The sequence below is a fragment of the Anabas testudineus genome, chromosome 13, assembly GCF_900324465.2.
Source record: "Anabas testudineus chromosome 13, fAnaTes1.2, whole genome shotgun sequence".
In the NCBI taxonomy this organism is placed as follows: Eukaryota; Metazoa; Chordata; class Actinopteri; order Anabantiformes; family Anabantidae; genus Anabas; species Anabas testudineus.
Window position 1 is genome coordinate 4,009,434 of NC_046622.1, and position 52,951 is coordinate 4,062,384.

At 44.4% G+C, this 52,951-nt stretch overlaps 1 protein-coding gene across 1 annotated transcript; it reads left to right on the top strand.

Annotated features, from left to right (window-relative positions):
- The first annotated feature begins 21,111 nt into the window (after positions 1-21,111).
- Positions 21,112-45,596, top strand: cdon (cell adhesion associated, oncogene regulated). Its single transcript, XM_026369734.1, is given in 20 exon segments — positions 21,112-26,153; positions 32,080-32,218; positions 32,509-32,787; positions 33,274-33,401; positions 33,403-33,421; positions 33,509-33,652; positions 33,748-34,038; positions 34,130-34,399; positions 36,523-36,797; positions 37,294-37,468; positions 38,790-38,906; positions 39,505-39,708; positions 39,876-40,057; positions 40,640-40,745; positions 42,000-42,122; positions 42,380-42,571; positions 42,855-43,120; positions 43,259-43,338; positions 44,146-44,408; positions 44,903-45,596. Coding segments are annotated over 19 exon segments (3,342 nt in total). The 5' UTR covers positions 21,112-26,153; positions 32,080-32,145; the 3' UTR covers positions 45,058-45,596.
- The last annotated feature ends 7,355 nt before the right edge of the window (positions 45,597-52,951 follow it).

The following is a 52,951-nucleotide window of genomic DNA, read 5'->3' on the forward strand; positions in this document are numbered from 1 at the left end:
CAGGAGCGCTTCGCTTCACAAGCTCTTTCCCCTCTGGAACAACTGGTCAGTCTCGTGGTCTAGATCTAATGAGGCGTACGTTATTGTTGGCCGAGACACTCGTGCATCGGTCTAAGCCTCCGTGCCAAGATGCCAGTCTGAATCTTCTGCTGCTGCTTTCCATCTGACTGCCAGTCTGGCTGCTCCACAGCCGTGTGACGCCCACCTGTCCATCACTGTTTGTTTGTCTGTCTGTTGGGCTGTCTGCTGTTGGGCCAAACCACACAACCACCTGCCCTCTGCCTGGCTCCCGTCCTCTGAGACACGGATCGTCAAAATGTTATTACAGCGTAAACCTCAGCAGGACTACTGGAACCCCGGTGCTCTGGCACACTCCTGTATTGTCTCTGAGATGTGAGTTTGAAGGAAACTCTACTGTAAGAGAGATTTCCTCCCTGGGAGTCCTGAAGGCTTCAGAGAGGACGCCAGGATTCCTCCATTGTAGACACATACTACATATTACTTTAAACTTGTTAACATCTTCTTTGATTTTCTTATTCCTAATCAAAGTTAATATCATTCACTTTGATGCATTTTCAGTTGTTGGAATAACAGTTTTGTCATTATAACTTTTTCAACTTGTTTATTCCCGTACATATTGACATTAGCCTAAAGCCCTTGTGTGCACTTCAATGGAAATCATGTTCAGTTAACTGTAAGGACGAGTGTGCGAAGATTTGGTTTTAAAATATAAGATTTCTTGTGTTAAAGAAGAATTGAAGAATTGATTTCCAGATAAAAGTTTAAACTTCTACTAAAAAGAAAGTTTAAAGGACAGTATTTCAAATTTAAAATGAAATGTCTGCTTCTATTGGATTGTTTTTTTTTAGGCAAGCTGTTGCACTTTTACTTGAGTATTAACTTTTTATATTTTTCTCTACTCTTCACATTCAAATTCACGTCATGTGTGATTTACTCAGCAGGTTCACTTCACATGTTTGCTCACACATGTTGTGATTTAAAAAGGCCATTTACAAAAACTCAGTTTGACCTAATTGTTGTAAATAAAATCCTCAGGATACTTCATTGACCTTAAATGATCACGTGGTTCCAACAAAATTCAACAAATCTGCAAATAAAATAAACAAGAATAAATAAAAGAGCTCCACTGATTTTCCACTTTAGACGTCTCGTCTGTTTACAGGGTGTAATTGAACGGGGGGTTTACCGCTGCAGCTGAACTGTAGGTGCAAGTTTATACTGTACAAAGAAGAAGCGTTAAATATGTAGTGTGATGTTAAGTTAGTGGAGTACTCCTGGTGATGAGGTGATGAGGGAAACATGTCATCGCACATTGTCTGCTCAGTATTGCTCTGTTTAACAAAACGATTCATCACTGTAACTGGAGTGAAGACGGTAAAGATAAATCCCCTTTGCTGAGGATCATCTCTAACGCTCTTTTACCTAAAACCTCTCCATCATCTTCTTTTCATATACTCCTTTTCTTGCAGTGTCTGTGATCTTCTCTCCTCTCTTGTCTTTGTTTAAAAACAGCTTTCAATTTCCTGGGTAGCCGTCTTCAAAGGGAGCGGGAGGGGGGCGAGAGGCCGGGTAGGATGCCAGAGGCACAGTGACAGCTGGGAGGCAGGAGACAAGATCAGAGGGTTCGGGTTTCTGACCGCCACAGACACGCTGTCATTCTCGGAGCTTCTGTCCCTGCTGCTTTCACACAAATACACACACAAATTGAAGTACAAAAGTACATGCACGCAGTACAGTATACAGTATACACACACAGATACTCTGCATAGCTACTGAACACACACAACATATTGAAAAAAATAACACAACCAACAGGAGCACACACACACACACACACACACACACACACTGAGAAAACTACGTACTAACATAAGGTCAAAAGTTCACAGGATGCAAACGTAAAGACAAACTTCACCACAAACTTTCCCAGCAGCACCTGCCCTGATGTTGTGCCCTTCATCCCTGAGCCAGAGGTCTTCTGAGGCTGCAGCGTGGGTTGCAACATTGAGCTTTTATTCCCAGGTGATGATGTAAGTGTTGAGTGAAGAGCGAAAATAATCGTATTCAATTTACATAATGTGTTGACTTTGGAAGTGATACCATTCTGCTGGAAGGAACGCAGAATCTTTTCATTGGCAGCTCTCGGGCTCAACACATTTTAGTGATTAATGCACTCACAACACAGACTTGAAACATCTGTCCTACTTTCTCATCGGACTTTCTTTTGACGCTGCACTTGGCTTAACCACTCAGTATAGGTTTCGGCACGTCTACTGTGCGGCAGCTTGATTAACTTTCAAAGCCAGATCAGCTGATGGTACTTTGGCTTTTGTGCTGCTGCCACAAGCTCAAAACCATACAGAGTTTTTGAAGATTCAGGTGACACATTACAACAGTATCTCTTCAATGCTTAATCACACCTAGAGGCCAGGAGAGCTCACTGTAAAGAGAAACTAATTATATCCTGATAGCAGAGGGTAAAGTGATGCCAGCCTGCTTTGTTGCTGTCTGACGTGTGGCCTGGCAACGCCGTCCAACCCCTGAAGAAAAAGTGACATCAGTGACCACACGAGCAGAGAGCGGGGATAAACAGGGGATCTGTTTGGAACGGCTCAGCGACGCTTTTCTAAGTCTCACCTCAAAAACCGAAGTGTTGACTGCTCTCGTATTCCCAGTGCACATTACACTCTCAAGGAAAAATATGCAGGAGTGTCGGAGGAAAGCCTGAGATTGAGTATGAAAGAGAGAGTGGAAGAAAATGAGACAGTAGGGACTCGAGGAGAGGTGGGAGGGAGAAAAAGGGGAGGGTGAGACGGGGAGAGGCAGAATGAGGGAGAAAGAGAAGGGGGAATGCTCTTTGTTAATCCCTCCACATCTGGCTTCTATTAGGATGTGGGGGCCGCTAAAATAATGTTTTTCACCCTACAAGCCTTTCTGTGCTATAAATTACCCACCAGCCACTGTGCCTTCCTGACTGAAACTCTTTCAGTGAGCCAGTTTTTGTTTCTCAGGCAGTCAGCTCAACTCCTCCCTCCTCCTCCTCCTTCCTCTTGTCCTCTCTGGTTTCTCCATTTTGAAACTCCCTCTCAGCTTTCCACACTTCCTGCCTCCGTTCTGGTCTTTATAGCTTTATCGATCACTAAATTTAGATGTGTCCCTGTCCATCCTCACGTGTCAGCGCGCTGTAGCTGCTGCATACACAAACACAGAAGAATTAATTTGTCTTTAGACCGATACCTATGTAATAATGTATAAAATGCATGAGCACAGGGTTTCATTGCTGCCCCAGAGAGTCCTGGCAATCACAGCAAAAAAAGTGATCCTGGCTTAGCCCCATTGGTGACCTCAGTACTTACAGTATGTACAGTACGTACATATATCTGTCCCAGCCCAAACCTTTGACTCTAGCTTTTCCAGTTACAACTGAAAACACATGTCTTTTCTGGATATATGTTAAATCCACTATCCCACCGCCCAATGTCCAGTTGGAACACTGAATGCAGTGTACAGTGTGTGGAGGCATAATTACAAATCTTGTAACTGACTCAAAAGATCTGTAGTCAATATGAAGTTTGTCTACTAAAACTCATTTGCATCTTTATTCTGAACATACTCCAGTAATTAAATTCAGATTTATTAATTTATGTGGCACGAAATCGAGCAAAATCCATCTCCAGGCAAACTCATTTGTAGCATGGGCTCTGACTGTCTCACACAACTAGGCCTGTACAAACATTAATTAACAGAGTAACAGCCCCTAATTCAAATTAAAAACAAATTCATCACATTATCACACGTCCTGGGGTTTTGCAGACTTTACGTTTTTAATGTGATAGTAATACGTTTACTATGTTCATCATGACTGAGCTGACTTATGCTACAGGTACAATTTCTCCTAAAAATAGTTCATTTATGATTTATGCAAACTACCAAGTCTGGGACCTTTGGGGCTGCAGGCTTTAGCCTGGTCTGATCTGTCACTGATGATGAGCCTCTGCTCGTCACCACCCGAGGTTAACTTGAGTTCAATGTGCAGAGGTGCATTAAAGTAGTAGGTTTGAACGTATGGAGCCGGAGACATGCGGTGTGAGGCCTGGCGAAAGGGCCAAGGCAGGGCCCCATGGAGCAGGAGGGAGGGAGGTTGGTGGAAGGGTGAAGGGCGGTGGGTCAGTGCCTCTTCATCAGTAACACCAATTAGGTAAATAAGAGCTGACAGCTTGAGGATGAAAGGGAGAGGACTGACTAATGTGCAAGTTCAAGTGGTAACGATGAACTGGCCGAACCTGATTTTATAGTCATTAGACACCTGTTCGAAGAGCGCAGTGTTTCCTGCAGGGAGGCTGAGGCTTCCCCAGGTGATCCCTGATACCCACTCACATCTGCTCCGAAACCAGAGCAGATGTGACCGGGTATCTGCTCTGCACCTCATCCTCTGAAGCTGGCACTTCACAAGTAGGCTGCTCTGTGGACACCAATACGAGGAAAGGAATGGAGGCGGCTGAGTGTGTTAGGCGTCTGCTGTGGCAGCGTTTGCCACAGTCAAGTCAACATTTGATTGTTTATAGTGGTTCGGAGAAACAACAGGCTCATGTGAGCCCACAGAGGGGAATGCACAGACATATTTCAGCACAGTGTAATTCTAGCTGGTCACGGCCTGTCATCCGGATGGAGGGGATGTCATCCCTCTGCCACATACTTTGATGTGCCCCCTGTCTCTTCTGTCTGTCTTTACATTACTCCATCCCATAATTACCTTCTGCATTTCATTCAGTGAACCCAATCCTTTCCTTTGGTTTCCTGCCAATTTCTCAGATGTTCAGAGAGAACCATGTCATTAGCCTGCTGTGATGGGCTGGCCAGAGGATTGACTGTCTGGACACTCTGTCTGTCTATTTTCACAAATAAATGTGACACCAGTTTCCAAAACATCTCCGGACCTCAAGCACTCTGATTTATTATTCATGGGTTAGATTTCTGTGGTCTGATTATCTCATATTGGAAAACTGCTGGTGCTCTGTCTATCTGCTTGCATGAAGCCTGTGTATCCTCAGGCTGTCAGAGTTTATCTCATCTCAGAGCGAGAATGTCTAGATAAGAGATGAGCAACCAGACAGAGGGTTTGATTGCTGAGGTTGCTGATGAGAACTGGACCAGGCTGTTGAATTCCAGCATGGGAATATCCCAATTTATCGTGTGAAAGAAAGGATGTAAACAACCTTTCAAGAGCAAAGTAGATGTACGTCAACCATGCCTAGGAGAACAGAACCCTTGTCATTTTTCTGTCATGATCCATGGGATTATTTGTACGGAGGTGGGGTGTGTGTGGGGCTTGAACAGGGGAGGCTATTCCTCCATGCAGGGGTCTAAGATATCAAAGCCAGAAGACTGTGGGGAGGATGGAGAGGGTGGATTCAACAGGAGGGTTCTGGGTTAGTGGGGGCTGGCTTTTGTTCCAACCCCTCCACCAGGATCCCCTGAAAAGATCACCGAGCAGGCTGATTCGTTCCGGTTCCAGACTCTCCCCTCGGATTGGTTATGCAGGACAAGCAGATGTTGGAGCTGCAGCAGGGGGTTCGGATAATTCCAGCTCCTCACTCTCACACTGTGGGACGGTCGCACAGCTCCAGCATCTCTCACACACAACCTGCTGAAGCAGAGGCCCACGGGCGCACAACACACACACCACTTGCTTGGGTGACTTTGAAAGACAGACACACACTTACCACTATTGAGTCCTGCTTACTTATCAAAGATGGACATGGATGCTTCACCCCAAACTATGTTTGCTTGTGAAATGCATTGTGGGTGTTAACTGACCATGAGTGAATCCACTTCAGGATGCTATTGACAAGCTCAGCATCTTTTCATGGGGGCCACAGCTTTACTCCTCCTTCAGAGTAGATTACACACTGGACACATTTAATATAATCCCAGATTATTTGTGTAGAAACTATAAAAGGAAAAGGATGTGAACTAAAAAGGAAAAACTTTCATGTTACTAAAATGTGAAGTAGATTAAGATTAATTAAACTGCCAAAGATAAAAGGAAAATGACTCCTAACTTACCCCAGAACGAACAAATTAGTCTGATTAGTGTGGCGATTATTTGCCTGTGTGTCGTTTCTCGTCCCGGTAGCTCTGTAGCTCTTTATCCCTATCTTCTGCTACAGCAGATAACAGTAGTACATAGTGGTCTTGTGATGTGAAATCCAGCCTTTGTAGAAGCAGTGTGTTCTACTATTTGTGCAGGAACTGTAATTGCTCTGCTTTGCATCAACAGACTGACCCTTGCTGAAGATCTGGGCCCCATACTGCTTGAAGAAGCAGATATGTTATCTGGAAAAATCTGCAGGCTCTGGAGCTGAAAACAGTTCCCATACTGTCCCTTTTCTGCTTGGCTAAAGCTGCAGAGTAAACAACCATTTGGGCCCATCTTCTGTTTTTCCCTTTCTCTTCCTGACATGTGTTTTTGTACACGAACACAAACACAAAGTCAAACACATAGAGAAGGAAAGATTAATAGCGATGCTGGAAAATGAGCAATCAAAGTGGGACCTCTAACACTTCATTTTGTGATATTTTGTATGTATTGAAAGTTAAATTAGGCCACTTAATAAATCTCCAGATACCTTTCATTCCATATTTCTAGTAAACGCATCTACAGATTTAGTTTCTGGTTTCATCTTGCAGGGATTTGCATTTACAGCTAAGTGAAAGTGTGCACATGAATGTGCACCTAATTCATCACACAACACAAATCAGAACATTCGAGAAGCCAACAGGGATTGGTTAAATGAACATCTCAAAAGATTTACGGGTCCATTTACAGCACTGCGTTTTCTGATACAGAAACAAACCAGATGTACGGCTATTGTGGTGGTTTTATTGACAATATGGTTCTTCTGCAAGCTGAAAACCGTTCAGACTGAACTGGGACGACTGCCACCAACAATGAAGAGCAGCAGCGCAATTTGGCAGGACCCCTCTCATGACTACAGTAGGTGTGTTGATCAGAACCATGCAGCAATGACCCGGAGGCCCTTGGAGCTGAGGTCGATATGTTTAAGGTTCATTTAAGAAGATGTTATTTGTTTCCAGTGTTATTCCTCTGCATGGCATATTTACTGCTCCACTTACTTGTGTTTGTGTTTGTCTTTCACATTACACTGTATGTTTTAAATCTAATGCTGTCATGATCCTGCTCTTCACTTCTTGGCCCCATGCTTTTATTTTGACATTCGTTTCCTCTCCCATCCCTGTCCTTACTTCTCCAGCTACACTTCATCATCCCTCGTGGTTTGCACCTGTTCTCTTTCTCTCTCTAATCACCCTGGTCAGCCTCTGCTCACTCACCTTGATCACATCATCTGTTTCACCTGTGTAGCAGCCTCCCTTTTTAAGCTCTCCTCAGTCTACACCACCTTTCCTGCCCCTGTCTCCTCCTAGACCTTTCCTTTGCTATGCCATTTTGGATTTTGCCTGCCCCTTGTGTTGGACCTTTGGCTCACTTCGATAATCTCTCTTGGATCATGAAGACTGTGCCTAAGCTTTGCCTTTGTAAGTTTTTGCAGTGACTTTCTGTTACTTTTCTGGTTTGCTCCGCTCCCCTCTGACTTCCTTTATTCTTGCCTGTGACTTTCATTTTCACCCCAGTTTTCATTGTTATTTTCTCGTCAGCCTCGTCCCTGTTTCTATCCTATACCACACCTTGATGAAAACTACTTTTAATAGTTACTGGTCTCTGGCAATTTAAAACTAGAAACCTGACAAATGCTGAGTGATTTAAAGCAGGAGGCGCACACAGGAAGGAATTTCTGATTGAAATAATGAACAGTCCAGTTTATTGACGTTTAAGCCAAAAGGTCAAGGGTCAATGGTTCCCAAAGAACAGACAGGGGTTTTCTTATCCGCTGAAAATCAGCCTGTTGGGGCTCTGTTCCGTATGTGCCTCTGCTCTCTTTGAAGCGATGAGCTCCCGTAGGTATAGCATGGCGTGACTTGAGCCGAACAGGGTGGAGAGACCCATGAGGGGAGATGTTCTGGTTGTGGTTATCGGTGTGCTATGCTGGCATCCAGGCAGCTCAGCATGTTGGAAAGATAACAGACCTGTAGGAGGGGAGAGCGGGGGGGAGCGAGAGAGTCAGATCGTCCACTTTTTAATACCACATGACGAGGCCTCAACCCAGGTTGTGGACAATTGAAGTCTGAGCCAATAATGCACATCTGTGCCTTATTTGATCCACGGTTCCATTTTACGTAGGCATGTGCAGAGGGCAACAAACAAGTCCACCTTGTTCCCATATACCCGACTGAACCCAACCCATGTGTGGAGACCCATTTGGACACACGCACTACAGAGAATGCAAAGGTACAGATCTTATATTGAAGCAGCATTCCAGTGCAACCCCCTGGGGTAGATGACAGGGTTTTACTTAAAAGAAAAAAGGCATGCAGGGGGAGACTTCAAGTCTGAAGAGGATATTAGAAAAATACATTGGAAAAAACGTTCCCTCCGGCAATTTTTTTTTTTTTCACTTTCAGGAGCAATTTTGTTGCTACCCTTCAGAGAGAAAAGTGTGTTCAGTTGAGAGGGGACAGGAGGAAGGAGGGATGCTGTTTTTTTGTGTAGGTCTGAAGTGCAGAGGACGTAATGAGAACCAACTGGCAGGCCGTCACTATCTATCTATTCTGGTGCAGGAGAGCATTGACATGGAGAGCAAAAACAGGCCCTCTCTAATCCAGTCAGGCCTGCACTTCTCTTTTTCTTCCCTTCGTCCCTTTCCCTCCTACAGTACTGTTTCAACATGAACACATGCTTTCACAATATAAGAGAATGACTTTACAAACAGGATGATGACGTGAGGTGAGTGATGTGTAGCTAAGCTGAGGTTATAAACATTCAGTCTAACTAGAATCACATCCACTAAATTTAATTTGAGTTCTCACAGTATCAGGAGCGAGACTTTCCTTACTGTCGTATTTCTAATTGTTTGTCAGTATGGAAACAAATCTTCTGAGTGTAGAACAGTCAACAAATCAGCCGGGTGGATTTTCCTGAATCTCAGTGTGTGTTGTCATCACAGATTGAGCAGTCTGGCTGTTTCACTGTGTGGTGAATGCGGTCTTTGGATCGACTCATACGTTGCCCTGCAGTGCAAAGTGATAAAGCTCTGAAGGGAGTTCTTTCACACCCACACTGCTTCCTAATCCATATTGCGCCACCCAAACCACCAAGCCCAATATTAGTTTTCCTGCAGCTGGCCACCATAGGTAATGAATATGAGCATGTTTGTTCAATTGCATGTGTAATATTCCTGAGCTCTGAAAGGTTTGAACATTTTCACTCTGATACAGTTTCAATATCACAAGTTCTCAGAGCCTGAGCCTCTTTCCTTGTCTCACCATCTTTGCAAAGTCCAGTTGTGTGTTCTATAGTTTACTTGTTGTATAATAGCCTACCTGTCATCATGCAGTGTCTCTGTTTTAGTTTTTGTATTTTACTGATCTGAACTGTCTGTTGATGTGTTGCTAAATTGCTTTTCTGCAATTTTAGCTGCCCTGCACTGTTTGTCTGCTGCTTAGATGCTATTTGACAGTATGCTACATCTGCCCTGTACTACTAGTTTGTAGCTGTATTATTCCCTGTTTTTATTCTGTTGCAGAGTCACCCCCCCAAAAAAATAATCATAATTTGCCATTTATTTTTCATTGTAGATGAAATTTTCACTCTGTATGATTGACTTTAATTATAATATGTGGTTTCATGCAATAATCTCTTAAACTTGAACATAGCTCCTGTATATCTATTTACATTATACTGTATATTTTACAGTAAGTCATATTCTGTATGAATATGAATGAAAGATGTTATTTGCCAAATCAAAGCCAAAATCCTGTTAAAATAACTGGGGTTGCTGCTCACTGTGACATTTAAAAGCATGAACTGAAATGAAAATGAAACTGATTAAACTGCAATTATGAATATAATATAATCAGACAACATATTCGTTCTGCAGTCAGAGGAAGTATTGTAGCCGTGAAACATTTATGACTGCTGCTCTGTAGTTAAACGTTTGTTAACACCCCATCTACTTTTTTCCTAATCGGCAGTCATTAGTGTAGTCCAACAGGCTCCTCTTATTAACCAGTCCAAGCTGACAAGTATAGAGAGCCTTTCATTCTCTGCACATTTATTATTGCCTTCTTTAATGAGCACTTTGGCCCATCACCTCTACTCTGTGATTTATAGCATTTTTAGCAGAGATCAGAGGCCCGGGCCTGTTGCGTGCTTGTGAAGCCGGCAGCCTTTCCTGACACCCTGGGCTGGCCTGGGCACTGGAGGGACACAGCTGGGCTCAACATGGCAAGAGGTGCGAACTCCTTGGGTTTAATGAGCTGATGGAAGAGGCGGATTACAGAGGAGGTCAAAGGTGATGGGACTGGGGCCGCAGAGGCTGGTCTTAATATCCATGAGCCAGATTATAACATATAAGATTAACTCCGTCGATGTGCAGTCAAAGAGAATTCCTCAAAATCAAGATGCTTATGAGATAGATGCTGAGATAAGTTGACAAGCAACCTTTGTGTGTCCACATCTACAGTGTCTGTGAGCATATAAATGGAAATCTAAGAAAAACATGGAGAGCAAAACGATGAAAGTGAAGCATGGAGGATAGGATTCCTGCTGTTTTCAGGCTGATGATGGATTAAATCTCAGACGTCAACTGTGATGAGACGATCAGTTTGAGAAAATCTAACCCTGGAGCTAGAATATGCAGTGTTCACAGGTTCCTCTTCAATTACCATTTAAGAAACAAAACAAAAAGGATCAGAATAGAGATGCAGCTGAGTGGTTTTAACAGATAAAACACTTTACAATTACCGGCCTGCCCACTGGGAGCGACTGGGCATTCAGTGTGTTTCTCAAGGACACTTCCACATTTGAAAAGGAGGAGCCGGGGACTAAACCACCAAGTCTGCAATTAGTGGACAACTTGCTCGACCATCTGAAATTGAATTCTTTGAAATATGTTTAAAGATGTTAAAAATAAAATGATTTGGAAACAAGTTAATGTTTAGTCTTAAATCTCAATCTTAAGTTTTGCATTTATTTCTATTTATGCAGTGATAATTTGTTCCCATGTAGGAGATAAATGGTTTCAGAAGAAATGTAATGACCATTTTAAGAGCTTAGATAAGACATGAAGTCAATTCACGAGCTAGAAATCGATTTGGTGTTAAAACAAGCCTAATCATGTCCAGGATAAACCGTTTCAGCAGTGATAAGCTCTTTCAAACGGTCCTTTTCCTCTGGAATCACAGCAAAATGAAACCTCATTATTCGTTCACCTTCACGTCCAAAAAGCACAAACATTTTCCAAAAAGCAAAATCATTTCTCAAAACAAACATGCACCATGATTATCGTCCTCTGCAGCCAAGTGATTGCACAGTGGCTCCAAAAGACTAGTCTTTATCTCATTATCTCCTAAATTTTCCTCACTTGACAACTCTGGGCCAACGAACCCACCATACAGTAGCAAGCAAGTCTTTCATTAGAGTAAATATATGTGTGTAACCACAGCATAATCAGTAAGGAGAGTGAATGCAATTAGGAGGCTATTAAATGTTTTGCATTAAATGTTTTGTATTATGCAGCACAAACTGTTTTTGTAAAACAGACGATCTGTTAAGACCTCACTACAAATTGTGTTTACGAGTGAGCCCTGCCAAGACAACAGCATCAACAAATGGTTACAAACGGGGAGCAACCTGACAATACTGATTTTCTGAAAAGAAATATCTTTATTTCTGATGGTCCCCAGACTTCAACCATAGGTAATTATCAGAACATTTCAGTTTTTAAATGTGTTTTTTTTTATCTTGGAGTGGAGGAGCAGGAGGCAGGTGTTTTAACCACTGACATATCATGATGTTGGCTGTGACAGTCACGAGGAAAGTGATTCTTTGAATGGTCAGGGTCATGTTTACCACAGCCCCTGCGAGTAGATTTCAGTCACCATCAGACCAATTTAGTATGAAACTGTAGCTGTCGCAGCATCAGATGGTCCTCCGGTGCTCAGAGGTGATCCTGAGCTGTCTGAGTGTTCCCTGTTGTGCCATCAATTCACCCTGAGAGCTGAGTGTCCACCTGCCTGAAACTCAAAATAAAACATTGTCATGTTCTCTGATTCCATTTATTTGAGATTTAATATGCAAATATCTTTTTAATCTTAGGGGAAAACTACTTATGAGTCTACACTCTACACAAATTTAAAGCTTTGTTTATTCTTAATTTGTAACACTCTTTGTAGATATGTTCTCCAAGATAGTTTCAGATGCATCACCTGCAAACCTCAGAACAAGAAATAAACCAGAGAGGCCAAAAAACTTCCAGTGGCAGAATCTAACATAAAAGCAAAACATAAAAAAATGTCTCTCTCATTCTGTGTTCCATTTAGGTTGTAAACCTGCATCGGTTCATGTGCAGACACCTAATTTCATTTCTGCATGTCACTTCATTTCATTCAGAAAACACAACTGCGACGTGACCTTAGTCCATCAAGACTTTAGAGGAAGGGAGGAAGTCCTGTGAACTCATGCTGGGATGGGACATTAACTGTGGGAGCACACAGGCCATGAAATATATGCCTCTTTAGAGAGAGCTTTTTATTCACCTTTAACAGGGCCATAAACTGCCTTTCAGTGCCCTGATCAGGAGACCACAGGCACAGAAGCAGCAGCTTCATCCGTCCAGCTTCATACTGTCTGTTCACAGTACTGGATGAAATGCTTTACAGGAAATAGATATAAATTCAACTCTGGGGTCAAGGGGACTTTTGTCCAGCAAGCCTAATTTGAAAGAGGAGCCCTTTCAGACTGCTCTATCTGGTTCCCACTTGTACTGTCTTTCCAGCTGTCCCCGGGGAGCTGTGATTTATGGAGCAGAATGGGGAGAGAAGCCTGTGGGATGGAGCAGATTGTTCACGGCTCAAGCTTGTCTTTCTGGCATGAGGGGGAGTAAAAGGAGACAGGCAGACCTTGGCGAGATAACACGAGTTAGATGAGCAAAAAAAAAGAGAGATCATTATGAAGACATCAGTGTCTTCACTCACATCTGCCTGATATTTCCCCACTTGCCCATCCTGTTCCGGGGTGGAGTTCACTCCAATGGGGTTTGACAGAACCCAACAAATCTCGTGACTTGTCACTGACCGGATAGCAGTCATCACAGCAATGTAGCTGGAGACACAAAATACACACACACATGTAGCCACATGGCTACATAGAAAAATATACAGTACACACACGGGAAAGTGTGGGTCGGCCCGTACATCATCTGCACACAGGCATAAACAAACAGCCTGCAGCTTCACAGAAATGATCCGGTGATATTCTGCAGTGATTGTGTACCTGGCCCCTGCTGTGGGCTGAGCAGCTCCATGTTTGAAAAAGAGGAAGAGAGATGTAGTAGATAGGATCTTCCTGGACGGTGTGTTGGACCCGAGCGATGCACAAACAAAAGATGTGGGCATCGTCTGTGTCGGGAGCCACAGACAGGAAAAGAAACAAAAAAAAAAACAAAGAAAAAGAATTAAGATGAGGGCAGCGAACTCTCCATCACACCCTGACATCCTGTCCTCTGCCTGGATTCCGTTTATCCAACCCCCATCCCTGCATCTCTGTTCAAATCCCTGAAACGTCCAGATAATATTTTGGACATGAGCTCTGCTTGAAGTTGACAAATGTGCTGTGCAAATGCTGCCTTCAGGAATGCATGCTGACAGCTTCACGGCCTTGTCAAAAATAGATCCAGCATGATGGATGGTGTCCTTCTTGAAAACGCCAGCTGGTAGATGTTTGTAGATTTGAGTATTGACATCTATATGCGTGTGTGTGTGTGTGTGTGTGTGTGTGTGTGTGTGTGTGTGTGTGTGTGTGTGTGTGTGTGCTGGTGAGAAAAATTACCCGAGATTCTTTTTCTTTACCCCTCTGCCCTTGTCTCTGACCTCTACTCAACAGATTTCTGATGCATTCCTTTCTTGTTCTATGTGAGAAGTAGAGACCGACATTTTTGAGAGCACCTGGATTTGCAGAATTTTAAACTGCATGAAGACTCGCTCCTGAATTCTTGTGGTTATTTGTGCACATCGTACCCGTTTTATCTCAGATGACTAATCTTGAGTCGATCTCCAAGTCAGCTCAAAGTCAGCTGCAGTATATTTCTTGCAACTCAATGAATGACCATTCATGTCCGCCTCAGATCATAATACTGCCCTGAATCTTTGTGCTTTGATATGTGCACAGCTCACGTCACCAAACAATGCGGGGAGCTCATTGAGAAGTCCGTTCAGAAGTAGCTTGAAAGAGGAGGAAAAAAAACACACTGATTGTGTGATACAGGCTCAGTTTCTGTGTGTGGCGGTTATATGACCAGACAGGGTGCGAGTGAAAGAGTGTGGTGACCTTTAACAGCGTCATGAAACCAGTCTGGGACTTTAAAATCCACAGGTCAGGGTCCTGGATTGAACCTACAGCAGACCACGCTCTAGTATAGACAAGGCAGCCCCAACGGGAAACTGATTGCTTATTTAACTACTGTTTTATGGAATAACTAGTGACAGGAAGTCCTTAAAACAGCAGCAGTTACTATTTATATAGTCTTCTTTTCGGAGTAAACACACTCTTTGGCCCCTCCTCCCTCTAGTAGACACCCTGCCGTTGAGGAATGCACCCATTCACAAGCTGGTGGCCATCTTGGAAGCTTGCCTCTTACTTCCTGTTTCCATGGCTACACTCCAGTGCTATGGGAGATGATAAGCAGTCTCCGGTCTTAATCCTCTTCATCTAGCTCATTTTCTACATTACTTCATGCCATTCAGAATGAGCTGGAAAAGCCAGTTAGCAGCAACAAGCATCACAATTTAGTGCATTCATGGATTTGAATGCAGATCAAGACTTTCAGTGACTACTTAGCAGTGCAACTCGTGTTGGTATACATGAGGGTGGCATATGCATGTTTGTGTGCAGCTGTATTCTGATCTGCTCCTCTAGCACTGCACCATAAATCACCAGGTCACCATGCCCCTGTGGGACCAGAGGAAACATCAGACTTATAGTGTAAAAATGATATTTCACTTCAGCCTCTTCCTGCTTCACTGCTCCCCAGATCCACACTACAAACCACAGCAAATCCCAAATGCTTTGCCATGACATCTTTGTGTCGGTGCTGATTTGGGATTCGAAGATGTGACATCTGTACAATCTGGGTAACAGATGCAACACTATTCTACTTCCAATAATAGCCCATAAAAAGCACTATGTGTTTACATTGTGTTGGAGAGAAACAGTGGAAGAGTAAAAGTAGTGGAGGTGTAAATAACAACTCACCCCCTCTGCCCCGTCTTCCAGGGGTGAAGGTGTCCTGTTTCCTTTTGGCAGTGAGAGGTAGGGGAAAGTAGTCGAGCTACACAGACCTTCAACCTGAGAGTTTTCAGAAGCAGATTCAAAACTGAGAGACATGAATAATTACCCAGAACACACACAAAAACATAAGCTTAAATACTGTACAGTCTTATTAATACTGTAAAACATGTTTTGTTTTACTGTGCAGTACCCCTTCTCTTGATTCTACTATTATATTCTATTTGACTAAAACCATAATAAAGAAGAAATCACCTTTTCCACTGGATTTAAAGTGTTGTCGGACTTCATAGCTTCATAGGAATGTGTCGGCCCCTTCTGACCCTGTTTTGAAATACTCAAAAATGAGGTTCTACTTTCTACTAAACTTTCTGAACTTTATTATTTTTCTTTCTCATTTTCAACATTTCAAAAGGTGAAAAAACAACCTCCGAGTTCAACTTCACGTTTGACTTTACTCTCTCCTTGTTTTTCTTCTTCTTCTGTTTTTATAATGGTTGATTCTCGTTGGCAAAGCAGTAGCTGTATTTATGTGGATGAATAGATCCTGTTGAGCTGTGGACAGCTTTGGCAAAACAGTGACAAGGTGAAAACAGTGTGAAAAGTCAGACAGTTTTACGCCCTGTACAGTTCTCACAGAGGCACCGTATCAGATGAGAGGAGGCTTTAAAGAAGGTCAGAGGATGTACGGGGTCACTGCAATGTCAGGAGGGACACTCTACGTGGTAAAGCCCAGGGACATGTGTGACTAAGTGAGATGTTACAGACTGATGAAATTCCCAGAGAGCCTGCGATGGATAATGTGATCCCACAACAGTGATGCAAAAAGCAGATGGAGAACCTTCGAATTTCTAATTTTTTCTTTCACACATCTGCACACAACTGTAGTGGCTATTCCAAACCTACAGAAAGACACACACACACACACACACACACACAGGGTCATTGTGCACGCCTGTCTACGGCATGAGATATACAGTCCTCCAAGGAGAAATCCATTGAGTCTATGTTGTAAAATATTGTGATTTTTCTCACTCTCATATATATTTCTTTTCCTGCACAAACATGTCTTATAAAAACTGAATGTCTTTGTCTAAGCTTCTTAGAAAAAACCTCTCTAAGTTCACTATAAAAGTAAGACAAGTGCTTTTTCAGAGTATTTTAATCTGTTTGTGAGTAAATTATGTAAATGTGGGCTTCACATTAAAAAGCCTTATAATAGAGCTCTGGTATGTTGCCCTGCTGACCAATCCACAAACCCTGACTGGCCCGAACAGAGTGATCTGTAAGTGCCTTTTAATAGCACTGGGAGTCAAGCGTCCCTCAGGCCCCTGCCGTCCTAGTCAACACAACCCAGCACTGCTTTGCAGGTCATAAACACTCTGTTGACAGTGGTCAGAGGCTTATTATCCTCACAGCAAAACAGAACAAGCTCTCTGTACCAACTCCAAACAATCCCAAGCTGAGGATTTAGATCCCAAATCAGGGAGTCACAGGATGAAAGTCAGTCTTATAATGTGTAAAATACAAACTGCCGGCGTTTCACAGCCTAAACAAATAATCAGGTTGTAATCTATTTATATTTGATCAGGGCTGATATGATGGAGAAAACAAGTCTGATATCAGTTCAATGTGGGTCAGAGGTCATTTTCTGCTGAGTATGTTTAATGTTTCTGTTGCTTCTGCTCTTGGTGAGCAGCTCTCTGAACTGTGTAATGTACCCCAGGGGGCCAGAGACAACCGAACCCTGAGTGGATGAGAAGTGTCCGCGCTGTCAGCTTTGGTTCCCAGCGTGGCCTCTCCTCTTCAGTCGCCCCTCCCGCCCCCACTGAGACCCTCCCTGGCCTTTTGTGTGCGGACCCTGCTCCCTGTGGACTCGCCACTCTCTGGCCTTTCACAAGTGACTGTGTCCAATCATGCTGCTCACCCCCCTCTGAACCCGGAGCCTCCACCTCCATCTCCGACCAGCTCCTGACCCTCAGAGAGAGACAGAGACAGAGAGAGAGACGGAGAGAGATTAATACTTTGTAATTACTAATAAGGCTTTTAGACAAGAAAACATTTTGGTGGCAGGCTGAGAAAGGACACTTTGTTGGTTTGTTATCTGCGGCCATACCTCCAAAAAAAAAAAAAAGACTCATATTCAAAACAATGATGGGAAAGAGAATAAAGAAGTTCCAGTGATGGAGATGAGCCAAAGAAGAAATAAATCACTCCTAGTTTCTAGTAAACTTATTTTAGTCTGAACTCTCTAAGGTTGGGAAGTTCAACGATTCATTGCAGATGTGCTTTTAAACTCTCGGCTAAGTTTACGTGTGTGAAATTAAATCTTTAAAATATAGAAACCTAAATGTTAAACGTACAGTAGGAACGTTTTATTACTGATTCACGAACAAATGTGTGTTTGTTACGTGAGTAAAGGACCTTTTCTCCAGTGCCTGGTGAGAAACTGGTGCTGCAGCATGACTTGGCAGCTGGTGGAGAAAAACTAAATAAAACGAAAATTATACTTAACACTGACAGAAAACTGGCACACACACACACACACACACACACACACACACACACACACACACACACACACACACACACACACTTCGACTCCTGTGAGTGAAAACAGAGTTGAGGCATCCATCCTTTGTCAGTCCCATCTCCACCACCTCCTCCATGTTGTTTTCCCTCCCCTCCAGCGTTCCACTGTCTGAGGTTTGCTGGTTTGTTTGTTGGCTTTGGCCCTGACCGCCTGAAGGCCCTCGCTGGGTCGACCCCGCCTCGGGAGGATTGGCTCACACCTTCCATGGGAGTCATCTGTCAGATGGTGAGCTGCACCTGCTGTCTGTAGCAGGGTGGGCCTGTTGATGCCACCGCCCGGCAAATACTGGAGCGCATAATTACTGTTTCAGAGATGATTGTGCTGTTTACTCATGGCCATACGCACAACAGATGACTGTTTCACACTCGCAGCGCCCTCTGCCCCACCTCTCTGTGGAGGCGTTTCACCCAGTGATGAGGAAACGGCTGAGGCCAACCAACATTCAGACCATCCAACCAACAAGTCTGATGCCAGTAATGACCCGTAGCTATTAGCTGTTCAAACATCCCCATCCCACATAACTTTAATTCAATTCACCGGGCTCAGTGAGAGCCGGTTTAATCAGACGGAGCAGTGTGTTGCACTGAAAAATGACGGCTGCCTTAAGGAGTGTTTGTGCATCAGCTCAAACTGTCCCAGTTCTGCAGGATAAAAAGGATGAACATCAAAAACACCAACATAATTGTAAACACCAGCATATGAATGATTAAAATGCATTGTTGTAGTAAAGTTAAAACATTTTTATGTTGTCATTAGATGAATTATTTGTCTTTTGTCAAACTGAATATGAATAAGTTTAGTTAACACAAAGACTAGATACTAAATGAACTCTCTGCATTTTAAATGTTTGTGTTCTTTGCTGCACTGAACCAAACCTGCACAGGTAAAACACCAACATGCGTCTAGTAGTTTTGTGTTTGCTTTATTTTTGCACTAACAACTTTTATTTTAACCCTGTATCATCACCCTCACTACAATAAGCTCCACTGATACGTGCGCACAGAGGAGGAAGGAGGAAGTTTGTTCCTCGGTAGATTGTAAAACTTGTTAATGCTCAGTCTGTATGGGTGACACCCCCCTCCCTGCTCTCCCTTCCCTCCCTCCCCTCTCCAGGAGCCGCACTGAGCTGTGGGGCTGGGACATTCCTGGTCTGACGACCAGCCTCGCCGCTGCCATGATTTGCTGAGCAATTCGATCCTGGCTTCAAAGATGCGTGTGTGGAAGAAGCAGCGTTAGAGTCGGAGCCCGAGGAGTTCCAGTGTCGGCTCGGACGCAGACGGAGAGTGTGTGTGTGTGTGTGTGTGTGCGCAAAGGCCGCGACGAACCGCTTTTAATCCAGCACACGGACTCTAAACTCCCCCAGAGAGGTCTCTCCTCCACCTCCGCTCGACTTTAGACTAAGGGGAGGTGTCGCACCTTTAGCCCCCGTAGCCTGCGCTGCCGTGCGGCTCTGAAAACGATCTTTCCCCGTCCACCTCCGTCTGCTTTCATGTTCCCCCCGTCGCCCCACTCGTTCAGCCCGTGTCTAATGGAGGGCCCCGAACGGATTTGCCATCAGAAGAATGCGTTTTGGTGCTAGTTCGCCCGACGGTTCGCAGCTTTTGCCCTCCTCCAAGAGAGGTAAGTGCGGCCGCAGGGGAGGCAGAGAGGGGAGTCCCGGGCCGGCTGGCTGCCTGGCTGTCTGGGACAGGGGTTGGGGGAGGCTTCGGTGCGCACCAGGCCAGCTGGGCTGCTCTGGAAATAAAAGAAAAGCGCACAGGACACCACGGTGCCCCTTTAATCGTTTTTCCAAACGTTACCAGAGTTTGTTAACTTTGCGTTGTGGTGAAAGTGGAGAGCAGCGGCGCGGAGCGGCAGCACGGGGGGGCCCAGCAGCCCCAGACTATTATTACTATTATATATGTGTGTGTGTATCTATGAATTAACTGCAGAAAATACTAGTAAATGTGTGTATATCTATGAATTAAAGCCCACATTGGAGACTATATGTGCACATGTAGAACACGTCACACGCAGCTCTGGTTCTTAAATCAGCGCCTTGTTGTTGTAGTAAATACTTCTACGTTTAGTTTAGTGTCTGGAGGTGATGTTGTCCTGTAGATGAGGCTTTATCCACTCCAGGCCACATCTCTGCTGGATAATCTGCAGAAAGACAACAGTGAGTAACCTCTCTGTGTAGAAGACAACAAAACGCACAGACACCAGCGTCGTTATTCAGCAGTGATCCGCTCCGTCGTCTCTTTCTTAGGTGAATAAAAAGACCTAAATGTTTGTTTGGTAAACAGGCCTGGCTGCGCTGGAAGGCAGAGATATTTCACTTACCATCCCAGTTGAAAACAGATGGCCTGCGGGCTGCATTTCTGCTTTGAAAGATGAAAGAAGCATTTTTAGAAATGGCAAATATGTCCCTGCATTGACACTGTGGTGTGACAGTCATAAAAGGTGAAGATGGACTGGAGAGATGGGAACATTACTTTGTTCTACAGTTCTACTTTCTTCTTATGAATCCTCCTTGGGAGCCAACTTTCTGCCACATTTACCACAGTGCAAAAACAGAGTGGCTTAGACTAATATTTGAAGTTTTCTCTCTCTCTCTCTTTCTCCAAAGACAGAGAGCCTTTATTGTTTTAGATGAACCCCCCGAGGGTGTTAGAAATGCTCGTCTGGTGAATCCGTGATAGTGCTGCACGAAAATCTGGCAAGTGCACAAATGCTGTACAAAGCAAACAAAAGCAACTGTACCTGCCTGCTTGAATGAAAGGTGTCATTGTTTGACGATTAGGAACGTGCTTCGTATGTTTTTGTAACGTATTAGGGGAATTACGCAAATGATAAAAACACCAGAGTTGAATCCTGAGAAAAGATGTGTGAACATCAGGCCCAGTGTCGGTGTCACACATGTGTCCATGTGCAAAACAAAAAGGCTGATTTGTGAGCTGATTCAGCTCCATTGGATTAATTCACATTGTTTTAATATTTTAAAATACAAACAGGTGATGTTAGTTTTGGCTTTTGTTGTTATACAGTTTTTAAACTGATCCATACACAGATGTGAAAATAAGAGATGTAAACTCTTGACTGCAAGGTAGCCGGTGTGTTTCTGAGCAGAAATCAAAATGACAGTAATAGTCATGATGTAGCTGCAGAGACAAGTTCCTCGCTGCTTTTCCTTAGGTCATTTCCTTTGTCTGCCGTTCACCCCTATTGTCAGAGCTGCAGCGACTTTTGTTACATAGGGGCATAACTCAGAAAACTGAACACTTAAAAGTTATCAAGAACAAAGTCTCGACTCCTTCACGAACGCATGACATCCAGTCAGTGGGACACAAATGGCTGCCTCCAGATAAAACACTTTCAAGTTCAAACAGTTGCTCGTGCATTGTTGCGTTGGTGGGGGACAAGAAGACACTTCCGATGGCTTTCAAATCCTTTCAGTGCTTCCCAATATTGGGTGAGCTTTTGACAGTGCAGAGAGAGAGATTTGCTCTTTGTGTTCAGGCTCAGACTCTGACTGCGTCCACTCCTCCCTCAGGTTTTCACGCAGAGTCGGTTTCAGAAGTTGTTTTTTAATAAGCTGTTGTAATTATCATTATGATTTTTTTGTCCCTACTTTCTTTCAAGCTGCCTCATTTGAACTTATTTCCCTTAATGATTTCTCTCTCTCTCTTGTACCAAGTATAATGAGTCCATGGCTGCACTTTGGTGAAGCTGTGGAGAAATTAGTCTTCACTGCTTTTCTCTCTTGGTGCCTAATATTGATTCTACAGCACAAAACTCTTGGTCTCTTGTTTTGAATGTGTCAAACATGATGTGTTTTTAGTGGAAGAAAGATGAGTTTGTTGTCAAATTGTCTATTTTAGCCATTTTTAAAAGAGTAATTGAATAAATTACATTTTGGAAAATAAAACTAACCCAGAAATCCAAGATAGATTACTAATTGCTGCTGGATTCAAAACAGACCCGCAGAGTATTTTTAGTCTTACTGGCCTTGTCGTTAATGTGCGGGATTTTCCCCACAGTAACTACATACGCATAGTGTGATTGAATCAGACAGCGATGGAGCCTCAGAATATCTTTTTGTTGTTTTCACAGCATGTTTTTGTGACTCGTAGGGAAATTAATAAACCATTAGTGGCCCAGCTCTTATCAGACAGACCCGAACAAAGCACAGCGATGCCATTAAGCGAGTTCGAATAATGTTCGAGCCATTATGGTGCTCGCTAATGATAAACACATGTTGCTGTAGGAGAGCTATGTTAAGTGGGCAATTTGAATGTAAGCATGTGTAATGATAGCAGCCCCTGCACTTATAATGGCTCTCTTGATTTGTGTGATGCAGTATTTTAATCACACAGTCACATATGCTCCAACAATGGCCAGTGATTGTTGAATGGACGCAGCTGAGGTATCACCTGGGTTTCCATAGTTTCCAACAATTAAAGGCAAACCCATGATATGAGTATGATTAGTCAATCAGTTGACAGTCAGTCCTTCTTTCTCTATGCATATATCTTAACAGATTCTTAAAAGATATCACCTGAGGCTCGGAGAGTGTGTATTTCCTCACAGTTTTATCATATTTAATAGACTAAACGATCAATCAGTTAATTCAGAATATTAAATTCTCAAATGAAAATGGTGCTTGAAGTTATATATACATTTCAGAGATGGATAAGTGGATAAATTTCGGTTTGAGGTGAATGTGGTGGGATAGGGTGTGTCTAAATGGTGAGTAAAGTATATTTTGGGCACTTCCCACATTCTCCTGTTTTCTTGGCCGTACAGATTTGAAGCCAGGCAGCAAACCTCAGCCCTGGCCATAAGTGAATGTAAGTGAATTTAAAACCTTAATCACACTGCGGTTTGGTTGTTTATTTGGTTTTGATCTGTGATCTGTCGTATTATTGCACCATACGATCAACCTTTGGCTGAGAAAAAGGTTCTGCGAGTCGCTCAACAGGAGAAGGACCTGAACTTCAAGCAGCCACTTTATTTTTCATCGTCCTCACAACATTTTGACCGCTGGAATTAAATTTCAGTTTTATAAATCTTACATGGCTAATCCTTTTCTGCTTCTTAGTATAGTAAAGTAGAATTTATTAGACTGATGTGTGGTTGGCGTTTGACCCTTCAAGAAACTATTCCCATTCCCAAACCTGGCTTGTTTTGAACTCTTGACACACAGCTCGCTTTTTATTCTCATTGCTCAGGGATTGAGTCATACTGCAGCGTTTTCCCATTTTCTAATGCCGGCCTTTACTCCTCAAGCTTCAGCTTCCATTTGTCAAGGACAGAGCCAGAGCTCAGACCCTGTTAGGAGTTTTGGGCAGCATGCCAAAGAGCCCCCATGTTCAAGGAGCCAGCGGGTGCTGATTGACAACACCCAGCAGCCATGAGCAGGGGGTCGATGGGAAAGATGGGCAGGTCAGAGAAAGAGTTTGAGTTCTTGTGACTGCTGGTTTGGTGAGTGCACCCTGCAGCTGCAGTGCTAACAAAAAAAGACTTTTACTTTCCACCCTCCCTAAATTTATTCCACCGACAAGCTGTGAGTGGAATTTGGGTAAATTGAAGTTGTGGTGAAGTAGCCATGAAGGCAAACGCAGTAGCTGAAGGTGTCACTCGTGTTTACATGGAGCTGTCATTAGCAGCACTTGTTATCTGCTCTGAGCTCATTGTGTCATTATTTTAACTACACAACACATATGTTTCAGTGGGGCCCCCCTTCCCACTTCATCTGTGTGCCCCGACTCCGACAGACGATCTATCAGCCCAGCACTTGCTGCACTATGCGAGCATGTTACTCTACTCTCTTACAGACAGGCTGCATGCTTCCTCCAACAACTTCTCTAAAATGTAAAAAGTGAGCCGAGTGCACTCCAACGTGTACACCAGCTTTCAACAGATGGTCGGATGGAGTTTCTAAAAATTCAGAACCTTGAAGGAGCTGAAACCGGATAATGACTTTTCAGAGATTCAAGAAATGAAATGAGAAACATCAGGGCCTAATTGTTAAAACAAACAAACAGTTTTTGGCGCAGCAAAAACAGATGTTCCAGCCAGCCACCGAAATGCAGCGGGACGGAGCTTCACAGACTGGAGATAGGCAGGACGAGGAAGTCTGCTTCTGCTCCGACGATGGTTTGTTTTCTGTTAATGTAATGGAACCACGGGCTTCAACTAAATATATGTCTGTGTTCTCCAAATGATAAGAGAATGGAAACCGTTACCACACACGGTGCTTTGAAAAGTCTTTCACTTAAGTATCTTTATCTCCCTAAACACTGTCCAGACAGCCGAAGACACTGAAAATACCTCAACAACAGATGGTCAAGAGCAGTTTGCGTGACACAGGACATACTTCCAGAGAGACCTTGATTTTTATTGTTGGAAAAACTGATACACCGTTAGGCTTGGATCAGATGTCATACATAGCTGAAAGAACTGATGAAAAGACCAAGACTGCGGAAAAGAAAGCTGCAAGGCCTTCTTTTCCTCATGGTTTTCAGTTTGTTACTGTCTGTAAATGTCTCTCTATTTTTCTTAATCATTCAGGGAGGTGCTTTTTGGCTTGTGTAGCTTTAGTATGGTGTTTGCCATCAATGTGATGCAGAACGCCACATGTATGGGAGAGAACATAAAGTTCCTCAGGAGGGGTTGACGTGGCATTTTTACACAATCCTCGCCTCTCGCCAAAAACAACTATTTTTCTCATAATTGTCAGGCGAATACACGATGAAACCCATTGTTCCGCAGCCTTGTCTTGTGCAGTTTCCTTAATGATTGCGCCGCCCTAGGGAAGATTTCAGAGAATGAACTTCTGAACTGGACCTTTGCTGACAGCTCTCGCAGCAAAATATTTCAGAACATGGGAAATTATTTTTTTTTTTGCATCCTCAGCGTCTTCCTGTTTGCAAGATTCATTTCTTTTTCCTTTCCTGTAAGTGACCCTGCTAAATGCGCCTGACTTAGTCGCTCGCCTCAGCGCAGGCCCCAACATTCAGTGTCTTTTCTTCTCGAAACTGTGAGCAACCACAGCTTTCTATTTCAAATGTTGAACCAATAAGTCACATCTGACATGGGTTTTCTAAGAACCAGAATGTGTGCGCTGTTGAAAAGCCAGCGCAAGGATCAGCAAGACTATATTAAGGCAAAACTAGTGGCTGGCACTCCTCTGCAGCTGACAAACAGGCTACTTGTTTGAAGGGCTGTTTTTCTCCCAGATCAGAGTGTGAGGCAATGCGGGTGCTGCTGCTGCCTAACTCCGGGCCTGTGGTTATGGGTGCCATTTTGGGCCTTCCCTACTCCGAAATGCAGCCCCTCAGGGAGCAATGGGATCCCTTATTTTTAAAAGATATTCAAAGTGAGCAGAGGAATTTAAGTCAGAAGGATGCAATTTATGGTTGGTCCAGCCTTCTGCATTGTTCGGGGAATGTTTTGAGGTGGAGCCTCATTTCTGCCTGTTGATAAACGGGAACGCATCTCAAGTTTGACTGATTTTAATCCTGTAAAATAAATCACAGAAACATCTTTGTGGTGCTCTTATACAGTAGCAAACATACACACAAACCTACATAAAGAAAGCAGTGAGCTAGCTCGCTCCATGGTTTCTGTATGATTGCTGTGTTTTCCTGTTGTCATGAGGTCGTGTTTCTCTTGGCTGCATCGGAGCACTACGTCATCTGCCAACAGCTCTTCTCACCTCTAGCGCTACAGCAATGAGCAGCCTCGACCCTAAACATGTTGGAGGGCTTTTTACGATTTGACCAAGTGCCAGAAGTGGAAACTCAGATGATATGTGTGTTGACGTATCGCCACCAAGTTTGTTTTGCGATCACCCAATTGCCTTACAACAAGCGTGAAGTGTTACATGGCGAGACGGATAAACATTTAGACAAACTAAATAAAGCATTTGCAGACTGTTTGGGTGTATTTATCTTTGGGTCCTCAAACCTGATGTACAAAAGAGCTCGTTTGTTTGGGGTTTTTGCAGGAGATTTGTGGAATTGGTGAAAAACTCTAACTATATTTTAACCTTTTTTACATGTGTTTATTTTTTGTCCTGCCGGCTAGCTCTGGACGCCAGGCAAGGTTTCTGCTCCAAAAATCCTCCCCCTTCCCGTGAGTATGAAGCCATCACTCCATTATATTTGCAGAGTCAATTTATCATTCTGAAAAATGAAAATACCCTGTGTGCACTTTTTCTCACGCCTCTCAAGTGACAAACAAAGAAGAAGCAAACACCCTGAAGGGAGCCCAGTTTAGCTTTACTTCTGGTTGGTTAAAATACCAACTTTGTAAAACGGAGTTTCTTGTTAGTATCTATTTGGACACCCTGTCATTTTGTTTTTGTTGCACATGTTTGAAATTACATTATTTAATATATGTGTAAGTTTGAAAGTCCTTTGGTCAGCAGCCAGGGATCTATCAGGGGGAGACTGAACAGAAACTTTTGTCTGCGTCTGCGCTGCTTGTTGCTGTAGAGACACGGGTAGTGATGGAATCCAGGAGAGTTGGGGAGGGAAGGGAGACTACGCTGAGGGGAGTAGGGGTGGGGGGCAGCTGGATCAGATCACTGAATGCCCATAGTTCAAAGCCCACACAACGGAATTTAAAAATACAGATAATATCTCGACTCCCTCGGAGAAGGTGGACATGTTCAAGACATTTGGCAAACCTGATCATTTTCCCTCCCCTGCATTAACGTGTTCTCCTCTCATCTCTTTAATCAGGGCTGATACTGTGGAATGTGTATCTGTGGCCTTCTGTGCCACAGCTGCACAATCCCAGCTCCCCTCTCGCCCGGTGTGAGGAATCAGACTCTTGGCACATGTTGGAGATCAGTGTTTTAACACACCCTGCGGGCAAGAAGACCTTTTTGTGCATTCCTCCTTTCCATCAGAATTACCTTTTCGTCTGAGCAGACGTTACCCTGTGGTCTGAAAGGCCTGTGAAATCAGCCGGAAGGGCCCAGAGAGCTCCAACAATGGAGTAGGGTTGTTAGTTACATGCGCTTTGCAAAAGGTCTTGAGGTGGCCTTGTATGGTGGCGATACCCAGGGATCTGTTTCCAATGTCCGAGGCCACTATTGAGTTTCGCCCCTGTGGTTAATCCCGCTGTTCAGGACCTTGGGAAACAACCATACCTCCCCACCCTCCTGTCCCTCCTCTTCACATATTCCCAGGAAAAACAAGACATTGCAGAACAATCTCCAATTAAGATGGGTTTTGCATACTGTACCATTCAGTTCCCACTCTCTCCCCTCTCTCTCAATCTTTCTACCTCCCTCCCTTTCTCTCCCTTCTCAGCTCTCTGTTTGTGTCCTCGGCCAACAAGCCTCGGGGTAGAATTAGCGCTGTCTCCCAGGTCCCGGCCCTGGCACTTTGGGAGGGTCAAGCTTTGGTGAACTGAGGCGTTGGGGAGAGGAAGAGAAGGGGGGCATGTGTGTCCTTGGTAAACAGGGCTTTGTGGGATGTGACTGTCTGATCCCCGGGGGCCTCTCTTTTCATTCTTCTTCTCTTCTGATCCCACACTACGTTGGTGTTGTCGGGACTGTGGCGTCGCAGAGTTCTGGGACCCACTTGGCCCCGCCATCACCCTGAGCCTCTCGGACTGCTGATGCTCTGTCCTCCGACAGAAGCACAGAGAGACAGCAGTCTGAAAAGCAGACTGTCCTTGAAGATGTATCTCATTTGTCTTCTGCATTCACATTGAGTTTAAATGATTTATTAAGGGGAGACTTGCATTAACTTTGTGCAGGATGTTGGGATTGGACAAGGTCAGTCATTCTGCATTATGGATCGACCCTCCAATGTGATTTCTGTCCTTTTCCATCTCATTGTATAAGAAAAGGACCTCTTTTCTTTCTCCTCTTAATTCCCTAAGTTGATTCCAAATCATGTCTCTCTTTCTCTGCCTTTCTTTAGCTGACTCCCCTTTTCAAAGTCTGTCCCATTTTTAATAATGTCTCAGTCTTTAATCAGACAGAGTTAGGCCATACCAGAGGCCCAGTGTTTCCACTCATTAGTTTTCTCTGTGGCCCCGGGCTGCCTTAGTGGGCTCACCCCGACCAATAGAAGAGGCCATAATGGTCCCCCAGAGTCTCTTCTCCCAAGAGGCCCTTCCCAAGTGGGCTGTGCTGAATGTAGTCAGTCTGAATCATCAGTCAGTTTTGGCAGATGTGGATGCAAACTCAGCCGTTATCTGTACGTCTCTATCTCCGAGCCAAATTAAGAGGGAGGAGAAATGTCAGAGCTTGGCAGCGTTTTACCTCTCAGTGACTGTTTTACCTCTTCATACCCTACTCTCCCAGAGACCACTTTCTATTTTCTCTTGTGTGCCCCCCTCCCCCGCCTTTCATTTTGTTTTGAATATACAATATCTCCTATCTTGTGTGTGTGTTTCTTTCTCCTTCTTTTTCAGTGTGTCCGTCTCTCTGTCTCCCTTTCTCTGTGGAGCTGAGGAATGTGTGTGCTGCAGATCCTCTGTCAGTGACATGTGGGGCGAGTGCAGGCAGGTTTGGGGTATAGCATGTGAATCAGTTTCAGCTCACAGGTCAGATTAGACCATCATACCAGAAGAGACTTGCTCTTTCGCTTACACCCCACTGCTCCCTTACCCTTTACATCTTTATCACCAACTCTGAGCTTCATTCAGCTCCAGGTTTTACTTACAATTCTCTATTCTTTTACGGATAAATCTTTTAGATTGATTAGATTGGTTGTCTAGTGTTGATTGGCGGAACAGTCAATATCAACCCCTGTTATCAAGTCAACATCGGAGCTTTTTGAAGTTGGCTTTCATTCAGCTGTGCAGTCTTGTGAAGTGGAGAGGCCAGGCCCCTGCCTCAGCCAGCGGCACCAGTTGTGACCTGTTCTTCCTTCTCCCCCCAGATCTTTGATGCTCCGCTGCATTGCTTTTGTCCCTGTTTACCCAATATGACAGGGATATGGGCTGGCCCTACATGGGGGCAAATGGGGCTTTAAGTAGTTCCTGTAGAGAGGAGGCCAAAAAAAGAAGTGCAGGTGCTAACACCCCCAAGAACTCAAACTACTTTCCCTTCCCTGAGGGTAGCCTGTCAGTGTGTTTATTTTCTCTTGTGTCATCACCAGGGATCCCTCTTGTCCTGCAAGAGGATAGATGGTGCTATTCCTGTGTCTATCTGAGCTTTGTATTACTCCCAAGATGAGCAAATAAAGGTGATGTCTGACAGTGCATATCTTTTATGGATTCTCCTCTAAGGGAGCATGACTGATAAAATAAGTGTAAAAAGACAGAGGTAGTCTAAAAAGACTTGTTTTTTCTAGCTTTCACACACTTAAGCCAGGTGTCAGTCAAACATTTCTCATACATACATAGGTCAACCCCCACACCCAAAAACATAGGAACTTTTCCACTTGAACTCACTGACACTGCCCTCATTTATTTTCCCAAAGTGTCCCTGTGTTTGTGTATCAGCTTTCAGTGGTCAGAGTTTTTTTGTTGGGAGGATGTCTCTTCAATTTATAGCTGGTTGAACCCACCTTGAGAATGACTGTGCATCTCCAACATCTTCAAGTGCGAAAACAGAAAATAACACGGTATTAGATTTGGGATAGGAGGAGGAAATCTGGAACAGAGGATTGTTTTCCTTAAAGTGTACAGTCTGGAGTTTTAAGAAGGGGAGCAGAAGAGTGAGAGAGTGGGCTGGCTGCAGATCAACAATGGACCAAAGGAGACGGCTCCCAGACCAGTCACACTTTATTTGACAGGAGCTTCACATTTGTAGGGTAAGGGTAACGCCAGCTTTTGTCTGGGTGTCTTCTCAAAAGGCAACAGGACTTGCTTTACCCTGCGGTCCGTACTGCCAGCATCGGGACAACTTTGTGTGATGAGCGATACAAGATATCCTCGCAGTGTCTGTCTGTCTCCACTGGGGCAGCTTCATGTTGGCGGATGTAAGAGTAAAGCCAAACAGATAAGAAGCAGGAATGATGCCCCTGTGTTTCCTCCTTGTGCCAGATCGATGGGCTAGATAGGCAGCTGTGTGTGTGTTTATACAAGGGCATCCAGTTGAAGCTGTGGTGCCTGACTGATACGCCTACTGGGAGGAAGCAACTGGTTAAAACAAGAAAGAGAAAGAAACGCAGATAAAGAGAGAGGGAGTTACAGAATCGGCTCTGGTTTCTCATCGTATCATGTGCCAATGTGCCCGCGCTCGGGCTGTGCATTTTTATAGCACTGTTGTTATTATTGTAATTATATATCATTATTCCGGCAGAGGGAGAAAGCTAGTTTCCACTGATGACATGGGGGCAGTCTGCAAAGGCCTGTTACAACTCGTGGGATGGAGAAATGCTAGCCTGCAAGATGTGGGTTTGATCTGCCTGAATGAGCATACACATATTTAAACGGGTGCCTTAGATGCAAAGGGCACAACTCATACATAATGTAGCATATTCCAGCCAGAGTATGTTCAAAGAGGGACAAACGCAGATTATTGTTGTAATTCAGTCAATGTCTAGCTGACATTTGAGCCATTTAGGAAGCAACATGGTTATTTCTACCAGTTTTAAATGTTTTGCTTAGTTAAATGTGTAAAACTGTGAAATTCTAAGTGTGTCCTTGTGTGTGAAAGGGCCAGAGGTAGAGTTGACCTCTGAGGGCTGGTCCAGGGCCACCAGACACCCGCTGGTTCACCCTCTCTTTCTCAACTCTTTGCTGACCTTTGACCTCAGGGTGAGAAGAGGATGTGAGGCAGGAGCTGGGAGAGTTTATTATTTCCTGCCTCTTCTCTTCTCTTCTCTTCTCTTCTCTCCTCCTCCTCCTCCTCCTCTCAAGATGCCTTCTGACAGAGCAAGTTGAAGAGAGGGAGAATAAGCACATGAAGAAAGCATCTGTGTCTCATTGGTTTGATCATAGAGAGATAAAAGTCCCATGAGCGTCACTCAGTTATTGTTGAAATAGCAAATGAACAGAAAATGATTCGACAACAGTTTTGATAAATTGCTTACATCATTTATCACAGAACATTTCCTTCCTCCAGTTTGTTCAAATTTACAGCTTTTCTCTGTTTTATATAAGTGTGACTTGAATGTCATCAGGATTAAACAAATGACAGAAATGTACTCAGCTCATTAATTCGACCGTCGCCCACTGGGACTAACTTGTCATTTTCAAGCCACACTACAGCGCAGAGAGGAGGCTAAACAAATTGACCCGCTTGATTGTCGCTCAGATGAAACAATGTTTGGGTTCGAGACTGAGGGTTAGAATCCGGTTCACCAAACACACCCAGACATCAACCTTTTAATTTGACCCACCTTCCAGCCCTGTTCGTCCTTTCCGTTAACGTCCGAGAGCCACCAAAGTGCCAGTGTGAATATCACAGCTGGACGGCCTTTGTCCCTCAGACATCAGGCTCAAACCCTGGTTACCAACCAAGAACCTGGGATCAAAGCTTGCCCGGATTACTCTTAGAAAAAGGAGGAGGAGGAGGTGCCGCAGTTGGAGGGGGTCGGGTTGAAAAGGATAGAGGAATGCTCCTAATTACGTGCCCTCAGCTCCTTTTCTATCTCTCCCTTTGGCTCTTCTCTTGTCTCCCTGTGTGTGTCTGCGCCTGCACTTCAGGCTACAGTGAACCTATGAGGAAGCAACACAGTGTGACAAGAGAGTGATATTAAGAGCGAGGCCGCAGTCTCTCCACAGCCACTCCATTAGCAGGAGATCTCAGCAGCCCAGTGGGAGAGAGAAGCAGGGGGGAAGAGTGGCTGGACATTCCAGCCTCCGTGGAGAACTGAAGAGGGGTCAGAGGAGAGGGTGGGAGGTGGAGATCAAGGAGTGTGTAAAGAGGATGTGTCATGAAGATTAGAGCGATTGTCATACGGCACACATTCGGAGCAAATCATTTTTTTCCTGCTCAGATCACCACTGAACTCACTGTAAAGCTTACTTTACCGTATTTCCGTCTCACCTTGATGACGATGACATACTTTATCGATCCCCTTGGGGAATCATGTGGACGCTGTCACGTTTTCAAGCAGTTTCTCCTCTCTTTTGTGTGTTGCAGGTTTGCTGAACAGGCAGGAGGAAACGTGTTGGGCAACACGGCTGCTGACAGGGGTTAAAGTGCACCATGGACAGTGGCCTAAGGGTCCTCCTGTCCACTGTGCTGTGTCTCAGCCAGTCTCTGCTTATCAGCTGCTCATGTAAGTTGCTGTCATGCTGTTTAAAACTGCATTGCTAAGAGTTAGTTTGATACCCATCACAGCAAAACAAGGCTTGGCGCCCCCTGAAAATCAGACTTAATAAGGTAAAGGATACAGATGTGAGCTCCAGCCAAATGCTTTAACTAATAGTAGATTTAGTAGTAGAAATAGTAGTTTTGAGTTTTACTGGTAAAAACAACACAGATGCTGAACCTGATATTGCACATTTAAAGTGTCAGTATAACAAAGCTTCTGATTCAAAATGTTGTTTTCCTCTGTTCCTCTCTCAGCTCAATATCCCTCCTTCCGCTCTGAGCCTGAATCCTTGGTTCAGAAGCAAGGATCTGTTGCTCGTCTGCGCTGCTTGGTGAGTCCGCCATCAGCTGTGGTTTCCTGGCGCTTCAGAGGCCTTCCCCTGGATGGAGGCAGTCTGCCTGGTGTGGAGCCCAATGGAGCTTCCCTCACCATCTCCTCGCTTAAGCCTAGCCACGTTGGGCTCTATCAGTGTGTGGCGCGCTTGGACCACGGGCCGGCTATCGCCAGCCGTCTGGCACGTGTGGCCATAGCAGGTACGGATATAGAGAATTACCCTGGTGTGCATACTTCTCACTTCAAAGCAGAGGCGTAAAGAACAAGAGGAAGTCGCCTTGAAAAAATGAAGGCCATTTTGTGAGTGCTGAACAATTAAAAACAACGCCTGTCCACGGCTGCCTGCTGCTGAGTGGCGGTGGGGAAGGAAGCAGTAGGAATTTTTACTCGGGCACCCGTCCAGATGCCTCTTGACCAGTATCCTTAATGAGCCTTGGGCTTTCCTGTGTAGTGTTATGTTCCTGCTGAGACGCTGCTTGCTGTTGGACGCTACACTAAGGGGTTGACCCTGATCTGGAGCTGTATCCGGCTGACTAGAGTCATTCACCGCAACAATAAACAAACTCAGTGGTCCAACACAAACAGCTCAACCTGAGTAGCACTCTTGGCCTTTGTTCTCGACTGCGCTGATACTCAGCACACATTAAACGTCTGATAAATATTTGACTCTTTTTCTGTCCATGCAGAAATATCAGAATATGAAGATGGCAGACGACGGTCATTATCCGTGCAGGAAGGCAGCACAGTTCTTATAGAGTGTCCCCTACCGCACAGCGTCCCACCAGCACTTCCTAAAATAAGAGTACGAGGGGAAATGGATAGAAGCGTCAACAGGTGAGTATGCAACCAGCAAATAAATGTGCAGTTGTGCTCACTGTTTTGATATTTGCCTACTGAAACTGTTTGTCCTTCTCTATTCAGATGACTATTTAGTTCTTCCCTCTGGAAACCTCCAGATTGTCTCTGTTTCACCACAGCATCAGGGCACGTATAAATGTGGTGCATTCAACCCTGTTACTGGAGAAGCTGTCGTGCAGCCTCACGGTACTAAGCTGGTAATAAAACGTAAGTCTGATAAAGTTTAATTCAAATTCAGAATCGTTCATATCATATCAGTTTTATTTTATGTTGCTCTCTGCTAACATGGTCCCTTCGTTTAGATTCAGACTCCTCCTCACCTGTGCGGATAGTTTACCCCACCACCTCAATGACGGTTTCGGTGCAACAGTCTCAGCCGCTGACGCTGGAGTGCGCCATCTCTGGTAGCTCTGCACCAGCTGCAAAATGGTTTAAGAACGGCAAAGAGGTCACAGCAGAGTCTTCTCCCCAAAGACAGCACAACAACTTGGTCTTTGTTAAGGTGGCGACAAGTGATGAAGGGAGTTACACCTGTACAGCTGAGACTGAGCAGGGGACAGTCGTCAGCGCTAACTACACTGTGAATGTTCTCGGTAAGAAAAAAAGAAAAAGCTTTGCTTTACACGGGAACTGTTTGCAGCAGATTGTGCTGTGACGTAAATGTTTCATCTCTTTCCTTCACAGAGCCCGTGTCTATCACAGAGGGCCCGACCAACCAGCTCGTCTCTCCTGGCTCCTCTGCTCACTTTGTTTGCACAGCGAGAGGAAACCCATCCCCAAATATCACCTGGCTGTTCAACGCTCGTCCCGTCTCTCCATCGCAGCGCTTTCAGATCTCCGGATCCTCCCTTATTATAACGGGCGTGACACCACAGGATGAGGGAGTGTATCAGTGTCTGCTGGACAATGGCGTTGGTTCAGCACAGTCATATGGAATACTTACGACACAGTCAGGTATGTATCTCTGCGTTAGACTGGGGCAATAAATGATTCACGATGTTTGGGTGTTTGTTGCAAATATTCTTGGTAGTGTTGGAAAGGGTTAAGACGTCTTACCAGGTGTTTCTCTGGGGGTCTGCACATACTGTATCTGCAGGGAGTCCTTTCTTTAGGTGCAAATTTGTGTGTGTGTTTTTCTGAGGGCCAGTAGGAGGGGTTTGGCCAAGGCCGCCCTCCTCTTGAGCCTTGAACTGAGCTTGAGCGTGAGAGTGAGCTTTGTGCACGCCGTCAGGGATAAGCCCCCGGACGCTGGAATGTAAGGAGTAGCCGTGGAGGGTTATGACGAGGATCAGACCACCCAGCTGTCAACATCATACACAGCCTTTTATTTATTAACACATCACAACCCTCCCTCTCCTCCAGCACTCTCCCCCAAGCCTCCCCTTTCCTTACTCCCCAGCCGCTCTTCGGCTGGGCCCCATTTCTCTGCTCACCCTTCTATCTGCAGAATGATTAATACAGCTTCATGTGCTGGGGAGTACAAATCAAATAGGCTTAGCAAAAAAATGCTAGGGAAGAAGAATGAGCTTTTATATCTTTTACTCCAGACCATGTTTTTACAGAAAAACAGAGCATGAAGACGATAAGCTGGACACGTTCAGCAGAGGTAAACTCTTTGATCCACCTCTGGTGAGCTGTTTGTGAAGCACCAGGCTCCAGAACGTATTGAAATCAGCTTGCACTGAAACTCTCATGTGGTCTGTTATTGCCATTCATCACAAACAGCAGTCTGACACATGTTTCCTTTTCTGTTTGGTATCGTTGTTTCCATCCCCATGACAACTCCCGGCTTTCATCTGTTAAGTGGGATGTACCACAGGGGAGATGTGGTGTCCTTATTCTGTCACGGGATTGGCTGTTTGCTCCCCGTCATTCCCGTCAACACACACTGTTTTCTGCTTCCAAATGGCAGCGATCGCGCCTCGGCAGCAGCCGCAAGGAGCGCTGAAGTGATTATTTGTTGACATTGAACAAAAAGCTGATAGACAATATCAAATGTGCGACCTCCTACTGATATCATTGATAAACTCTTTGAGTTTCTCTTCATTATTTAATATAAAAATAACTTTCTTCCAACAAGCGGACTTCTGTTAAACTGGGGGCCTCCCCTCTATGTAAGCTTTTGTGATTTACTACAACATCTACTCCCAGGTATTCTCTAATGGACTGACCTTTCTCTGGCAGCATATCTCTGTCCAGGTGTAGTAACACTTACTCAAGATACAGTATATCACTCCACTCCGTCAGGATGGTGTGGCCTCAGTTGCCTCCTCCTGTATCAGCGTGTTGGAGGAAGAGCCCCAGATGTGACTAAGCTCCGAGTTGGAGCCCGTAGAGGTTGAGAAGGAGCGGGAGAGTGTGCGGGACTGGATGTAGTGCTGGGATCTGATTCTCTCCGGTATTTTAATGGTCGGCGTGTGGAATGTGTGGCAGCTGGCCGCAGTCCCAGGATCAGGTCTAGTGTTACCAGCTCCGGGCCTGTTTGGATTACAAAGTGAACCGGTGCCACATACGCCAGAAACAGCCCTAAACTGGACCCAGGATCCTGCAGTGTGCCCCTGTGGGCCATGCGTTGCTGCTTATTCGCTTGTTCAAGTTCAGTTACCGTGCTCTTTGACCTCAGTGACGCAGCTCCGAGTCAAGCAGTCCCCTCTTTCATGGGCCGGGCTCAGCGTCCCACAGTCTGTGAAAAATTCCACCCAAGTTCTGCCAAACGAGTGTCAGCTATTATAAAGTTTCTGGCCTGTGTGCTTCGCCCAGGTGGACGGCTCTGGTTCTGGTGAAGATTTAAGAAAAGAAACAAACAAAGCATGATTATTTAGAGCTGCAGAGATCCAGGTTTTTCTTGTTATTTTATGGAGATTATAAGACTCATTCTAAATGTTAAACTTTCCAGCACTGGTTTCCCCCTGTGGACTTGTAGGGCCACCTCTGTTAATCACAGGAACACAGCTTTTATTACGCCGCACTTTCTCTAGTGGTGATGTCCAAAACACAGCACAACAGGACATAAATGATATTAACTAGACTTAGTGACGATCTCGGTTATAATCATCTTTGATTTTTCTCTGTGACAGAGCCACAGCTGGAATCTACGGCCCGCGTGCTGCTGGACGCTTCACCGTCGCTTCACCCTATGCAGAGCGATGAGGGTCACGAGCGCTTCCTGGCTGAAGATGACATTGACGCGATCGACCTGCCATCTGATCGGAGCGGTGACCGTCCTACTCCAGAGGCTCCGATCATCACCAGCCCGCCTCAGACTCACAAGCCTGATGTGTATGACCTGGAGTGGAGAGCCGGGCGTGATGGGGGCAGTCCAATCAACGCCTATTTCGTCAAATATCGTAAGGTGAGTCACAGCTTTTCTGCTAAAGGAAAATACTTCCTGTTATGTTTCGCTTCTTTCTAGCCATTGTTTCTGAGACAGATTTATGTTTCATTACAAACTCATAAACTTTCCCTTTGCTGGTTTTGGTTTTGGCTTAACCCAGCTGAGAATGGGCGAATGTGATTTGTTCATTATATAAAGCAGGTCCGGTCAGGACCTGGACCGACTGAAAGTTGGTCATTTCCTCTTTAAAGTCATGTGTTTGCTTCAGTAATACGCTCACTCTGCCTATAAAACTGCATGATACTAGTTAAGACTTTGCTGGCAGCAAGATTTACTTTTGCTGGAGCTGGAAACTGTGACAGAAATCTCACAGGCATTGTTTGTGAAGCTGTTCCCTGTCATTATTCAGGCACGGAAAGACACAGAACCGACAGATGATTTTGTTTTTCTCGCTGTCATTTTTAGTCATGTGTTTGTATTTGTCTGTGTGTGTGGCCGTCTGTCTGTGTGTCAGGTCGATGAAATGGGAACGGTGGTGGGGAGCTGGCATACAGTTCGTGTCCCTGGCAGCGAGAAGACCCTGCGGCTGTCGGAGCTGGAGCCCTCCAGTCTCTACGAGGTGCTGATGGTTGCTCGAAGTGCAGCGGGCGAAGGCCAGCCAGCCATGCTTACCTTCCGCACCGGCAAGGGTCAGTACCAGCACAAAATGTTAAAATTACCATTGTTAGTGTTTCACTTTAACACCAGAGTGCATTAGATTAAAAGTTTCACTGGGAATAAATGGAAGACACAGCTTTACTCCCAGTGTAGGTGGAAAAAATGAAAAACCTCAGCTGCCTAAAACATCAGCAGTAAATGTCAGATTTTGGTGTCAGCGTCTCTGAGTTAAAGAGCATCTGGTCATTTCTGGACTCAGCAGATGTTCAGGTGGGAATTTATCATAGGAATAGCAGAGACGTGCATCCTTTTCTCTGTTGGAAGAAGTCTCAAGAGAACAGGAAATATGCAACGCACATTGCATTTTTGAGTTAAAGATTGAAGAAGTATGGATTGTACCCTTTTTCTAATATTTGCGTTTTTAATATTCAGAGTAAATCCACAGAACATGTGTGATTTGTGTAAGAGGAAGCTTAAAGTATTTCCAATTAGCTAACCTGACTCAGGAACAGAGCAGATTTATTAGATTGATTTAGAATTTATATCTGAGATTTATTCTCTATCTGAGGTTAATAACTACAATAATTCAACAACGCTCCTTGTGTGCAGTAATAATGATCAGACCCGTTGTCATAGTGAATGACTGTCAGAAATGTTTTTGTGTTTTTGAGACGACACAAAAAAAAATTAACTGCAAATGTTCCAGAAACAGACAATAATGTTTTCCCACAGCAGGGTTGACAAAATGTTCCTTGGTCAGAAAAATGTGAAATTCTGCCAAAACACTCAGAAATTATTGTATCCCAAGGGTGGGACTTGTACAAAGTGGTCCAGGACCAAAAACCAGGCTCTTAAGTTGAGATGTGGTTCCAAACTCACCAGAACAACGGCACCTCCTTAAGAAGTGTTTGACATGGGTATCCTCAAAAAAACATGTGAAATCTTCTCCACGCTAACAGAAATAAAATTCCTGATGGAGAAATACAAAACGCAGAACATTTTATTTAGTCTTGAACGTTCTCATTAAAATACATACGGTGGCAGCTACAGCCCTGTTTAGAGATTTCATATAAATGTATATATTGTTTAGTTTAGTTTTAGATTTATTTTTTAGTGTGAACTTGGATGCACCTACGCAGGCAGCTACACGGTTAAGTCATGGCTGCAGAGTTGTCAAGTGGAAACCTGAAACCCACCCTGATAAAACCAGAACAGCTCTGGAAACCAGGAGGAAATTTGAGATTTCAGAGCCAACATCCGGAGCCGTTCCATGTGCCTTTGGTGGAATTGATAGCCCTGAAGACCTGTTATGCCTTGTTTTCTTACTTTCAACTTTTCTTTTTCCTCTCTCAGAGAAAAGCGTCTCCACCAACAAGAATCCATCCAAGCCTCCCGTCATCTCGATGCCCCCGAAAGCTCCAGAGGACAAATCTCCCAACACACACTTTGGAGTTGTTATACATGACAGAGGTTGGTGTAGACACAATCGCCGACTGTGTGTAAACTTGCTGCAGCTGCTGGACTCTGTTCAGATGATGAGTGTGGGATGTTTCTGAGGAAGTTATGGGACTTTCTATTGTGTAGACAGTTCATGACCAGACAGAGCGTAATATTTGAATGAGGTCTGCTTTGTTTCTTTGTGCCTCGGGTTGAAACAGAAGAAACAATAGTTGACACCCTGTAATGACTCTTTGGATGAGGGATGCTGTAAGCAGAAAGCTTTAGGGTCAAATCTTTGTGTGTGTGTGTGTGTGTGTGTGCATTACAATCAGGCCTACGTTGCTGAAACTCACATCAGTCTTTTCACTAACCCTTGTTTCTCTCCCTCTTTTACTCGCTCCTTCCCTCTCTAACTATGACACGCTAAGAGCCCAGGCAGTAAGTACACATTCCTCCACGGCATGCCGCTTCACTGCGATGTGATGCATTCTTTCTCTGTTAACTTTGTTCCATCTTTTCATGAGGTGGGATGCAGTTGCCAGTTCTTATGTTGTGTGTTTTTAATCGGATTCACAGACGTCTGCACACCGTAACGTTAATTCTGTTCTATTATCTGTTTTTGACTCAGTACCAGAGGCTCCTGATCGCCCGACCATCTCTATGGCGACTGAAAGTTCGGTGTATGTAACCTGGATCCCGAGAGCAAATGGTGGTTCTCCCATCACAGCTTTCCGTGTGGAGTACAGACGCGGCCGCAGCACAGAGTGGGTCGTGGCTGCGGATAACATCTCGCCTCTCAAACTGTCTGTGGAAGTTCGCAGTCTGGAGCCTGGTGAGTTTTTCTCTAGAGTTCAGCGAAGCACGACACGATTGCTCCTCTCAGATGAGATGGGTATCAGCATAGCTGGATTTAATTTATTACTAAACAATACATGATACTATCCTTCAGTTATTGCTCAGTGCCACTGTACTTTAACAATCTCATTGTGTCTTTCTCAGGTTCCACCTACAAGTTTCGTGTTGTTGCCTCGAATTTGTACGGTGAGAGTCCTCACAGCATTCCCTCGAAGCCGTACCAGGTGCCGCAAGCCAGCCCACGTATGGCGGACCGTCCTGTGGTCGGACCTCACATCTCATCCACAGACGCCATCAGCGACACACAGATCATGCTGCGCTGGACTGTGAGTACACCCTAGACACTCGTTATGTATCAGACTGGGGATTAGCGGAGGACCAACTTGTACCTTAAGCCAGTATTAAGAGTCAAATGTAAAGTTTTGGTCTATAAAGTACCGTGAAATGGAAAACTTGAAGTACCGTACCGTGTCTGTACTAAGACCAGTACACCTCCTGCCACAGTCTAAGGTCAGCCAGAATAGTTTTCCAGAAGTGTTTTCCAGCTGGCTCTCCTGTGGTTCTTTAGCAGCTGAGGCTCAATCAGGCCTTTATTTCAGAGGCTGCTCTGATTAGAGCTCTGCTTTGGCAGGGATTAAGAGGCCCTGTCCATCCATGTTTTGATTTTTAAAAGCTTACACCAGTTTGAACTGCAGATGGCTGTAGATAGTTACCCACATTAACTTAACCTCAGACAGTCTCATTATTTCCTCAACTTCAGACGGTGCAATCACAGTCTCGCTTGCAGTCCTGTACATCTGCTGATAACAAGACCTGCCATTAGTTGCCGGAAATTTCCTCTCTTTGTATAATAATTACCCACCAGATTGCTGTAGTCTAACATAATCTCTTTTATCATCCCCATTCAGTATAGTCCCTCAAGTAACAACAACACGCCGATCCAAGGTTTCTATATTTACTACCGGCCCACTGACAGCGACAATGACAGCGACTACAAAAGGGATGTTGTTGAAGGTAAGATGAAATTCGGATTTTAATATTTGTGTGTCTGTCCGGAGTGTTTGTCGACAGCTTCATCCTGTCTCTGACATTTATCTGCTGTGCACATAAACTGGGAGTTTGGAGCATAATGGACACTTAGTGTGGAGGGCTGGGTGTAGTGAAGAGGGCATTTCGGATGTTTGATTTATAGAAATTGCTGTTCCTAGACAGCAGGGCTTTCTGAAACCTGCTTTTAATAAACTGTTGCCAACTAATGGGGCAGAGCTGAAATATGAGCCCGGACAGAGGAGAGGGGCTCAAGTTGCTGGGTGGAATGCAAACAGTGGAGCCTGGTACAGGAAGGGAAGGACGCAGCTCTTTACCTTCTGTGTGTCTTTCGGCAGACTCCTCACTATCAGGGACAAACGTCTGTGACTGGGCCCTCTAGTGGGCCATGTTTAGGTGGTTTGAAGGATGCCAATATGTCTAGATATAGAAGTTATTAACTGCTAAATCTAAATCGTCCTTCACTAGTGGGTGTTAAATTTATTTTTAGCTGCTTTTTCTATCTTGATAGTAAAGTCACTTTTAGCTGGGGTATTGTATGTGTATTTAAGTTCAGTACCAAACCCTTCCTTGCTTTAATATTGATTCTGATTTACAGCACAGAGTAGATTTAGCTTTAGCAGCATGTTTCCTTTATTGTTTCCACTCACTAGAGTTAAAAGCTGCCATGGGACAGATGCAGAACATGTGCAGTGATTCATTACACCTAATATTAAACACAACAACAGCACCAGCAGCTTATTTCAGCCTCATTTGTCGGAAATGTAGCATTTCTATGTTGGAGATTGTCGTCTCATCTGTGAGTTCAGTCCACGTAATGGTGTGAGTTTGTGTGTGTGTGTGTGTGTGTGTGTGTGTGTGTGTGTGTGTGTGTGTGTGTGTGTGTGTGGAGTGGGAATACTGGAGGCAGGCCAGGACAAATATGAAGCTGCCGTATATGGAGCTTGACTAGAGTAAATCAACTGTCTGAGCCCTCATGGGACTGACAGAGTAGAGAGATGTGGGGGGGACTGAAGCCGAGAGGGGGATGAATGAGAGAGAGCGAGCGTGAAAGAACATGACCTCCATGAAAGTGTGAGACATGAAGAGCAGGAGAGAAGGAGGGAGAAACTGATTGGGAGTTTACACAGTGGATGCGAGTAAACACCGACTTGTAGAGGTTTCTCACTCGTGTCTTCCCCCTTTTTTCTTCCCCCTCCTCTGTGTCTCCTGCCGTCTCAGGTGTAAAACACTGGCACATGATTGGAGAACTGCAGCCTGAGACCTCCTACGATATCAAGATGCAGTGCTTTAATGACGGGGGAGAGAGCGAATACAGCAACGTCATGATCTGTGAGACTAAAGGTAAGAAAACACAAACTGTGCCGCACAAGAAATGACTCATGCCATGCATCAACCAAACCACCACTTTATCAGAAGTCCAGGCATGTTTTTGCGGAGGCTGTAATTTTAATGACGGGTATGATCGCCATAATTACACATTATAAATGTTCTGAGTTTTATAAGACCAACAACAATGGTTTGCATTTTATAGTTTGTTACTGTGTTATGTTTCTTCTTTGTTGCTAGTCCTTATGTATCCTCCTTCCTCTTTGCTGCAGCACGTCAGTCTCCTGGATCATCCAGCCATCATCCCATCACCCCACCGGGCCCTCCCCTGCCGGAGCCACCCAGCCCTCCTGGAGGACTACTGTACCTAATCGTGGGCTGTGTTTTGGGAGTGATGGTGCTTATCTTGCTGGCTTTTATTGCCATGTGTCTGTGGAGGAATCGCCAGCAAAACAACATGCACAGTGAGTTTATGGATGAAATAAAGCCAGTGTGCGAAATGTGCAATTGTCAGATGGGAGATTTGCATAATGTGTTTTAAAACCATCTGTCATATTCTGTATATTCTCAGTCCAAGCTGTCCCATAATTCACTCTAAAGTAACTTCATAGGATCAACAAACACACAAATTTCCATTATAGCTGTCTCATGTTTAAATTGGCGCAGATGTGTCTTCATTCAGTGAGTAATAAGGTTGAAGAATTGGCTTCAGTATCTTAACTTTTATTGTCTCCTTCTCCGCTGCAGAGTGTAACCCCACTGACTACATGTACCAGTCAGCAGACATGAACAGCCACGTTCATGATTACACTACGCTGCCTGGCACCAGCCACATCTCTGGGAATGTCCATGGGGGCTATGGACACAATGGATGCCATCACCTCCACCACAAACTTCCCAACGGCTTGCCACTGCTCAATGGCACCAGTGGCCTGTTCTCACATGGCCACGATGGCACCCTGCCCCACAGCACCCGGGACTGCGAGCACTCACACCCTCACCACCACCATAACGTGAGTGTCACAGTCAGAAACTACTTCACGTCTAGAGACGGAGCTTCTTTTTATAGCGTTATCCATGCTGCACAAGTATTAAATCAGTCATGCCAAGTGTACATTTGGCTAATTCTTGCATTTCTGCTGTCTCCTCAGGGTGGGGGCATGTACACAGCTCTTCCACAGACAGAGTCGTCTGATTGTATGAGCTGTCAGAACCTGTGCAACAACAACAGGTGAGAGGAAAAGTCTTTATAATTAGTTTTGTGTTTATTTTGATGTTTTGCTTCACTGTGACCGTCTGGCTTCCAACATTTTTCTGTTTTAAATTTTTCAAGAAATCAAAAAATTTACTGGTGTTTACTTTGTATATTAAAAATTCTGGTTGTGTGGGAATAAAATGCAGATTTTAATGTTAAACACTGCAGGTATTTTATAAAATACAGCTGAGTAATAGTGTCTTACTTTGCTCGTGACTCATTCTAGCTCTAAACACATGCAGCAGCTTGCACACACACACAGACACTTGGCCTCCTGCTAGTCCTGTTTATGTACTTAAGGGTCCCCGGCATCACAGTTTACCCTGTGTGCACCCAGCCAGCAGACCTAATGAGCCTAGTGTTTATTTACCTCTGGCTGCTGGGAAAAGGGGGAGGGGGGTGTGGTCATCATCCAATCACGTACCAATGGAGGGAAGCTGAGTTCAGGGAAACATGGTGAAGCTTGCTGCCTGCAACTGTAAGTGTTTGGGAACTTCACCGGAGAGCGAAACCACGGTGTGTCACAGTTATTTAGAGGCAGTGAGGCTGGATCTTTAATCTCTGGTTCAACATTTTTTGCAGCTGTGAGCGAGTGCTTCAGTCGTGCTAGAGCTGTCATTGTTTCATACAGTGTATGAGTATCTATCTAATATCTGCTGAGAGGAACAACCAGAGTGGTATGTGAAGCTCTGCTGAGAGTTGACAGCGGGTGAGCACTACGCACAGGCTCCGTATAAACGAATGTGTCCCACTTTCTCTCCATCTCCCCCTGTTTCTGTGCAGATGTTACAACAAGACCAACGGCACTTTCTCCAGTGGCACTCTGCCTCTAATGCATCGCGTGGCGCCGTGCCAGCAGGATGGACTGGAGATGGTGCCACTGGGCCAGGTTTCATCGCAGTGCCACGGCTCCGGCAGCCAAAGGCACTCTGCCGACCAGCAGGCTGACGTGGGGTACCGGCCAGACGAGCATAAGGAGTCGTCGCCCTCACAGCATTCCTGCTGTCTAGTCGGGAACAATGAAAACTGTCCAGCAGACAATACTGGTGAGAGCTTTGTCTTCTTCTTCCTCTTCCAGTTTTTTTCTCTTTCTTCTTCTCTCTGTCTGGTATTTTCCCTCAGTCTTAGAGACGACTTATCAATTAAAATTTAATATGCCACAAGACTGCAACATCACACCACCTTTTTTGCTCCACCTTTTGAATTTAGTCATTGTAAAAGCTCTATAATTACAGTTAAGTTTTGAATCATATTTGAATTGAAACAGCAAATAGTGAAATTATAAGTTTACAGCATAACAATAGAACAAGACTCAAGTGAAAACGTTTACTTCCAGACACATGGTTTAGCACTGTTGTGAAATCGCAGTTCCTTCTTCTCCCTCACTACTGACGTAGATTTTTATACCATTACCAATCTCCATGTTGTATGCTGACAAACTATGCAGCATCACCACAAATTACACTGTGGGCCTCTCTAGAATCTGACTTGTCTGTTTTAATATGAAGAATACACCAAAGACTCTGCTCTTTCTGTGCAGCTGAGGAGGAGCTGGAGTGTGTGGACACAGAGGGGCCTGTGGTGTGCTGGGAGAGTCTGGGCCTGCCAGACTTGGACTGTGACGAAAAGCCTGGGTGGATCTCCAATAGCAGCCTGGCAGGAGAGCTGATCCAGCCCGGCCCACAGGAGGTCTGAACACAGCCCACACACAAACACGCCGTTCTGCAGCTAGAGGGTTGATGGAAAGCAGGTCAGAGACTCAATCGTGGAAATGTTCACGGAGGAAAGGCTGCGATGGGACAGTCAGAGACACTGCATGTTGATGAGACGTGGAAACAAAACTGTTGGTGGACTGTGCTGAACCGAGCGTCTTGGAGAAAGAGAGCGACTACAAGAGAGTGAAAACAAAGCCAGATGGAGGGGAATACAAAGAGAAAAGACTGAAACTGTATCCCACTGGAGGGAAGACTCTCATAAAAGATCAAAAACTCTTTAGATGACTTATTTATTTTTTGTAGTAGTAAAATATTATTTCATATGAATGTATCTGTTTTAAAGAAAAAAGTTTGTCTTTTATATTATTTATGCCTTTTGAATGAGAAATACTTTTTATTTTTTTGTTGTTTTGTCTCTTTGTGCTCCACCCAAGTGTGGAGACTTAGCAATTGACTGTGTAAAGTTTTGTAATAATATAAAGAGAAGCTATGGAAGAGTAAACAACAACTTATTTTCAACGCCCGTGCTCTCCTTCTTGTGCAGCGCCTGATGAATGACTGCAGTCGTGAATTTCCCAGCATAAGTCCAAACCCATCGATGTTTCTGGCAGGCCTTTGATGTGGCTCTGTGATGAGCTGTTCCACTGCGTTGACCCCTGAACAGGGTGAACACTCCCATCACTGTTCATATTAAGGCTCCTGCTCTGTGCTTCAGTGAATACTTGATAGCTCATCACTTTACACAAAATGCTTTGAGAGCACTGTTGACCTACTGGCCCCAATCTGTTGGAGAAGACGAGTAGTAACATTAAAGCACAATTGTTAAGTGTGAGCAGATCTCGTACAAGTCTTTATATGTTAAAACTGCTCTGCTGCCAGTAAACAAAATACTTTCCCATTCTTTTCCAATTTTGAGATCACACACAAATTGAATGAATGAGCCACAATATGAAGAAAAGCGGTGTCGTCAAGAGACTGTTTGTCTTACATGTTTTTCTCTTTTGTATGTGTGTATTTTAGAGAAATGTAGTTTACATTGCATAAGAAAAAAAGAAGAAATAATCTCTAATTAACTAAGTTAATTTAGTAATTAGTGATGCATATTGATTACAAGTGCCAAGAAGAAGCACCCAATAATTCAGGAAGTACAAAGTCGATTATCTTTACCTGCGTTGTGTTGGGTCCCGAGCAGATCATTTCTAAACTATGACATGTGAAACCATAACTGTCTGCCCGGCTAGGTAGCGCTAAGTGGGGAAAAATGAGTATGCTAGTGTACTTTAGGTCTTCCGTCCCAGTTTAATGACATTACATGCTGTGGCTTCTTTGTACTGAAGATGGAATTTGTAGCAGGAGCTGCCAAAACGCAGTATTGTCTGGTGTAGCTTTAATATCTTTCTGTAAATAACAGAACAGAAACAGGACTGTGAGATGCTCCTGAGGTGTTAAACTACTGCTGATAACTCATTTGTAACACACTCTTCTCAGGTTTCACCCTGTCTTGGCCGAAACCACTTTCTGAAGGCTTAAACCATATACTGGTTTTAAAATAATCTCCATGGTGTTCTGGCTGATTGGAGTTGATAGGATTGCAGTGGGCAGATGACAGCGCTGGCTGTGTTTCACTGAGGATGACTGCGGCGAAGGCTTTCCATGCTCGGTGCCTGTCTGCCTGTGTTTGTGCCAACGTCGGCTGCCAGTGCTCAGGCCTTGGCTCGCCTGGCATCTCTCCTCCTCCTGATGGTGTATGGGATATTCTTGGCATACAGATCTACTCGCCTGCTGCTGAGGCATGGCACGGCCTCTTCCGGCTGTTATTTTTAGTCTTGACGGAGGCTGTTGTGCTGTTGAGGCTGGTTGCATTTGCCCAGTTGACTTTCTCATTTTCATTTCTTTCCCAGGAATAGTTTCCCTGAGTTTGTCAGCCCCTGTTTTTGAAGCACTCAAGACACAGAATGAGGCAAATAATCTACAATTATTTGTACGGTCAGCATGTTTTATTTACATGCAGGTGCCTGTTTGAATGATCATTATAAATCCTGTGCTAGGAAGAGAAAGGAACAAAACAATGGGTAGGAAATGAGGCTGGAAATGAAAGAGGAATTGTCGTTGGAGGGAAAGGGGATGCTGACAGATGCAGGCTGGACTGATGAGGAGAAGAGGGGAAGATAAGGCCAGGGTTGTCTCTAAATGAGCTGCTTCTCCATCTCCCACGTTTATCAGTCGGCACCCTCCCTCAGCCCTGCCCTGCACCCTTTACCGACGCAGCTACACCCCTTCATTAAGGAGCCCATGGGAACAAGAAAGCTCATTGTGTGCCCTGGAATTTCTGCTGCTTGCTACAGAGCCAACCTGTTAACACCAGTCCCTTCCCCTCCGCCCACCATTCTTCCTCTCTCTCTCCTCTCCAGCACACCCTGAATGAATGCGGTTCTTATGAATCAGGCAGTGTGTCGTTAACTCACTTGATTCAACCCCAGGGGGTTTCATCCTTGAGATGTCACAAACCGCAAGTGAAGCATGTTGTGGTTGGATGAACTCCAACGGCATTCCAGTGGGTCACTGCAAATGATAAGTTCACATGTGGTGTAACACTAATAATCTTGTTCCTCAGGGATATCCAGTATTTATTTGTGATCAGGTTCAGTTCTTATGTTCTCCATCTTGTTCAAACTGCTGCAGTTGTTGAACGCACCTGTTGGACTTAATCAGGAAAACAAACAAACATGCAGCCTCATCTTTATCCCAGCTGCATCAGTTTAACTGCCCCCAGCTCGTCTTTGTCAACAGACCTCAAATTTCAGCATGATCACTCTGCTGTGGATCAATAATGTGCCAATAGACGATAAGTTGAACCAATGAGCATAAACTAAACTTAACAAAGAAAACCCTGGTACTCATGAGCCCAAAGAAATGTGCTAAATATTAATCAGAAATGTAATAATTTTAAATTCACAGACCACTCTAGGATATCTGTGCACAGACACAAACTGATGATGATTTTTATTTTTATATGGATGACTTGTTTAAGAGAGCATTTGTTTTATGTGCGAGGAGTTCTGTAAAGGTATCTGCCAGTTCAAAGGAGCTAAAATGTTCTACAGAAATTATTCAGGAATGAAAATTTGCAGCCTCAAGCTTTGTGCTGTAAACTGTTGAGATGTGTCAGTCTGTTCCTTGATGTGCCGCCGTCTCTCAGGCTGTGGAAAGTGAAAACACACAGTAGTTAAATTATAAGCATAGTCCAATGCACTTAGAGAGACATGGTTGTTATTAGCATAAAGCAGAAGCAGTAAAGAACAATATATTTTAAGAAAACAAAATGAAAAGAAATAGTCGTGTTTAATGCACCCACAGTCCAGATGGCTTTAATAATCAACACAACACAAGACTGGTGAAGTATTTGAAATGGAAACCCCGCTGCAGGTCTACATGGTATCATGCTTCGTAAGTTTATATGGCTACAAAGATTGCAGCAGACAATAGTGCAGTCTCTCCCTGATCAAAGTGTTTGAGTTTGTCTTACAGCTCAGCATGGAATTAAAAGAGCAGCTCACCCAAAAGACAAAAGACAAGAAACAAAGAAAAACATATCCTCTCGTTTACCGATAACCTACTTATGGAGAGATAAGGGGTTTAAAGTGTCAATCTCTGCGGTTTCTGTGGAATTTCACTAGTCGGGGCTCTCAGCATTCAACTGAATCTGGGGTAACACCCAATTCTGTCGAGTTGTGGAAATGATGGGAGACACAAAGGGAATGGTCCAATCCGTGCTGCAGAGGCTGAGATATGCTGATTCTTTGTACTAAATAAGGAGGAAACTCTGTTGTGTGAATCTATAGCTGGTTTTTCTGGTGCTTGGTTGACACGTCCATCTTACAAACACTGCACCAACACATGGTTTTTGTTAAAAATCCTCCTCCAAGTTCAAGTCAGTTTAACTCCTGATAACATAGCACAACGTGATAAAACCCTTTTAGACTCTTTCTAGACATTATCAAATAGCTTTCCTAGACTAGATAGTACCTCACGTGATAAATGAACAGATTGTGGTGTGTAAAACTGGTGCAGTCATGTGATGTGGTCAACTGTTACACACAATGATAATGGTCATGAATCCTAGAAGTAGACATTTACAGTTTGCAACACACGTTTGAAGCGATGAAACTAAAGTTATCAGTCATCTTCCACATCTAGCCGGATGAAGTAGAACGTTATCCTGGCTCCTTCGTCTGTATTGTACATAGCCTGGCAGGTGTACATCCCTTCTGCATCCATTTGAAGCTCCTCTATGATTAAAGCAGAGGTGTTGGCAGCCACCATCATGCGGCCCACGCTGCTGGACTGAGACTGGAGCTTCGGACCCTGTCCGTAGTTGTAAGCCAGTGCTATATTATTAGCAGTTCCTGGTTTGGTGAAACCCCAGATGAAGATGTTGGGCATAGTGGAGCCACACTCCAAGGTGACCGAACCACCCACTGTTGCTGTAGCATTGGAGTGGATGTATTCTACCTCCTCGGGATCAAGTATCTCCAGACCTGTAACACGAGACAACCGGAGTCAGTTACTATAATTTTATGGAAGCAAATTCTTGTGTTGTTTTCTGTACATTAATGAAAACAGCCTCCACAGGCTCAGCATTGACAGATGTTTATTAGTGAGTGTCTTCAGAAAACTTTTACAAGACCTCACAGTTTGTTGGGAATGGACTGCATCAGCTCTTGATGATGAACAACACATAATTAAACACACAGTTTATGTGCCTCTGGCCTATTAGCTGAATCAAATTTTATGATTCTCCCTCTGGTTGTGCTTAGCAATCTGACAAAATAATGACATCAGTTCATGATGAAGAGAAACCCCCAAATTAAAATTTGTTGTTAAACTACTAAGCACAATGAGTCTTTACCTTGCGCAGCAAGAGCCAGACAGCAGAGCAGCAAGCAGAAATGAGTAATCATCCTCACACTCCCTGTGGTGCCACAAAGCTTCAAATCAAAATCTCAAGTCAGGGGGCTATTCATAGCCTATGACAACACTGAAAACGTGTTTCCTCTCTCGTCCACACAGCTGTATACACCGAGAGTGACTGAGGGAGGCTGTGGTACTGACAGGCAGAATTCATTCAAACTACACTGGATTCAATTTAAATTATTCATCGATGCTTCTACCTCCCTAGTGTCGCTCTATTTTGCCCGTCTCTCCAGCTCTCCACTCATGACTGGCCTAATGGCTGTACCTGAGAGTGAGAGGTGTAGGGTGTCAGGATGATGCCATCGCTTCATATATTATTGAATAAATCGGTGGAGAAAGCCTTTTTAGAAATTCCATCAATCACAATGTGAAATGAAAACCAGGGCCCAGAAAGGTTGGAAAACTCTCCATAAAGCTCCCACACAAACATATGCAAGTTAATATTGACCCTGTGTGAGGCATGGAGCCAGAATAAAATCACCACTAATTTCTGTTATCTACTGAGAAATGGCTTTCACGTGACTCAGTGGGCAGTATTGTGTTCCCAAGTTTACTAGTTTTTATACAGGGTGACCTGTGGAAAAATACATTTGTCCATAATGTTGTGTTATTGTCAGTAAATACCTGTTGCAAGTAGCTCTGTTGTAACTATCTTCAACAATCCATATAGTAAACAACATTTAGAAGGAGACAAACAGTGAGCACCATTAGTGGTGCCACGCAGAAGCTGCCAGTAAAACGTCTGTTTCCCAGAGCCTCTGGTTGATGTCTGGGACTCCTGGCTACAACAGAGGAGGATGAAGCCGAGCAATGCGGCCCTGCAGGCAGCCCATAAACATGCTCTTACAGGAGGCAACTCCAGACTGAGGAGAAGGCTCTAATTACCAGGGACTTAATGTTTAGCTCTTTTTGAGGAAAAGATGAGGGCTATATTTAGAAAGCTGCTGGTAGACAGGCAGATGTGGTAAAATTACAATATAAAACCGCATGGTTTCTGAGGCCAAAGTGGACTGGCAGATGAAGTTTAAAGATGCGTAAGAGAAACATTGACAAGCCAGTAAACTCACTGCACAACAATGTTTTCAAGAAAAGACGTATATTGTAGCGTGATTCATTGACCTATAGACTCTTTTCTCTTTCTTCTTTCCACTCACCCCAACCGGTCGAGGCAGATGGCCGCCCAACCAGAGCATGGTTCTGCTGGAGGATTCTTCCACTTCTTCTTCTCTTTCGGCTTTTCCCATCAGGGGTCGCCACAGCGAATCATCCTTCTCCACCTAACTCTATCATGGGCATCTTCTACCCTAACACTAGCCAACCTCATGTCCTCTGTTAAGACATCCATATATCTGGAGGATTCTTCCACTAAAGGGAGTTTTTCCTCTCCACTGTCTCCTAGAGTTACTCAGCGGGGTTGTTGGGTTTCCTATAAGATTCTGCACACAGTTCTATTTTGAGATGACTTCTGTTGTTATTTGGCGCTATACAAATAAATTTAATTGAAAATTAAATTTAATTGAATTTCCACTTGCAACTTTTTAGAAAGGTTGAGAAGGAACAAGACCAGGCAACTGGAAAATGGGAGTCGCTGAATGTTTTGGCTGGTGGTCAGGGGGAGCTGATAGGGGAAGAGTTATCAACAAAAGGAAAGTTGCATCTTATCTGGGCCCTCTTAGCCCTGTAAAAGCTTTCAGGTGCAGTGCCCCATAGAGTGGATCCAGCCAGGCCAAGACTGAACAACTTTTTTTGGTTCTTGGCAGCAGATGAGAGAACAGAATCAGACCCAGATAGCTGCGACTATATAGGGATCTGGGTAACACATTACTGCCACCCCAACATGTGCCACCCGCCCTCACTGTGAACGCTTGGCAACGCTCACTTTATGTGAGAGCAGAATTGGCAAAACAGGTGGGTTCCTTGAGCGTGCCCTGTGATTAGATCAGTCATTACCACTGGCACTGTTGAAAGCAAAGCTAACTTCTCATTTCAGAGGACCACCTGTACTGGAATGTGTTACTAAAGCCTTACAGCAGATGATTCAGTCTTTCTAACAGGAAACTAGTCTGTGTTAGCGTACAGTGAGGATGTATGTTTCTGCTTATGATTTTCCTTTATTTTCCTATTCGTACAGCAGCTCTTTATTGTTCACACTGTTCAAGCATGTTAACTTGTTGTTTGTGAGTGAAGCGGTCCTCAGATTTGAAGATTTGTACTGTGTACTTTCCTCCTCCTCCCTGCTTTTTCTTCAGCTGAAGTTTGTCAGAGACCACACATAAGGTGGTGGAACAATGTTGTTGTTCTACTCTGGTAGACAAGCTAACATATATTAACCAGCTTATTGTATATTTCCGCTCTATCCTCATTTATCTGCCAGACAGCCAGAGCAAAGGTAAGCAAGACTGTGCTCGTAAAGCACAGAGGCACGCCCACATGACCTCCATTCCCCTGCTGTTTCACTTCTCATCTCACAGCCTCAGACCTCGCCATGCTGGCCTCCTCTGCAAAGGGCTCCCTGTTGGGCCTCTGCCTGAATCACGGCAGAGCACAGCTACAGCTGACTGGCCTTGGGACAGGGGCAGCAGGAAGGGGCCTCTCTCCCAGACTGAGCCCCAAGTGTGCACAGACACAAAATATTGTTTCACCGAAGAGCTATAATTTCTGCCGTCCTGTAGCCATGCACAACACATACTCCTACTGTTGTCCATATTCACTACTAGAATTACATTTTCTTACAAAAATAACTATCGTTATATAATCCATAGTCTGTAGTATATGTGCAACTGTTGCTTTAAAGCAAGAAGCAGATGGATTTGTAAGTAATCTGGTTTATTAATGGAGAAATGCTCTATGTACATCTGTCTTATTTAATGAGTGTGCAAATTGTTATGGTGGGAAAGCTT